The following is a 64038-nucleotide window of genomic DNA, read 5'->3' as shown; positions in this document are numbered from 1 at the left end:
TATACAGGGTCCAACCAGCCAGTCAAAATGCTCTCAATGGTACAGCTGTATAACTTTTTGAGGATTTGAGGGCCATTACCAAACTTTTTCAACCAGCTGATGGGGAAGAGGCACTGTCATGCCTTCTTCACGACTGTAAGTGTGTGTTTGGACCATTTTAAGTCTTCAGTGATTTGGACACCAAGGAACTTGAAGCTCTCGACCTGCTCAACTGCGGTCGCGTTGATGTGGATGACGACGTGCTCTAATGTGGTTTCCGTGCCCACCACAGCACTTAGACAGCCTTAGTTACCGAGGTAAATGATCTTAGAGCCAACACAGATGCCAAACAGCTTTCTGTCCTTGTACTCTTATATTTAAGTGCTGCATTTGACACTGTTGACCATGATGTCCTTCTGGACAGACTGGAGAGGTGGGTTGGCCTCTCCAGTCCAGTCCTATTTAACCGGTCAAGAGTTCTTTGTCACCCTCGGTGAACAGAACTCAGAGAAAATACATATCACATGTGGCGTTCCACAAGGTTCTATTTTGGGTCCGGTACTGTTTAGTTTATATATGTTACCCCTTGGCAGCGTTATCAGAAAGCACAGGATTGATTTTCAATGCTACGCAGACGATACACAACTGTACATTTCTGTGTCACCAGAGTATTTTAGCTCCAAGGATAAATGATTAGACTATATTAGTGATTTAAATACTTGGACTTTCTCCAGCTAAATCAATACTAGACCGTGGTACTTATTGTTGGAGTCAAAGCACAGAGAGAGAATCTAGTCGCACATTTTAATTCACGGGCAATAAAGGTAAAAAACCTAGGTGTTATTTTAGATTCTGAAATAAATGTTGAATCACACACTAGGAATGTGACCAAACTATAGCTTTTTACCACCTGTTTTTAAATCAATCCACGGTTGTGCACCCCCATACATGTCAGACATGCTTCTAAGTTATGTACCCAGTAGGTTCCCTTAGGTCCTCTGGCACTGGCCTTTTAACTATCCCAAAGCCGAGGACCAAGAGACATGTAGAGGTAGCCTTTAGTTATTATGCCCCCAGCCTCTGGAATAGCCTGCCAGAGAACCCGAGGAGGGCCTAAACTGTGGACATGATTTAAAACACATTTTTAGCTTTGCTTTTCCTCAGTCTGCTATTTAGTTGTTCACTTTGTGTAATTCTTTTGTTTTTTATCTGATGTTTGTTGTCTAGTAGATATTTCAGCTTTTATTTTCATTGTTTTTTATTTGTTTGTTCCTGTGAAGCACATTGCATTGCATCCCATGCCTGAAATATTATGTATAAATAAAGCTTGATTTGATTTTATTCAGTTCATCATTTTGCTCATATTATTACAACCACAAGTAGGAAAACATCTAAGTAGGAAAATATCTTAAAGGGACAATCTGCGTTTGGTACATACATTTTTGGACTTCTAAATTAACGATTTATACCCATTGATTCTTGAAGAATATAACTTATAAATGCCTCAGGAGCTTAGTTCAACGTACCCCATTAGAACCCCATTAGAACCCAAAATACAAGCTTATTTTACTCCATATTTGTATTTGTATTTGTAAACAAACTCTGTATGGCCTCAAAACGTGGTTAAAACTGTAATTTCATGTATGGTCAGTCCTTGCATCCAAAGCTCACTTTATGAATTTGTGTGGTTTCATTTCTTCAGCTCAATCCCTCAGCTGTTTACCAAACAAAGTGACGGGAGGCCGTTTAGTTATTTAAATCTCAGATTGCCCCTTTAAGGATAATGGGATAGTGATGCTCACAGGTAAAGAGGGATCAGTGTTTGTGGAAATGTATTTCATTTGATTTCTTATTTCCGTTTTGTGTGTTTGATATTTGGGTTTGTGACAGTTTTTTCTCAAACCTGTTCCCACTGCCTGTATACATTTTCAGGGATGCCTTTGCACATTCTAAAGATATGAAATGAATGTGACCTATAGTTAACTGGTGCTGAATAATAAGATCTGTGGAGGAAAACTATGGACTGTAAAATGTAAGGGACTTTCTATGGAAAAAGTATATATCAATGATGTCGCTCTTGCTGCGGGTGATTCCCTGATCCACCTCTACGCAGACGACACCATTCTGTATACATCTGGCCATTCTTTGGACACTGTGTTAACTAACCTCCAAACAAGCTTCAATGACATACAACACTCCTTCCGTGGCCTCCAACTGCTCTACGCTAGTAAAACCAAATGCATGCTTTTCAACTGTTCGCTGCCCGCACCCGCCTGCCCGACTAGCATCACTACCCTGGACAGTTCTGACCTAGAATATGTGGACAACTACAAATACCTAGGTGTCTGGCTGGACTGTAAACTCTCCTTCCAGACTCAGATCAAACATCTCCAATCCAAAATCAAATCTAGAATTGGCTTTCTATTTCGCAACAAAGCCTCCTTCACTCACACCGCCAAACTTACCCTAGTAAAACTGACTATCCTACCAATCCTCGACTTCGGCGATGTCATCTACAAAATAGCTACCAATAATCTACTCAGAAAACTTGATGCAATCTATCACAGTGCCATCCGTTTTGTTACCAAAGCCCCTTATACCACCCACCACTGCGACCTGTATGCTCTCGTCGGCTGGCCCTCACTAGATATTCGTCGCCAGACCCACTGGCTCCAGGTCATCTATAAATCTATGCTAGGTGAAGCTCCGCCTTATCTCAGCTCACTGGTCACCATAACAACACCCACCCGTAGCATGCGCTCTAGCTGGTATATCTCACTGGTCATCCCCAAAGCCTTTGGCCGCCTTTCCTTCCAGTTCTCTGCTGCCAGTGACTGGAACGAATTGCAAAAATCGCTGAAGCTGGAGACTTACATTTCCCTCACTAACTTTAAACATCAGCTATCTAAGCAGCTAACCGATCGCTGCAGCTGTACACAGCCCATCTGTAAATAGCCCACCCAATCTACCTACCTCATCCCCATATTGTTTTTATTTACTTCTCTGCTCTTTTGCACACCAGTATCACTACTTGCACATCATCATCTGCTCATCTATCACTCCAGTGTTAATCTGCTAAATTGTAATTACTTTGCTACTATGGCCTATTTATTGCCATACCTCCTCATGCCATTTGCACACACTGTACATAGACTTTCCTTTTTTTCTATTGTGTTGACTGTACGCTTGTTTATTCCATGTCACTCTGTGTTGTTGTTTCTGTCGCACTGCTTTGCTTTATCTTGGCCAGGTCGCAGTTGTAAATGAGAACATGTTCTCAACTAGCCTACCTGGTTAAATAAAGGTGAAATACAAATTACAAATAAAAAAAGAGCCTATAGAAAGGTTTGAATGCCTTGCTGTCCTTGGCTGTTCCTTTTAATGTACATACTAATGGAAATTATTTAGAAGAGGTACATGAGTGTGAACGTGTATTTGTCCGTGGTGAGATTTAAACACGTAAACACTAGATTATTACACTAGATGTTTACGTTATATGTCCACCTCGACCAACCACCCTCTTTTCACTGTTGCCTTAAGTAACCATACCAAACGTAACTTATACTAATTTGAGTGTTCTGGATTTATGTTTATTAAGTTACATCAAGTCTAGTAATGTAACCTAACATAAACATATCATACTATATGAATGGAGTGGCACAGATTTAAGTAAACTATAATATGTTTTGCTTGGGTTCCAGACCTCTCTGTGTCACATGGTCTGCACATCAGCCAGGCTCGGAAACTACAACCAAATTTCACCCCCACAGTTCACACCCATGTTATCTGATTCTGAGCTCACTATGCAACAGCTGTGTGCAGCTATGCAGTTGAACAGGTTCTTGTTCCAAGGAATAGAAAGAATAAGAAGGTAGTTTGATCACATCACAATAGTTTGATCACAGAACACTAGTACATTTATCAGACAAAGCTGCAGTGCCTCAATAGCACTGATTCAACCAGGTAAATGTATCAGCTAGTTGTCTTTTGAAATGTGTTATACTATGTTATCCATTGTTATTGTAGAATTAATGCTACAGTATTGCTTTCCTGGTTTGAAGTTATGTTAGTCTTTCTCTTTATGATGAATGTAATTGTCTTCTTCAGGAATGAAGGTGACTCAACTAGACTGTCTGTGTGTGATTCTTCTACATCTCCTACACACAGCAGGCTCTGGTACAGTAGAATACACATTTAATATCTCACTGCCTTTAATACCTCTGTGTGTATGATTAATATGATCTCATTGTGTCTTTAGTCACTATTGTGGTCTTAAGGGTTCTACACAGTCTAAACAAACGGAGCCGACGGAGGTCCTTTTGCTTCTCTGTCTACATAGTTCTACGTACTTTTGTCCGTCGGCTCCATTGTGTAAACTGTGGAGATCCCTTTAGGGTGTCTGGCCAAAGGTGATTTCCTCTCCCACTCTCCTTTCCTTCATCTGCACTGATGTAAAAACTCAACTAAAGGTGAATGCAACTCTTCTGTAGACATCCACCCTATAGTACTACTATATATATTACAATGTAAAGTACTACTATATATACTACAGTGTATAGTACTACTATATATACTACAGTGTATAGTCGTAATGTACTACTATATATACACCACAGTGTATAGGACTACTATATATGCTACAGTATATAGGACTACTACATATACTACTGTGTATAGGACTAGTATATATAGTACAGGGTCTAGGACTACTACATATACTACAGTGTCTAGTACTACTATATATACTACAGAGTAAAGTACTACTATATATACTACAGTGTATTTCAGATCAGTGCAGATGACAGAGGAGAACACTTTAAACTATTTAAACTGTTATTCCGTCTTTTCTCTTCAGAGAGGTTTGAGGTTCTAGGTCCAACTGATGTCATTGCTGCTGTGGCTGGTGATGACATCATTCTGCCCTGTTACCTCAAACCCAACATCAGTGCTGAGGACATAACAGTGGACTGGCTGAACCTTGACTTCTTAGACGGTCGTGTCTATCGCTACCAAAACAGCGAAATCATACGAGAGGATCAGATTCTCTTCTATAGAGGAAGAACGTCACTGTTTAAAGAGGAACTGTGGAGGGGAAACACCTCTTTAAAACTGACCAGGGTACAAGGCACTGATGAGGGACGTTACAAATGCTTTATTAAGGCAAAGAGCTGGTATGATGATTTCACTATTGAAGTCCTCGTTAAAGGTGAGGTTTATTTTCATGTTATTGTAATAATATAACTACAGTACAATGACATCATCTCTTTTCTTCATATTACTGGATACAGTATGTGTCTATTTGTTCACAGCCTGTCACCAGGTAACATCCAGTCTATCTGTGTGTCTGTAGCTGTAGGATCCAAGCCAGTGGTGTCCATTGAGGGACACAGAGAGGGAGGGATGGGTCTGCTGTGTGAAACAGAAGGCTGGCACCCTGAGCCTGAGCTGCTGTGGCTGGAAAGTAAAGGAGACCGTCTCTCTGCTGGTCCTCCTGAGATACATAGAGACTTAAAAGGATTCTACACAGTGAAACAACATGTCATTGTCCAGGAGACTGACACCAACCGCTTTACCTGCAGAGTCCAACAGAGCCGGATCAATGAGAAGATGGAGACAGAGGTTCACCTCCCTAGTGAGTAACAACATAATATTATTTAGACATAAAACACTAGAGATATTGATGTATTAATGTACAGTGTTTGTTTTCACCAAAGGCTTTGAGACAACAATACAAAAGATTTGTGTTTATTATGATACACTCCACTGCTGTGTGGTAGTATTAGTACCAAACCCTGTTGTTGATGTGTGGTAGTATTAGTACCAAACCCTGTTGTTGATGTGTGGTAGTATTAGTACCAAACCCTGTTGTTGATGTGTAATGATGTGTGGTAGTATTAGTACCAAACCCTGTGGTTGATGTGTAATGATGTGTGGTAGTATTAGTACCAAACCCTGTTGTTGATGTGTAATGATGTGTGGTAGTATTAGTACCAAACCCTGTTGTTGATGTGTAATGATGTGTGGTAGTATTAGTACCAAACCCTGTTGTTGATGTGTATTGATGTGTGGTAGTATTAGTACCAAACCCTGTTGTTGATGTGTAATGATGTGTGGTAGTATTAGTACCAAACCCTGTTGTTGATGTGTAATGATGTGTGGTAGTATTAGTACCAAACCCTGTTGTTGATGTGTAATGATGTGTGGTAGTATTAGAACCAAACCCTGTTGTTGATGTGTAATGATGTGTGGTAGTATAGGTACCAAACCCTGTTGTTGATGTGTAATGATGTGTGTGGTAGTATTAGTACCAAACCCTGTTTTTGATGTCTTATGATATGTGTGGTAGTATTAGTACCAAACCCTGTTGTTGATGTGTATAAATGTGTGGCAGTATTAGTACCAAACCCTGTTGTTGATGTCTAATGATGTGTGTGGTAGTATTCATACCAAACCCTTTGTTGATGTGTAACGATGTCTGTGTGGTAGTATTAGTACCAAACCCTGTTGTTGATGTGTAATGATGTGTGGTAGTATTAGTACCAAACCCTGTTGTTGATGTGTAATGATGTGTGGTAGTATTAGTACCAAACCCTGTTGTTGATGTGTATTGATGTGTGGTAGTATTAGTACCAAACCCTGTTTTTGATGTCTTATGATGTGTGTGGTAGTATTAGTACCAAACCCTGTTGTTGATGTCTAATGATGTGTGTGGTAGTATTCGTACCAAACCCTTTTGTTGATGTGTAACGATGTGTGTGTAGTATTAGTACCAAACCCTGTTGTTGATGTGTAATGATGTGTGGTAGTATTAGTACCAAACCCTGTTGTTGATGTGTATTGATGTGTGGTAGTATTAGTACCAAACCCTGTTGTTGATGTGTAATGATGTGTGTGGTAGTATTAGTACCAAACCCTGTTTTTGATGTCTTATGATATGTGTGGTAGTATTAGTACCAAACCCTGTTGTTGATGTGAGTAAATGTGTGGTAGTATTAGTACCAAACCCTGTTGTTGATGTCTAATTATGTGTGTGGTAGTATTCATACCAAACCCTTTTGTTGATGTGTAACGATGTGTGTGTGGTAGTATTAGTACCAAACCCTGTTGTTGATGTGTAATGATGTGTGGTAGTATTAGTACCAAAACATGTTGTTGATGTCTAATGATGTGTGGTAGTATTAGTACCAAACCCTGTTGTTGATGTGTGGTAGTATTTGTACCAAACCCTTTTGTTGATGTGTAACGATGTGTGTGTGGTAGTATTAGTACCAAACCCTGTTGTTGATGTGTAATGATGTGTGGTAGTATTAGTACCAATCCCTGTTGTTGATGTGTAATGATGTGTGTGGTAGTATGAGTACCAAACCCTGTTGTTGATGTGTATTGATGTGTGGTAGTATTAGTACCAAACCCTGTTGTTGATGTGTAATAATGTGTGTGGTAGTATTAGTACCAAACCCTGTTGTTGATGTGTAATGATGTGTGGTAGTATTAGTACCAAACCCTGTTGTTGATGTGTAATGATGTGTGGTAGTATTAGTACCAAACCGTGTTGTTGATGTGTGATGATGTGTGTGTGGTAGTATTAGTACCAAACCCTGTTGTTGATGTGTGGTAGTATTAGTACCAAACCCTGTTGTTGATGTGTAATGATCTGTGGTAGTATTAGTACCAAACCTTTTTGTTGATGTGTATTGATGTGTGGTAGTATTAGTACCAAGCCCTCTTGTTGATGTGTAATGATGTGTGTGGTAGTATTAGTACCAAACCCTGTTGTTGATGTGTAATGATGTGTGGTAGTATTAGTACCAAACCCTGTTGTTGATGTGTAATGATGTGTGTGGTAGTATTAGAACCAAACCCTGTTGTTGATGTGTAATGATGTGTGGTAGTATTAGTACCAAACCCTGTTGTTGATGTGTAATGATGTGTGAGTATTAGTACCAAACACTGTTGTTGATGTGTGATGATGTGTGTGTGGTAGTATTAGTACCAAACCCTGTTGTTGATGTGTGGTAGTATTAGTACCAAACCCTTGTGTTGATGTGTAATGATGTGTGGTAGTATTAGTTCCAAACCCTGTTGTTGATGTGTAGTGATGTGTGGTAGTATTAGTACCAAACCCTGTTGTTGATGTGTAATTATGTGTGGTAGTATTAGTACCTAACCCTGTTGTTGATGTGTAATGATGTGTGGTAGTATTAGTACCAAACCCTGTTGTTGATGTGTATTGATGTGTGGTAGCATTAGTACCAAGCCCTGTTGTTGATGTGTAATGATGTGTGGTAGTATTAGTACCAAACCCTGTTGTTGATGTGTGATGATGTGTGTGTGGTAGTATTAGTACCAAACCCTGTTGTTGATGTGTGGTAGTATTAGAACCAAACCCTGGTGTTGATGTGTAATGATGTGTGGTAGTATTAGTACCAAACCCTGTTGTTGATGTGTGATGATGTGTGGTACTATTAGTACCAAACCCTGTTGTTCATGTGTAATTATGTGTGGTAGTATTAGTACCTAACCCTGTTGTTGATGTGTAATGATGTGTGGTAGTATTAGTACCAAACCCTGTTGTTCATGTGTAATGATGTGTGGTAGTATTAGTACCAAAACATGTTGTTGATGTCTAATGATGTGTGGTAGTATTAGTACCAAACCCTGTTGTTGATGTGTGGTAGTATTCGTACCAAACCCTTTTGTTGATGTGTAACGATGTGTGTGTGGTAGTATTAGTACCAAACCCTGTTGTTGATGTGTAATGATGTGTGGTAGTATTAGTACCAATCCCTGTTGTTGATGTGTAATGATGTGTGTGGTAGTATGAGTACCAAACCCTGTTGTTGATGTGTATTGATGTGTGGTAGTATTAGTACCAAACCCTGTTGTTGATGTGTAATAATGTGTGTGGTAGTATTAGTACCAAACCCTGTTGTTGATGTGTAATGATGTGTGGTAGTATTAGTACCAAACCCTGTTGTTGATGTGTAATGATGTGTGGTAGTATTAGTACCAAACCGTGTTGTTGATGTGTGATGATGTGTGTGTGGTAGTATTAGTACCAAACCCTGTTGTTGATGTGTGGTAGTATTAGTACCAAACCCTGTTGTTGATGTGTAATGATCTGTGGTAGTATTAGTACCAAACCTTTTTGTTGATGTGTATTGATGTGTGGTAGTATTAGTACCAAGCCCTCTTGTTGATGTGTAATGATGTGTGTGGTAGTATTAGTACCAAACCCTGTTGTTGATGTGTAATGATGTGTGGTAGTATTAGTACCAAACCCTGTTGTAATGATGTGTGGTAGTATTAGTACCAAACCCTGTTGTTGATGTTTAATGATGTGTGTGGTAGTATTAGAACCAAACCCTGTTGTTGATGTGTAATGATGTGTGGTAGTATTAGTACCAAACCCTGTTGTTGATGTGTAATGATGTGTGAGTATTAGTACCAAACACTGTTGTTGATGTGTGATGATGTGTGTGTGGTAGTATTAGTACCAAACCCTGTTGTTGATGTGTGGTAGTATTAGTACCAAACCCTTGTGTTGATGTGTAATGATGTGTGGTAGTATTAGTTCCAAACCCTGTTGTTGATGTGTAGTGATGTGTGGTAGTATTAGTACCAAACCCTGTTGTTGATGTGTAATTATGTGTGGTAGTATTAGTACCTAACCCTGTTGTTGATGTGTAATGATGTGTGGTAGTATTAGTACCAAACCCTGTTGTTGATGTGTATTGATGTGTGGTAGCATTAGTACCAAGCCCTGTTGTTGATGTGTAATGATGTGTGGTAGTATTAGTACCAAACCCTGTTGTTGATGTGTGATGATGTGTGTGTGGTAGTATTAGTACCAAACCCTGTTGTTGATGTGTGGTAGTATTAGAACCAAACCCTGGTGTTGATGTGTAATGATGTGTGGTAGTATTAGTACCAAACCCTGTTGTTGATGTGTGATGATGTGTGGTACTATTAGTACCAAACCCTGTTGTTCATGTGTAATTATGTGTGGTAGTATTAGTACCTAACCCTGTTGTTGATGTGTAATGATGTGTGGTAGTATTAGTACCAAACCCTGTTGTTCATGTGTAATGATGTGTGGTAGTATTAGTACCAAAACCTGTTGTTGATGTCTAATGATGCGTGGTAGTATTAGTACCAAACCCTGTTGTTGATGTGTGGTAGTATTCGTACCAAACCCTTTTGTTGATGTGTAACGATGTGTGTGTGGTTGTATTAGTACCAAACCCTGTTGTTGATGTGTAATGATGTGTGGTAGTATTAGTACCAATCCCTGTTGTTGATGTGTAATGATGTGTGTGATAGTATGAGTACCAAACCCTGTTGTTGATGTGTTTTGATGTGTGGTAGTATTAGTACCAAACCGTGTTGTTGATGTGTAATAATGTGTGTGGTAGTATTAGTACCAAACCCTGTTGTTGATGTGTAATGATGTGTGGTAGTATTAGTACCAAACCCTGTTGTTGATGTGTAATGATGTGTGGTAATATTAGTACCAAACCCTGTTGTTGATGTGTAATGATGTGTGTTGTAGTATTAGAACCAAACCCTGTTGTTGATGTGTAATGATGTGTGAGTATTAGTACCAAACACTGTTGTTGATGTGTGATGATGTGTGTGTGGTAGTATTAGTACCAAACCCTGTTGTTGATGTGTGGTAGTATTAGTACCAAACCCTGTTGTTGATGTGTAATGATGTGTGGTAGTATTATTACCTAACCCTGTTGTTGATGTGTGATGATGTGTGTGTGGTAGTATTAGTACCAAACCCTGTTGTTGATGTGTGGTAGTATTAGTACCAAACCCTGTTGTTTATGTGTAATGATGTGTGGTAGTATTAGTACCAAACCCTGTTGTTGATGTGTGGTAGTATTAGTACCAAACCCTGTTGTTGATGTGTAATGATGTGTGGTAGTATTAGTACCAAACCCTGTTGTTGATGTGTAATGATGTGTGGTAGTATTAGTACCAAACCCTGTTGTTGATGTGTATAAATGTGTGGTAGTATTAGTACCAAACCCTGTTGTTGATGTCTAATGATGTGTGTGGTAGTATTCGTACCAAACCCTTTGTTGATGTGTAACGATGTCTGTGTGGTAGTATTAGTACCAAACCCTGTTGTTGATGTGTAATGATGTGTGGTAGTATTAGTACCAAACCCTGTTGTTGATGTGTAATGATGTGTGGTAGTATTAGTACCAAACCCTGTTGTTGATGTGTATTGATGTGTGGTAGTATTAGTACCAAACCCTGTTGTTGATGTGTAATGATGTGTGTGGTAGTATTAGTACCAAACCCTGTTTTTGATGTCTTATGATATGTGTGGTAGTATTAGTACCAAACCCTGTTGTTGATGTGAGTAAATGTGTGGTAGTATTAGTACCAAACCCTGTTGTTGATGTCTAATGATGTGTGTGGTAGTATTCATACCAAACCCTTTTGTTGATGTGTAACGATGTGTGTGTGGTAGTATTAGTACCAAACCCTGTTGTTGATGTGTAATGATGTGTGGTAGTATTAGTACCAAACCCTGTTGTTGATGTGTATTGATGTGTGGTAGTATTAGTACCAAACCCTGTTGTTGATGTGTAATGATGTGTGTGGTAGTATTAGTACCAAACCCTGTTTTTGATGTCTTATGATATGTGTGGTAGTATTAGTACCAAACCCTGTTGTTGATGTGAGTAAATGTGTGGTAGTATTAGTACCAAACCCTGTTGTTGATGTCTAATGATGTGTGTGGTACTATTCATACCAAACCCTTTTGTTGATGTGTAACGATGTGTGTGTGGTAGTATTAGTACCAAACCCTGTTGTTGATGTGTAATGATGTGTGGTAGTATTAGTACCAAAACATGTTGTTGATGTCTAATGATGTGTGGTAGTATTAGTACCAAACCCTGTTGTTGATGTGTGGTAGTATTCGTACCAAACCCTTTTGTTGATGTGTAACGATGTGTGTGTGGTAGTATTAGTACCAAACCCTGTTGTTGATGTGTAATGATGTGTGGTAGTATTAGTACCAAACCCTGTTGTTGAGGTAATGATGTGTGGTAGTATTAGTACCAAACCCTGTTGTTGATGTGTATTGATGTGTGGTAGTATTAGTACCAAACCCTGTTGTTGATGTGTAATAATGTGTGTGGTAGTATTAGTACCAAACCCTGTTGTTGATGTGTAATGATGTGTGGTAGTATTAGTACCAAACCCTGTTGTTGATGTGTAATGATGTGTGGTAGTATTAGTACCAAACCCTGTTGTTGATGTGTGATGATGTGTGTGGGTAGTATTAGTACCAAACCCTGTTGTTGATGTGTGGGTAGTATTAGTACCAAACCCTGTTGTTGATGTGTAATGATCTGTGGTAGTATTAGTACCAAACCCTTTTGTTGATGTGTATTGATGTGTGGTAGTATTAGTACCAAGCCCTCTTGTTGATGTGTAATGATGTGTGTGGTAGTATTAGTACCAAACCCTGTTGTTGATGTGTAATGATGTGTGGTAGTATTAGTACCAAACCCTGTTGTTGATGTGTAATGATGTGTGTGGTAGTATTAGAACCAAACCCTGTTGTTGATGTGTAATGATGTGTGGTAGTATTAGTACCAAACCCTGTTGTTGATGTGTGATGATGTGTGTGGTAGTATTAGTACCAAACCCTGTTGTTGATGTGTGGTAGTATTAGAACCAAACCCTGTTGTTGATGTGTAATGATGTGTGGTAGTATTAGTACCAAACCCTGTTGTTGATGTGTGATGATGTGTGGTACTATTAGTACCAAACCCTGTTGTTGATGTGTAATTATGTGTGGTAGTATTAGTACCAAACCCTGTTGTTGATGTGTAATGATGTGTGGTAGTATTAGTACCAAACCCTGTTGTTGATGTGTAATGATGTGTGGTAGTATTAGTACCAAAACCCTGTTGTTGATGTCTAATAATGCGTGGTAGTATTAGTACCAAACCCTGTTGTTGATGTGTGGTAGTATTCGTACCAAACCCTTTTGTTGATGTGTAACGATGTGTGTGTGGTAGTATTAGTACCAAACCCTGTTGTTGATGTGCAATGATGTGTGGTAGTATTAGTACCAATCCCTGTTGTTGATGTGTAATGATGTGTGTGATAGTATGAGTACCAAACCCTGTTGTTGATGTGTTTTGATGTGTGGTAGTATTAGTACCAAACCCTGTTGTTGATGTGTAATAATGTGTGTGGTAGTATTAGTACCAAACCCTGTTGTTGATGTGTAATGATGTGTGGTAGTATTAGTACCAAACCCTGTTGTTGATGTGATGTGTGGTAGTATTAGTACCAAACCCTGTTGTTGATGTGTAATGATGTGTGTGTGTAGTATTAGTACCAAACCCTGTTGTTGATGTGCGATGGTAGTATTAGTACCAAACCCCTTTTGTTGATGTGTAATGATGTGTGTTGATAGTATTAGTACCAAACCCTTTGTTGATGTGTATTGATGTGTGGTAGTATTAGTACCAAGCCCTGTTGTTGATGTGTAATGATGTGTGGTAGTATTAGTACCAAACCCTGTTGTTGATGTGTGATGATGTGTGTGTGGTAGTATTAGTACCAAACCCTGTTGTTGATGTGTGGTAGTATTAGTACCAAACCCTGTTGTTGATGTGTAATGATCTGTGGTAGTATTAGTACCAAACCCTGTTGTTGATGTGTATTGATGTGTGGTAGTATTAGTACCAAGCCCTCTTGTTGATGTGTAATGATGTGTGTGGTAGTATTAGTACCAAACCCTGTTGTTGATGTGTTGTGTGTGGTAGTATTAGTACCAAACCCTGTTGTTGATGTGTAATGATGTGTGGTAGTATTAGTACCAAACCCTGTGTTGATGTGTAATGATGTGTGGTAGTATTAGTACCAAACCCTGTTGTTGATGTGTAATGATGTGTGTGGTAGTATTAGAACCAAACCCTGTTGTTGATGTGTAATGATGTGTGGTAGTATTAGTACCAAACCCTGTTGTTGATGTGTAATGATGTGTGAGTATTAGTACCAAACCCTGTTGTTGATGTGTGATGATGTGTGTGTGGTAGTATTAGTACCAAACCCTGTTGGGTTGATGTGTGGTAGTATTAGTACCAAACCCTGTTGTTGATGTGTAATGATGTGTGGTAGTATTAGTACCAAACCCTGTTGTTGATGTGTAATGATGTGTGGTAGTATTAGTACCAAACCCTTTTGTTGATGTGTAATTATGTGTGGTAGTATTAGTACCAAACCCTGTTGTTGATGTGTAATGATGTGTGGTAGTATTAGTACCAAACCCTGTTGTTGATGTGTATTGATGTGTGGTAGCATTAGTACCAAGCCCTGTTGTTGATGTGTAATGATGTGTGGTAGTATTAGTACCAAGCCCTCTTGTTGATGTGTAATGATGTGTGTGGTAGTATTAGTACCAAACCCTGTTGTTGATGTGTAATGATGTGTGGTAGTATTAGTACCAAACCCTGTTGTAATGATGTGTGGTAGTATTAGTACCAAACCCTGTTGTTGATGTGTAATGATGTGTGGTAGTATTAGTACCAAACCCTGTTGTTGATGTGTGATGATGTGTGTGTGGTAGTATTAGTACCAAACCCTGTTGTTGATGTGTGGTAGTATTAGAACCAAACCCTGGTGTTGATGTGTAATGATGTGTGGTAGTATTAGTACCAAACCCTGTTGTTGATGTGTGATGATGTGTGGTACTATTAGTACCAAACCCTGTTGTTCATGTGTAATTATGTGTGGTAGTATTAGTACCTAACCCTGTTGTTGATGTGTAATGATGTGTGGTAGTATTAGTACCAAACCCTGTTGTTCATGTGTAATGATGTGTGGTAGTATTAGTACCAAAACCTGTTGTTGATGTCTAATGATGCGTGGTAGTATTAGAACCAAACCCTGTTGTTGATGTGTGGTAGTATTCGTACCAAACCCTTTTGTTGATGTGTAACGATGTGTGTGTGGTAGTATTAGTACCAAACCCTGTTGTTGATGTGTAATGATGTGTGGTAGTATTAGTACCAATCCCTGTTGTTGATGTGTAATGATGTGTGTGATAGTATGAGTACCAAACCCTGTTGTTGATGTGTTTTGATGTGTGGTAGTATTAGTACCAAACCCTGTTGTTGATGTGTAATAATGTGTGTGGTAGTATTAGTACCAAACCCTGTTGTTGATGTGTAATGATGTGTGGTAGTATTAGTACCAAACCCTGTTGTTGATGTGTAATGATGTGTGGTAGTATTAGTACCAAACCGTGTTGTTGATGTGTGATGATGTGTGTGTGGTAGTATTAGTACCAAACCCTGTTGTTGATGTGTGGTAGTATTAGTACCAAACCCTGTTGTTGATGTGTAATGATCTGTGGTAGTATTAGTACCAAACCTTTTTGTTGATGTGTATTGATGTGTGGTAGTATTAGTACCAAGCCCTCTTGTTGATGTGTAATGATGTGTGTGGTAGTATTAGTACCAAACCCTGTTGTTGATGTGTAATGATGTGTGGTAGTATTAGTACCAAACCCTGTTGTAATGATGTGTGGTAGTATTAGTACCAAACCCTGTTGTTGATGTGTAATGATGTGTGTGGTAGTATTAGAACCAAACCCTGTTGTTGATGTGTAATGATGTGTGGTAGTATTAGTACCAAACCCTGTTGTTGATGTGTAATGATGTGTGAGTATTAGTACCAAACACTGTTGTTGATGTGTGATGATGTGTGTGTGGTAGTATTAGTACCAAACCCTGTTGTTGATGTGTGGTAGTATTAGTACCAAACCCTTGTGTTGATGTGTAATGATGTGTGGTAGTATTAGTTCCAAACCCTGTTGTTGATGTGTAGTGATGTGTGGTAGTATTAGTACCAAACCCTGTTGTTGATGTGTAATTATGTGTGGTAGTATTAGTACCTAACCCTGTTGTTGATGTGTAATGATGTGTGGTAGTATTAGTACCAAACCCTGTTGTTGATGTGTATTGATGTGTGGTAGCATTAGTACCAAGCCCTGTTGTTGATGTGTAATGATGTGTGGTAGTATTAGTACCAAACCCTGTTGTTGATGTGTGATGATGTGTGTGTGGTAGTATTAGTACCAAACCCTGTTGTTGATGTGTGGTAGTATTAGAACCAAACCCTGGTGTTGATGTGTAATGATGTGTGGTAGTATTAGTACCAAACCCTGTTGTTGATGTGTGATGATGTGTGGTACTATTAGTACCAAACCCTGTTGTTCATGTGTAATTATGTGTGGTAGTATTAGTACCTAACCCTTTTGTTGATGTGTAATGATGTGTGGTAGTATTAGTACCAAACCCTGTTGTTCATGTGTAATGATGTGTGGTAGTATTAGTACCAAAACCTGTTGTTGATGTCTAATGATGCGTGGTAGTATTAGTACCAAACCCTGTTGTTGATGTGTGGTAGTATTCGTACCAAACCCTTTTGTTGATGTGTAACGATTTGTGTGTGGTTGTATTAGTACCAAACCCTGTTGTTGATGTGTAATGATGTGTGGTAGTATTAGTACCAATCCCTGTTGTTGATGTGTAATGATGTGTGTGGTAGTATGAGTACCAAACCCTGTTATTGATGTGTATTGATGTGTGGTAGTATTAGTACCAAACCCTGTTGTTGATGTGTAATAATGTGTGTGGTAGTATTAGTACCAAACCCTGTTGTTGATGTGTAATGATGTGTGGTAGTATTAGTACCAAACCCTGTTGTTGATGTGTAATGATGTGTGGTAGTATTAGTACCAAACCCTGTTGTTGATGTGTAATGATGTGTGTGTGGTACTATTAGTACCAAACCCTGTTGTTGATGTGTGGTAGTATTAGTACCCAACCCTGTTGTTGATGTGTAATGATCTGTGGTAGTATTAGTACCAAACCTTTTTGTTGTTGTGTATTGATGTGTGGTAGTATTAGTACCAAGCCCCTCTTGTTGATGTGTAATGATGTGTGTGGTAGTATTAGTACCAAACCCTGTTGTTGATGTGTAATGATGTGTGGTAGTATTAGTACCAAACCCTGTTGTAATGATGTGTGGTAGTATTAGTACCAAACCCTGTTGTTGATGTGTAATGATGTGTGTGGTAGTATTAGAACCAAACCCTGTTGTTGATGTGTAATGATGTGTGGTAGTATTAGTACCAAACCCTGTTGTTGATGTGTAATGATGTGTGAGTATTAGTACCAAACACTGTTGTTGATGTGTGATGATGTGTGTGTGGTAGTATTAGTACCAAACCCTGTTGTTGATGTGTGGTAGTATTAGTACCAAACCCTTGTGTTGATGTGTAATGATGTGTGGTAGTATTAGTTCCAAACCCTGTTGTTGATGTGTAGTGATGTGTGGTAGTATTAGTACCAAACCCTGTTGTTGATGTGTAATTATGTGTGGTAGTATTAGTACCTAACCCTGTTGTTGATGTGTAATGATGTGTGGTAGTATTAGTACCAAACCCTGTTGTTGATGTGTATTGATGTGTGGTAGCATTAGTACCAAGCCCTGTTGTTGATGTGTAATGATGTGTGGTAGTATTAGTACCAAACCCTGTTGTTGATGTGTGATGTGTGTGTGGTAGTATTAGTACCAAACCCTGTTGTTGATGTGTGGTAGTATTAGTACCAAACCCTGGTGTTGATGTGTAATGATGTGTGGTAGTATTAGTACCAAACCCTGTTGTTGATGTGTGATGATGTGTGGTACTATTAGTACCAAACCCTGTTGTTCATGTGTAATTATGTGTGGTAGTATTAGTACCTAACCCTGTTGTTGATGTGTAATGATGTGTGGTAGTATTAGTACCAAACCCTGTTGTTCATGTGTAATGATGTGTGGTAGTATTAGTACCAAAACCTGTTGTTGATGTCTAATGATGTGTGGTAGTATTAGTACCAAACCCTGTTGTTGATGTGTAATGATGTGTGGTAGTATTAGTACCAATCCCTGTTGTTGATGTGTAATGATGTGTGTGATAGTATGAGTACCAAACCCTGTTGTTGATGTGTTTTGATGTGTGGTGGTATTAGTACCAAACCCTGTTGTTGATGTGTAATAATGTGTGTGGTAGTATTAGTACCAAAACCTGTTGTTGATGTGTAATGATGTGTGGTAGTATTAGTACCAAAACCTGTTGTTGATGTGTAATGATGTGTGGTAATATTAGTACCAAACCCTGTTGTTGATGTGTAATGATGTGTGTGGTAGTATTAGAACCAAACCCTGTTGTTGATGTGTAATGATGTGTGGTGGTAGTATTAGTACCAAACACTGTTGTTGATGTGTGATGATGTGTGTGTGGTAGTATTAGTACCAAACCCTGTTGTTGATGTGTGGTAGTATTAGTACCAAACCCTGTTGTTGATGTGTAATGATGTGTGGTAGTATTATTACCAAACCCTGTTGTTGATGTGTGATGATGTGTGTGTGGTAGTATTAGTACCAAACCCTGTTGTTGATGTGTGGTAGTATTAGTACCAAACCCTGTTGTTTATGTGTAATGATGTGTGGTAGTATTAGTACCAAACCCTGTTGTTGATGTGTGGTAGTATTAGTACCAAACCCTGTTGTTGATGTGTAATGATGTGTGGTAGTATTAGTACCAAACCCTGTTGTTGATGTGTAATGATGTGTGGTAGTATTAGTACCAAACCCTGTTGTTGATGTGTATAAATATGTGTGTAGTATTAGTACCAAACCCTGTTGTTGATGTCTAATGATGTGTGTGGTAGTATTCGTACCAAACCCTTTGTTGATGTGTAACGATGTCTGTGTGGTAGTATTAGTACCAAACCCTGTTGTTGATGTGTAATGATGTGTGGTAGTATTAGTACCAAACCCTGTTGTTGATGTGTAATGATGTGTGGTAGTATTAGTACCAAACCCTGTTGTTGATGTGTAATGATGTGTGGTAGTATTAGTACCAAACCCTGTTGTTGATGTGTAATAATGTGTGGTAGTATTAGTACCAAACCCTGTTGTTGATGTCTAATGATATGTGTGGTAGTATTAGTACCAAACCCTGTTGTTGATGTGAGTAAATGTGTGGTAGTATTAGTACCAAACACTGTTGTTGATGTCTAATGATGTGTGTGGTAGTATTCGTACCAAACCCTGTTGTTGATGTGTAACGATGTGTGTGTAGTATTAGTACCAAACCCTGTTGTTGATGTGTAATGATGTGTGGTAGTATTAGTACCAAACCCTGTTGTTGATGTGTATTGATGTGTGGTAGTATTAGTACCAAACCCTGTTGTTGATGTGTAATGATGTGTGTGGTAGTATTAGTACCAAACCCTGTTTTTGATGTCTTATGATATGTGTGGTAGTATTAGTACCAAACCCTGTTGTTGATGTGAGTAAATGTGTGGTAGTATTAGTACCAAACCCTGTTGTTGATGTCTAATGATGTGTGTGGTAGTATTCGTACCAAACCCTTTTGTTGATGTGTAATGTGATGTGTGGTAGTATTAGTACCAAACCCTGTTGTTGATGTGTAATGATGTGTGGTAGTATTAGTACCAAACCCTGTTGTTGATGTCTAATGATGTGTGGTAGTATTAGTACCAAACCCTGTTGTTGATGTGTTGTTGGTAGTATTAGTACCAAACCCTTTTGTTGATGTGTGACGATGTGTGTGTGGTAGTATTAGTACCAAACCCTGTTGTTGATGTGTATATGGTGGTAGTATTAGTACCAATCCCTGTTGTTGATGTGTAATGATGTGTGTGGTAGTATTAGTACCAAACCCTGTTGTTGATGTGTAATGATGTGTGGTAGTATTAGTACCAAACCCTGTTGTTGATGTGTAATGATGTGTGGGTAGTATTAGTACCAAACCCTGTTGTTGATGTGTAATGATGTGTGGTAGTATTACTACCAAACCCTGTTGTATGTAATGATGTGTGGTAGTATTAGTACCAAACCCTGTTGTTGATGTGTAATGATGTGTGTGTGGAGTATTAGTACCAAACCCTGTTGTTGATGTGTATGATGTGTGGTAGTATTAGTACCAAACCCTGTTGTTGATGTGTAATGATCTGTGGTAGTATTAGTACCAAACCCTGTTGTTGATGTGTGATGATGTGTGGTAGTATTAGTACCAAACCCTGTTGTTGATGTGTGGTAGTATTAGTACCAAACCCTGTTGTTTATGTGTAATGATGTGTGGTAGTATTAGTACCAAACCCTGTTGTTGATGTGTAATGATGTGTGGTAGTATTAGTACCAAACCCTGTTGTTGATGTGTAATGATGTGTGGTAGTATTAGTACCAAACCCTGTTGTTGATGTGTAATGATGTGTGGTAGTATTAGTACCAAACCCTGTTGTTGATGTGTAAATGTGTGGTAGTATTAGTACCAAACCCTGTTGTTGATGTCTAATGATGTGTGTGGTAGTATTCGTACCAAACCCTTTGTTGATGTGTAATGATGTCTGTGTGGTAGTATTAGTACCAAACCCTGTTGTTGATGTGTAATGATGTGTGGTAGTATTAGTACCAAACCCTGTTGTTGATGTGTAATGATGTGTGGTAGTATTAGTACCAAGCCCTGTTGTTGATGTGTATTGATGTGTGGTAGTATTAGTACCAAACCCTGTTGTTGATGTGTGATGATGTGTGTGGTAGTATTAGTACCAAACCCTGTTGTTGATGTGTTAGTTTAGACATTTGATGTTTGATGTGTGGTAGTATTAGTACCAAACCCTGTTGTTGATGTGTGTAAATGTGTGGTACTATTAGTACCAAACCCTGTTGTTGATGTCTAATTATGTGTGTGTAGTATTCGTACCAAACCCTTTTGTTGATGTGTAACGATGTGTGTGTGGTAGTATTAGTACCAAACCCTGTTGTTCATGTGTAATGATGTGTGGTAGTATTAGTACCAAAACATGTTGTTGATGTCTAATGATGTGTGGTAGTATTAGTACCAAACCCTGTTGTTGATGTGTGGTAGTATTCGTACCAAACCCTTTTGTTGATGTGTAACGATGTGTGTGTGGTAGTATTAGTACCAAACCCTGTTGTTGATGTGTAATGATGTGTGGTAGTATTAGTACCAATCCCTGTTGTTGATGTGTAATGATGTGTGTGGTAGTATGAGTACCAAACCCTGTTGTTGATGTGTATTGATGTGTGGTAGTATTAGTACCAAACCCTGTTGTTGATGTGTAATAATGTGTGTGGTAGTATTAGTACCAAACCCTGTTGTTGATGTGTAATGATGTGTGGTAGTATTAGTACCAAACCCTGTTGTTGATGTGTAATGATGTGTGGTAGTATTAGTACCAAACCGTGTTGTTGATGTGTGATGATGTGTGTGTGGTACTATTAGTACCAAACCCTGTTGTTGATGTGTGGTAGTATTAGTACCCAACCCTGTTGTTGATGTGTAATGATCTGTGGTAGTATTAGTACCAAACCTTTTTGTTGATGTGTATTGATGTGTGGTAGTATTAGTACCAAGCCCTCTTGTTGATGTGTAATGATGTGTGTGGTAGTATTAGTACCAAACTCTGTTGTTGATGTGTAATGATGTGTGGTAGTATTAGTACCAAACCCTGTTGTAATGATGTGTGGTAGTATTAGTACCAAACCCTGTTGTTGATGTGTAATGATGTGTTAAAGACCAAACCCTGTTGTTGATGTGTAATGATGTGTGTAGTATTAGTACCAAACCCTGTTGTTGATGTGTAATGATGTGTGAGTATTAGTACCAAACACTGTTGTTGATGTGTGATGATGTGTGTGTGGTAGTATTAGTACCAAACCCTGTTGTTGATGTGTGGTAGTATTAGTACCAAACCCTTGTGTTGATGTGTAATGATGTGTGGTAGTATTAGTTCCAAACCCTGTTGTTGATGTGTAGTGATGTGTGGTAGTATTAGTACCAAACCCTGTTGTTGATGTGTAATTATGTGTGGTAGTATTAGTACCTAACCCTGTTGTTGATGTGTAATGATGTGTGGTAGTATTAGTACCAAACCCTGTTGTTGATGTGTATTGATGTGTGGTAGCATTAGTACCAAGCCCTGTTGTTGATGTGTAATGATGTGTGGTAGTATTAGTACCAAACCCTGTTGTTGATGTGTGATGATGTGTGTGTGGTAGTATTAGTACCAAACCCTGTTGTTGATGTGTGGTAGTATTAGAACCAAACCCTGGTGTTGATGTGTAATGATGTGTGGTAGTATTAGTACCAAACCCTGTTGTTGATGTGTGATGATGTGTGGTACTATTAGTACCAAACCCTGTTGTTCATGTGTAATTATGTGTGGTAGTATTAGTACCTAACCCTTTTGTTGATGTGTAATGATGTGTGGTAGTATTTTTACCAAACCCTGTTGTTCATGTGTAATGATGTGTGGTAGTATTAGTACCAAAACCTGTTGTTGATGTCTAATGATGCGTGGTAGTATTAGTACCAAACCCTGTTGTTGATGTGTGGTAGTATTCGTACCAAACACTTTTGTTGATGTGTAACGATGTGTGTGTGGTTGTATTAGTACCAAACCCTGTTGTTGATGTGTAATGATGTGTGGTAGTATTAGTACCAATCCCTGTTGTTGATGTGTAATGATGTGTGTGGTAGTATGAGTACCAAACCCTGTTGTTGATGTGTTTTGATGTGTGGTGGTATTAGTACCAAACCCTGTTGTTGATGTGTAATTATGTGTGTGGTAGTATTAGTACCAAACCCTGTTGTTGATGTGTAATGATGTGTGGTAGTATTAGTACCAAACCCTGTTGTTGATGTGTAATGATGTGTGGTAGTATTAGTACCAAACCCTGTTGTTGATGTGTGATGATGTGTGTGGTACTATTAGTACCAAACCCTGTTGTTGATGTGTAGTGTAGTATTAGTACCCAACCCTGTTGTTGATGTGTAATGATCTGTGTGTAGTATTAGTACCAAACCCTTTTGTTGATGTGTATTGATGTGTGGTAGTATTAGTACCAAACCCTCTTGTTGATGTGTAATGATGTGTGTGGTAGTATTATTACCAAACCCTGTTGTTGATGTGTAATGATGTGTGGTAGTATTAGTACCAAACCCTGTTGTAATGATGTGTGGTAGTATTAGTACCAAACCCTGTTGTTTATGTGTAATGATGTGTGTGGTAGTATTAGAACCAAACCCTGTTGTTGATGTGTATTGTTGGTAGTATTAGTACCAAACCCTGTTGTTGATGTGTAATGATGTGTGGAGTCTTAGTACCAAACCCTGTTGTTGATGTGTGATGATGTGTGTGTGGTAGTATTAGTACCAAACCCTGTTGTTGATGTGTGGTAGTATTAGTACCAAACCCTTGTGTTGATGTGTAATGATGTGTGGTAGTATTAGTTCCAAACCCTGTTGTTGATGTGTAGTGATGTGTGGTAGTATTAGTACCAAACCCTGTTGTTGATGTGTATTATGTGTGGCAGTATTAGTACCTAACCCTGTTGTTGATGTGTAATGATGTGTGGTAGTATTCGTACCAAACCCTGTTGTTGATGTGTATCGATGTCGTGGTAGCATTAGTACCAAGCCCTGTTGTTGATGTGTAATGATGTGTGGTAGTATTAGTACCAAACCCTGTTGTTGATGTGTGATGATGTGTGTGTGTAGTATTAGTACCAAACCCTGTTGTTGATGTGTTGGTAGTATTAGAACCAAACCCTGTTGTTGATGTGTAATGATGTGTGTGTAGTATTAGTACCAAACCCTGTTTTTGATGTGTGATGATGTGTGGTACTATTAGTACCAAACCCTGTTGTTGATGTGTAATTATGTGTGGTAGTATTAGTACCTAACCCTGTTGTTGATGTGTAATGATGTGTGTGTAGTATTCGTACCAAACCCTTTTGTTGATGTGTAATGATGTGTGGGTAGTATTAGTACCAAAACCTGTTGTTGATGTCTAATGATGTGTGGTAGTATTAGTACCAAACCCTGTTGTTGATGTGTAATGATGTGTGGTAGTATTAGTACCAAACCCTGTTGTTGATGTGTAATGATGTGTGTGGTAGTATTAGTACCAAACCCTGTTGTTGATGTGTTTTGATGTGTGGTAGTATTAGTACCAAACCCTGTTGTTGATGTGTAATAATGTGTGTGGTAGTATTAGTACCAAACCCTGTTGTTGATGTGTAATGATGTGTGGTAGTATTAGTACCAAACCCTGTTGTTGATGTGTAATGATGTGTGTGTAGTATTCGTACCAAACCCTTTTGTTGATGTGTAACGATGTGTGTGGTAGTATTAGAACCAAACCCTGTTGTTGATGTGTAATGATGTGTGGTAGTATTAGTACCAAAACATGTTGTTGATGTCTAATGATGTGTGTGTAGTATTAGTACCAAACCCTGTTGTTGATGTGTGGTAGTATTCGTACCAAACCCTTTTGTTGATGTGTAACGATGTGTGTGTGGTAGTATTAGTACCAAACCCTGTTGTTGATGTGTAATGATGTGTGTGTAGTATTAGTACCAATCCCTGTTGTTGATGTGTAATGATGTGTGTGGTAGTATGAGTACCAAACCCTGTTGTTGATGTGTATTGATGTGTGGTAGTATTAGTACCAAACCCTGTTGTTGATGTGTAATAATGTGTGTGGTAGTATTAGTACCAAACCCTGTTGTTGATGTGTAATGATGTGTGGTAGTATTAGTACCAAACCCTGTTGTTGATGTGTAATGATGTGTGGTAGTATTAGTACCAAACCGTGTTGTTGATGTGTGATGATGTGTGTGTGGTAGTATTAGTACCAAACCCTGTTGTTGATGTGTGGTAGTATTAGTACCAAACCCTGTTGTTGATGTGTAATGATCTGTGGTAGTATTAGTACCAAACCTTTTTGTTGATGTGTATTGATGTGTGGTAGTATTAGTACCAAACCCTGTTGTTGATGTGTGGTAGTATTAGTACCAAACCCTGTTGTTTATGTGTAATGATGTGTGGTAGTATTAGTACCAAACCCTGTTGTTGATGTGTAATGATGTGTGGTAGTATTAGTACCAAACCCTGTTGTTGATGTGTAATGATGTGTGGTAGTATTAGTACCAAACCCTGTTGTTGATGTGTATAAATGTGTGGCAGTATTAGTACCAAACCCTGTTGTTGATGTCTAATGATGTGTGTGGTAGTATTCATACCAAACCCTTTGTTGATGTGTAACGATGTCTGTGTGGTAGTATTAGTACCAAACCCTGTTGTTGATGTGTAATGATGTGTGGTAGTATTAGTACCAAACCCTGTTGTTGATGTGTAATGATGTGTGGTAGTATTAGTACCAAACCCTGTTGTTGATGTGTATTGATGTGTGGTAGTATTAGTACCAAACCCTGTTGTTGATGTGTAATGATGTGTGTGGTAGTATTAGTACCAAACCCTGTTTTTGATGTCTTATGATATGTGTGGTAGTATTAGTACAAAACCCTGTTGTTGATGTGAGTAAATGTGTGGTAGTATTAGTACCAAACCCTGTTGTTGATGTGTGGTAGTATTCGTACCAAACCCTTTTGTTGATGTGTAACGATGTGTGTGTGGTTGTATTAGTACCAAACCCTGTTGTTGATGTGTAATGATGTGTGGTAGTATTAGTACCAATCCCTGTTGTTGATGTGTAATGATGTGTGTGATAGTATGAGTACCAAACCCTGTTGTTGATGTGTTTTGATGTGTGGTGGTATTAGTACCAAACCCTGTTGTTGATGTGTAATAATGTGTGTGGTAGTATTAGTACCAAACCCTGTTGTTGATGTGTAATGATGTGTGGTAGTATTAGTACCAAAACCTGTTGTTGATGTGTAATGATGTGTGGTAATATTAGTACCAAACCCTGTTGTTGATGTGTAATGATGTGTGTGGTAGTATTAGAAACAAACCCTGTTGTTGATGTGTAATGATGTGTGAGTATTAGTACCAAACACTGTTGTTGATGTGTGATGATGTGTGTGTGGTAGTATTAGTACCAAACCCTGTTGTTGATGTGTGGTAGTATTAGTACCAAACCCTGTTGTTGATGTGTAATGATGTGTGGTAGTATTATTACCTAACCCTGTTGTTGATGTGTGATGATGTGTGTGTGGTAGTATTAGTACCAAACCCTGTTGTTGATGTGTGGTAGTATTAGTACCAAACCCTGTTGTTTATGTGTAATGATGTGTGGTAGTATTAGTACCAAACCCTGTTGTTGATGTGTGGTAGTATTAGTACCAAACCCTGTTGTTGATGTGTAATGATGTGTGGTAGTATTAGTACCAAACCCTGTTGTTGATGTGTAATGATGTGTGGTAGTATTAGTACCAAACCCTGTTGTTGATGTGTATAAATGTGTGGCAGTATTAGTACCAAACCCTGTTGTTGATGTCTAATGATGTGTGTGGTAGTATTCATACCAAACCCTTTGTTGATGTGTAACGATGTCTGTGTGGTAGTATTAGTACCAAACCCTGTTGTTGATGTGTAATGATGTGTGGTAGTATTAGTACCAAACCCTGTTGTTGATGTGTAATGATGTGTGGTAGTATTAGTACCAAACCCTGTTGTTGATGTGTATTGATGTGTGGTAGTATTAGTACCAAACCCTGTTGTTGATGTGTAATGATGTGTGTGGTAGTATTAGTACCAAACCCTGTTTTTGATGTCTTATGATATGTGTGGTAGTATTAGTACCAAACCCTGTTGTTGATGTGAGTAAATGTGTGGTAGTATTAGTACCAAAACCTGTTGTTGATGTCTAATGATGTGTGTGGTAGTATTCATACCAAACCCTTTTGTTGATGTGTAACGATGTGTGTGTGGTAGTATTAGTACCAAACCCTGTTGTTGATGTGTAATGATGTGTGGTAGTATTAGTACCAAACCCTGTTGTTGATGTGTATTGATGTGTGGTAGTATTAGTACCAAACCCTGTTGTTGATGTGTAATGATGTGTGTGGTAGTATTAGTACCAAACCATGTTTTTGATGTCTTATGATATGTGTGGTAGTATTAGTACCAAACCCTGTTGTTGATGTGAGTAAATGTGTGGTAGTATTAGTACCAAACCCTGTTGTTGATGTCTAATGATGTGTGTGGTAGTATTCATACCAAACCCTTTTGTTGATGTGTAACGATGTGTGTGTGGTAGTATTAGTACCAAACCCTGTTGTTGATGTGTAATGATGTGTGGTAGTATTAGTACCAAAACATGTTGTTGATGTCTAATGATGTGTGGTAGTATTAGTACCAAACCCTGTTGTTGATGTGTGGTAGTATTCGTACCAAACCCTTTTGTTGATGTGTAACGATGTGTGTGTGGTAGTATTAGTACCAAACCCTGTTGTTGATGTGTAATGATGTGTGGTAGTATTAGTACCAATCCCTGTTGTTGATGTGTAATGATGTGTGTGGTAGTATGAGTACCAAACCCTGTTGTTGATGTGTATTGATGTGTGGTAGTATTAGTACCAAACCCTGTTGTTGATGTGTAATGATGTGTGTGGTAGTATTAGTACCAAACCCTGTTGTTGATGTGTAATGATGTGTGGTAGTATTAGTACCAAACCCTGTTGTTGATGTGTAATGATGTGTGGTAGTATTAGTACCAAACCGTGTTGTTGATGTGTGATGATGTGTGTGTGGTAGTATTAGTACCAAACCCTGTTGTTGATGTGTGGTAGTATTAGTACCAAACCCTGTTGTTGATGTGTAATGATCTGTGGTAGTATTAGTACCAAACCTTTTTGTTGATGTGTATTGATGTGTGGTAGTATTAGTACCAAACCCTGTTGTTGATGTGTGGTAGTATTAGTACCAAACCCTGTTGTTTATGTGTAATGATGTGTGGTAGTATTAGTACCAAACCCTGTTGTTGATGTGTAATGATGTGTGGTAGTATTAGTACCAAACCCTGTTGTTGATGTGTAATGATGTGTGGTAGTATTAGTACCAAACCCTGTTGTTGATGTGTATAAATGTGTGGCAGTATTAGTACCAAACCCTGTTGTTGATGTCTAATGATGTGTGTGGAGTATTCATACCAAACCCTTTGTTGATGTGTAACGATGTCTGTGTGGTAGTATTAGTACCAAACCCTGTTGTTGATGTGTAATGATGTGTGGTAGTATTAGTACCAAACCCTGTTGTTGATGTGTAATGATGTGTGGTAGTATTAGTACCAAACCCTGTTGTTGATGTGTATTGATGTGTGGTAGTATTAGTACCAAAGCCTGTTGTTGATGTGTAATGATGTGTGTGGTAGTATTAGTACCAAACCCTGTTTTTGATGTCTTATGATATGTGTGGTAGTATTAGTACAAAACCCTGTTGTTGATGTGAGTAAATGTGTGGTAGTATTAGTACCAAACCCTGTTGTTGATGTCTAATGATGTGTGTGGTAGTATTCATACCAAACCCTTTTGTTGATGTGTAACGATGTGTGTGTGGTAGTATTAGTACCAAACCCTGTTGTTGATGTGTAATGATGTGTGGTAGTATTAGTACCAAACCCTGTTGTTGATGTGTAATGATGTGTGGTAGTATTAGTACCAAACCCTGTTGTTGATGTGTATTAATGTGTGGTAGTATTAGTACCAAACCCTGTTGTTGATGTGTAATGATGTGTGTGGTAGTATTAGTACCAAACCCTGTTTTTGATGTCTTATGATATGTGTGGTAGTATTAGTACCAAACCCTGTTGTTGATGTGAGTAAATGTGTGGTAGTATTAGTACCAAAACCCTGTTGTTGATGTCTAATGATGTGTGTGGTAGTATTCATACCAAACCCTTTTGTTGATGTGTAACGATGTGTGTGTGGTAGTATTAGTACCAAACCCTGTTGTTGATGTGTAATGATGTGTGGTAGTATTAGTACCAAACCCTGTTGTTGATGTGTATTGATGTGTGGTAGTATTAGTACCAAACCCTGTTGTTGATGTGTAATGATGTGTGTGGTAGTATTAGTACCAAACCATGTTTTTGATGTCTTATGATATGTGTGGTAGTATTAGTACCAAACCCTGTTGTTGATGTGAGTAAATGTGTGGTAGTATTACTACCAAACCCTGTTGTTGATGTCTAATGATGTGTGTGGTAGTATTCATACCAAACCCTTTTGTTGATGTGTAACGATGTGTGTGTGGTAGTATTAGTACCAAACCCTGTTGTTGATGTGTAATGATGTGTGGTAGTATTAGTACCAAAACATGTTGTTGATGTCTAATGATGTGTGGTAGTATTAGTACCAAACCCTGTTGTTGATGTGTGGTAGTATTCGTACCAAACCCTTTTGTTGATGTGTAACGATGTGTGTGTGGTAGTATTAGTACCAAACCCTGTTGTTGATGTGTAATGATGTGTGGTAGTATTAGTACCAAACCCTGTTGTTGATGTGTATAAATGTGTGGCAGTATTAGTACCAAACCCTGTTGTTGATGTCTAATGATGTGTGTGGTAGTATTCATACCAAACCCTTTGTTGATGTGTAACGATGTCTGTGTGGTAGTATTAGTACCAAACCCTGTTGTTGATGTGTAATGATGTGTGGTAGTATTAGTACCAAACCCTGTTGTTGATGTGTAATGATGTGTGGTAGTATTAGTACCAAACCCTGTTGTTGATGTGTATTGATGTGTGGTAGTATTAGTACCAAACCCTGTTGTTGATGTGTAATGATGTGTGTGGTAGTATTAGTACCAAACCCTGTTTTTGATGTCTTATGATATGTGTGGTAGTATTAGTACCAAACCCTGTTGTTGATGTGAGTAAATGTGTGGTAGTATTAGTACCAAAACCTGTTGTTGATGTCTAATGATGTGTGTGGTAGTATTCATACCAAACCCTTTTGTTGATGTGTAACGATGTGTGTGTGGTAGTATTAGTACCAAACCCTGTTGTTGATGTGTAATGATGTGTGGTAGTATTAGTACCAAACCCTGTTGTTGATGTGTATTGATGTGTGGTAGTATTAGTACCAAACCCTGTTGTTGATGTGTAATGATGTGTGTGGTAGTATTAGTACCAAACCATGTTTTTGATGTCTTATGATATGTGTGGTAGTATTAGTACCAAACCCTGTTGTTGATGTGAGTAAATGTGTGGTAGTATTAGTACCAAACCCTGTTGTTGATGTCTAATGATGTGTGTGGTAGTATTCATACCAAACCCTTTTGTTGATGTGTAACGATGTGTGTGTGGTAGTATTAGTACCAAACCCTGTTGTTGATGTGTAATGATGTGTGGTAGTATTAGTACCAAAACATGTTGTTGATGTCTAATGATGTGTGGTAGTATTAGTACCAAACCCTGTTGTTGATGTGTGGTAGTATTCGTACCAAACCCTTTTGTTGATGTGTAACGATGTGTGTGTGGTAGTATTAGTACCAAACCCTGTTGTTGATGTGTAATGATGTGTGGTAGTATTAGTACCAATCCCTGTTGTTGATGTGTAATGATGTGTGTGGTAGTATGAGTACCAAACCCTGTTGTTGATGTGTATTGATGTGTGGTAGTATTAGTACCAAACCCTGTTGTTGATGTGTAATGATGTGTGTGGTAGTATTAGTACCAAACCCTGTTGTTGATGTGTAATGATGTGTGGTAGTATTAGTACCAAACCCTGTTGTTGATGTGTAATGATGTGTGGTAGTATTAGTACCAAACCGTGTTGTTGATGTGTGATGATGTGTGTGTGGTAGTATTAGTACCAAACCCTGTTGTTGATGTGTGGTAGTATTAGTACCAAACCCTGTTGTTGATGTGTAATGATCTGTGGTAGTATTAGTACCAAACCTTTTTGTTGATGTGTATTGATGTGTGGTAGTATTAGTACCAAACCCTGTTGTTGATGTGTGGTAGTATTAGTACCAAACCCTGTTGTTTATGTGTAATGATGTGTGGTAGTATTAGTACCAAACCCTGTTGTTGATGTGTAATGATGTGTGGTAGTATTAGTACCAAACCCTGTTGTTGATGTGTAATGATGTGTGGTAGTATTAGTACCAAACCCTGTTGTTGATGTGTATAAATGTGTGGCAGTATTAGTACCAAACCCTGTTGTTGATGTCTAATGATGTGTGTGGAGTATTCATACCAAACCCTTTGTTGATGTGTAACGATGTCTGTGTGGTAGTATTAGTACCAAACCCTGTTGTTGATGTGTAATGATGTGTGGTAGTATTAGTACCAAACCCTGTTGTTGATGTGTAATGATGTGTGGTAGTATTAGTACCAAACCCTGTTGTTGATGTGTATTGATGTGTGGTAGTATTAGTACCAAAGCCTGTTGTTGATGTGTAATGATGTGTGTGGTAGTATTAGTACCAAACCCTGTTTTTGATGTCTTATGATATGTGTGGTAGTATTAGTACAAAACCCTGTTGTTGATGTGAGTAAATGTGTGGTAGTATTAGTACCAAACCCTGTTGTTGATGTCTAATGATGTGTGTGGTAGTATTCATACCAAACCCTTTTGTTGATGTGTAACGATGTGTGTGTGGTAGTATTAGTACCAAACCCTGTTGTTGATGTGTAATGATGTGTGGTAGTATTAGTACCAAACCCTGTTGTTGATGTGTAATGATGTGTGGTAGTATTAGTACCAAACCCTGTTGTTGATGTGTATTAATGTGTGGTAGTATTAGTACCAAACCCTGTTGTTGATGTGTAATGATGTGTGTGGTAGTATTAGTACCAAACCCTGTTTTTGATGTCTTATGATATGTGTGGTAGTATTAGTACCAAACCCTGTTGTTGATGTGAGTAAATGTGTGGTAGTATTAGTACCAAAACCTGTTGTTGATGTCTAATGATGTGTGTGGTAGTATTCATACCAAACCCTTTTGTTGATGTGTAACGATGTGTGTGTGGTAGTATTAGTACCAAACCCTGTTGTTGATGTGTAATGATGTGTGGTAGTATTAGTACCAAACCCTGTTGTTGATGTGTATTGATGTGTGGTAGTATTAGTACCAAACCCTGTTGTTGATGTGTAATGATGTGTGTGGTAGTATTAGTACCAAACCATGTTTTTGATGTCTTATGATATGTGTGGTAGTATTAGTACCAAACCCTGTTGTTGATGTGAGTAAATGTGTGGTAGTATTACTACCAAACCCTGTTGTTGATGTCTAATGATGTGTGTGGTAGTATTCATACCAAACCCTTTTGTTGATGTGTAACGATGTGTGTGTGGTAGTATTAGTACCAAACCCTGTTGTTGATGTGTAATGATGTGTGGTAGTATTAGTACCAAAACATGTTGTTGATGTCTAATGATGTGTGGTAGTATTAGTACCAAACCCTGTTGTTGATGTGTGGTAGTATTCGTACCAAACCCTTTTGTTGATGTGTAACGATGTGTGTGTGGTAGTATTAGTACCAAACCCTGTTGTTGATGTGTAATGATGTGTGGTAGTATTAGTACCAATCCCTGTTGTTGATGTGTAATGATGTGTGTGGTAGTATGAGTACCAAACCCTGTTGTTGATGTGTATTGATGTGTGGTAGTATTAGTACCAAACCCTGTTGTTGATGTGTAATAATGTGTGTGGTAGTATTAGTACCAAACCCTGTTGTTGATGTGTAATGATGTGTGGTAGTATTAGTACCAAACCCTGTTGTTGATGTGTAATGATGTGTGGTAGTATTAGTACCAAACCGTGTTGTTGATGTGTGATGATGTGTGTGTGGTAGTATTAGTACCAAACCCTGTTGTTGATGTGTGGTAGTATTAGTACCAAACCCTGTTGTTGATGTGTAATGATCTGTGGTAGTATTAGTACCAAACCTTTTTGTTGATGTGTATTGATGTGTGGTAGTATTAGTACCAAACCCTGTTGTTGATGTGTGGTAGTATTAGTACCAAACCCTGTTGTTTATGTGTAATGATGTGTGGTAGTATTAGTACCAAACCCTGTTGTTGATGTGTGGTAGTATTAGTACCAAACCCTGTTGTTGATGTGTAATGATGTGTGGTAGTATTAGTACCAAACCCTGTTGTTGATGTGTAATGATGTGTGGTAGTATTAGTACCAAACCCTGTTGTTGATGTGTATAAATGTGTGGCAGTATTAGTACCAAACCCTGTTGTTGATGTCTAATGATGTGTGTGGTAGTATTCATACCAAACCCTTTGTTGATGTGTAACGATGTCTGTGTGGTAGTATTAGTACCAAACCCTGTTGTTGATGTGTAATGATGTGTGGTAGTATTAGTACCAAACCCTGTTGTTGATGTGTAATGATGTGTGGTAGTATTAGTACCAAACCCTGTTGTTGATGTGTATTGATGTGTGGTAGTATTAGTACCAAACCCTGTTGTTGATGTGTAATGATGTGTGTGGTAGTATTAGTACCAAACCCTGTTTTTGATGTCTTATGATATGTGTGGTAGTATTAGTACAAAACCCTGTTGTTGATGTGAGTAAATGTGTGGTAGTATTAGTACCAAACCCTGTTGTTGATGTCTAATGATGTGTGTGGTAGTATTCATACCAAACCCTTTTGTTGATGTGTAACGATGTGTGTGTGGTAGTATTAGTACCAAACCCTGTTGTTGATGTGTAATGATGTGTGGTAGTATTAGTACCAAAACATGTTGTTGATGTCTAATGATGTGTGGTAGTATTAGTACCAAACCCTGTTGTTGATGTGTGGTAGTATTCGTACCAAACCCTTTTGTTGATGTGTAACGATGTGTGTGTGGTAGTATTAGTACCAAACCCTGTTGTTGATGTGTAATGATGTGTGGTAGTATTAGTACCAATCCCTGTTGTTGATGTGTAATGATGTGTGTGGTAGTATGAGTACCAAACCCTGTTGTTGATGTGTATTGATGTGTGGTAGTATTAGTACCAAACCCTGTTGTTGATGTGTAATGATGTGTGGTAGTATTAGTACCAAAACATGTTGTTGATGTCTAATGATGTGTGGTAGTATTAGTACCAAACCCTGTTGTTGATGTGTGGTAGTATTCGTACCAAACCCTTTTGTTGATGTGTAACGATGTGTGTGTGGTAGTATTAGTACCAAACCCTGTTGTTGATGTGTAATGATGTGTGGTAGTATTAGTACCAATCCCTGTTGTTGATGTGTAATGATGTGTGTGGTAGTATGAGTACCAAACCCTGTTGTTGATGTGTATTGATGTGTGGTAGTATTAGTACCAAACCCTGTTGTTGATGTGTAATAATGTGTGTGGTAGTATTAGTACCAAACCCTGTTGTTGATGTGTAATGATGTGTGGTAGTATTAGTACCAAACCCTGTTGTTGATGTGTAATGATGTGTGGTAGTATTAGTACCAAACCGTGTTGTTGATGTGTGATGATGTGTGTGTGGTAGTATTAGTACCAAAACCTGTTGTTGATGTGTGGTAGTATTAATACCAAACCCTGTTGTTGATGTGTAATGATCTGTGGTAGTATTAGTACCAAACCTTTTTGTTGATGTGTATTGATGTGTGGTAGTATTAGTACCAAGCCCTCTTGTTGATGTGTAATGATGTGTGTGGTAGTATTAGTACCAAACCCTGTTGTTGATGTGTAATGATGTGTGGTAGTATTAGTACCAAACCCTGTTGTAATGATGTGTGGTAGTATTAGTACCAAACCCTGTTGTTGATGTGTAATGATGTGTGGTAGTATTAGTACCAAACCCTGTTGTTGATGTGTAATGATGTGTGAGTATTAGTACCAAACACTGTTGTTGATGTGTGATGATGTGTGTGTGGTAGTATTAGTACCAAACCCTGTTGTTGATGTGTGGTAGTATTAGTACCAAACCCTTGTGTTGATGTGTAATGATGTGTGGTAGTATTAGTTCCAAACCCTGTTGTTGATGTGTAGTGATGTGTGGTAGTATTAGTACCAAACCCTGTTGTTGATGTGTAATTATGTGTGGTAGTATTAGTACCTAACCCTGTTGTTGATGTGTAATGATGTGTGGTAGTATTAGTACCAAACCCTGTTGTTGATGTGTATTGATGTGTGGTAGCATTAGTACCAAGCCCTGTTGTTGATGTGTAATGATGTGTGGTAGTATTAGTACCAAACCCTGTTGTTGATGTGTGATGATGTGTGTGTGGTAGTATTAGTACCAAACCCTGTTGTTAATGTGTGGTAGTATTAGAACCAAACCCTGGTGTTGATGTGTAATGATGTGTGGTAGTATTAGTACCAAACCCTGTTGTTCATGTGTAATGATGTGTGGTAGTATTAGTACCAAAACCTGTTGTTGATGTCTAATGATGCGTGGTAGTATTAGTACCAAACCCTGTTGTTGATGTGTGGTAGTATTCGTACCAAACCCTTTTGTTGATGTGTAACGATGTGTGTGTGGTTGTATTAGTACCAAACCCTGTTGTTGATGTGTAATGATGTGTGGTAGTATTAGTACCAATCCCTGTTGTTGATGTGTAATGATGTGTGTGATAGTATGAGTACCAAACCCTGTTGTTGATGTGTTTTGATGTGTGGTGGTATTAGTACCAAACCCTGTTGTTGATGTGTAATAATGTGTGTGGTAGTATTAGTACCAAACCCTGTTGTTGATGTGTAATGATGTGTGGTAGTATTAGTACCAAAACCTGTTGTTGATGTGTAATGATGTGTGGTAATATTAGTACCAAACCCTGTTGTTGATGTGTAATGATGTGTGTGGTAGTATTAGAAACAAACCCTGTTGTTGATGTGTAATGATGTGTGAGTATTAGTACAAAACACTGTTGTTGATGTGTGATGATGTGTGTGTGGTAGTATTAGTACCAAACCCTGTTGTTGATGTGTGGTAGTATTAGTACCAAACCCTGTTGTTGATGTGTAATGATGTGTGGTAGTATTATTACCTAACCCTGTTGTTGATGTGTGATGATGTGTGTGTGGTAGTATTAGTACCAAACCCTGTTGTTGATGTGTGGTAGTATTAGTACCAAACCCTGTTGTTTATGTGTAATGATGTGTGGTAGTATTAGTACCAAACCCTGTTGTTGATGTGTGGTAGTATTAGTACCAAACCCTGTTGTTGATGTGTAATGATGTGTGGTAGTATTAGTACCAAACCCTGTTGTTGATGTGTAATGATGTGTGGTAGTATTAGTACCAAACCCTGTTGTTGATGTGTATAAATGTGTGGCAGTATTAGTACCAAACCCTGTTGTTGATGTCTAATGATGTGTGTGGTAGTATTCATACCAAACCCTTTGTTGATGTGTAACGATGTCTGTGTGGTAGTATTAGTACCAAACCCTGTTGTTGATTTGTAATGATGTGTGGTAGTATTAGTACCAAACCCTGTTGTTGATGTGTAATGATGTGTGGTAGTATTAGTACCAAACCCTGTTGTTGATGTGTATTGATGTGTGGTAGTATTAGTACCAAACCCTGTTGTTGATGTGTAATGATGTGTGTGGTAGTATTAGTACCAAACCCTGTTTTGATGTCTTATGATATGTGTGGTAGTATTAGTACCAAACCCTGTTGTTGATGTGAGTAAATGTGTGGTAGTATTAGTACCAAAACCTGTTGTTGATGTCTAATGATGTGTGTGGTAGTATTCATACCAAACCCTTTTGTTGATGTGTAACGATGTGTGTGTGGTAGTATTAGTACCAAACCCTGTTGTTGATGTGTAATGATGTGTGGTAGTATTAGTACCAAACCCTGTTGTTGATGTGTATTGATGTGTGGTAGTATTAGTACCAAACCCTGTTGTTGATGTGTAATGATGTGTGTGGTAGTATTAGTACCAAACCCTGTTTTTGATGTCTTATGATATGTGTGGTAGTATTAGTACCAAACCCTGTTGTTGATGTGAGTAAATGTGTGGTAGTATTAGTACCAAACCCTGTTGTTGATGTCTAATGATGTGTGTGGTAGTATTCATACCAAACCCTTTTGTTGATGTGTAACGATGTGTGTGTGGTAGTATTAGTACCAAACCCTGTTGTTGATGTGTAATGATGTGTGGTAGTATTAGTACCAAAACATGTTGTTGATGTCTAATGATGTGTGGTAGTATTAGTACCAAACCCTGTTGTTGATGTGTGGTAGTATTCGTACCAAACCCTTTTGTTGATGTGTAACGATGTGTGTGTGGTAGTATTAGTACCAAACCCTGTTGTTGATGTGTAATGATGTGTGGTAGTATTAGTACCAATCCCTGTTGTTGATGTGTAATGATGTGTGTGGTAGTATGAGTACCAAACCCTGTTGTTGATGTGTATTGATGTGTGGTAGTATTAGTACCAAACCCTGTTGTTGATGTGTAATAATGTGTGTGGTAGTATTAGTACCAAACCCTGTTGTTGATGTGTAATGATGTGTGGTAGTATTAGTACCAAACCCTGTTGTTGATGTGTAATGATGTGTGGTAGTATTAGTACCAAACCGTGTTGTTGATGTGTGATGATGTGTGTGTGGTAGTATTAGTACCAAACCCTGTTGTTGATGTGTGGTAGTATTAGTACCAAACCCTGTTGTTGATGTGTAATGATCTGTGGTAGTATTAGTACCAAACCTTTTTGTTGATGTGTATTGATGTGTGGTAGTATTAGTACCAAACCCTGTTGTTGATGTGTGGTAGTATTAGTACCAAACCCTGTTGTTTATGTGTAATGATGTGTGGTAGTATTAGTACCAAACCCTGTTGTTGATGTGTGGTAGTATTAGTACCAAACCCTGTTGTTGATGTGTAATGATGTGTGGTAGTATTAGTACCAAACCCTGTTGTTGATGTGTAATGATGTGTGGTAGTATTAGTACCAAACCCTGTTGTTGATGTGTATAAATGTGTGGCAGTATTAGTACCAAACCCTGTTGTTGATGTCTAATGATGTGTGTGGTAGTATTCATACCAAACCCTTTGTTGATGTGTAACGATGTCTGTGTGGTAGTATTAGTACCAAACCCTGTTGTTGATGTGTAATGATGTGTGGTAGTATTAGTACCAAACCCTGTTGTTGATGTGTAATGATGTGTGGTAGTATTAGTACCAAACCCTGTTGTTGATGTGTATTGATGTGTGGTAGTATTAGTACCAAACCCTGTTGTTGATGTGTAATGATGTGTGTGGTAGTATTAGTACCAAACCCTGTTTTTGATGTCTTATGATATGTGTGGTAGTATTAGTACCAAACCCTGTTGTTGATGTGAGTAAATGTGTGGTAGTATTAGTACCAAACCCTGTTGTTGATGTCTAATGATGTGTGTGGTAGTATTCATACCAAACCCTTTTGTTGATGTGTAACGATGTGTGTGTGGTAGTATTAGTACCAAACCCTGTTGTTGATGTGTAATGATGTGTGGTAGTATTAGTACCAAAACATGTTGTTGATGTCTAATGATGTGTGGTAGTATTAGTACCAAACCCTGTTGTTGATGTGTGGTAGTATTCGTACCAAACCCTTTTGTTGATGTGTAACGATGTGTGTGTGGTAGTATTAGTACCAAACCCTGTTGTTGATGTGTAATGATGTGTGGTAGTATTAGTACCAATCCCTGTTGTTGATGTGTAATGATGTGTGTGGTAGTATGAGTACCAAACCCTGTTGTTGATGTGTATTGATGTGTGGTAGTATTAGTACCAAACCCTGTTGTTGATGTGTAATGATGTGTGGTAGTATTAGTACCAAAACATGTTGTTGATGTCTAATGATGTGTGGTAGTATTAGTACCAAACCCTGTTGTTGATGTGTGGTAGTATTCGTACCAAACCCTTTTGTTGATGTGTAACGATGTGTGTGTGGTAGTATTAGTACCAAACCCTGTTGTTGATGTGTAATGATGTGTGGTAGTATTAGTACCAATCCCTGTTGTTGATGTGTAATGATGTGTGTGGTAGTATGAGTACCAAACCCTGTTGTTGATGTGTATTGATGTGTGGTAGTATTAGTACCAAACCCTGTTGTTGATGTGTAATAATGTGTGTGGTAGTATTAGTACCAAACCCTGTTGTTGATGTGTAATGATGTGTGGTAGTATTAGTACCAAACCCTGTTGTTGATGTGTAATGATGTGTGGTAGTATTAGTACCAAACCGTGTTGTTGATGTGTGATGATGTGTGTGTGGTAGTATTAGTACCAAACCCTGTTGTTGATGTGTGGTAGTATTAATACCAAACCCTGTTGTTGATGTGTAATGATCTGTGGTAGTATTAGTACCAAACCTTTTTGTTGATGTGTATTGATGTGTGGTAGTATTAGTACCAAGCCCTCTTGTTGATGTGTAATGATGTGTGTGGTAGTATTAGTACCAAACCCTGTTGTTGATGTGTAATGATGTGTGGTAGTATTAGTACCAAACCCTGTTGTAATGATGTGTGGTAGTATTAGTACCAAACCCTGTTGTTGATGTGTAATGATGTGTGGTAGTATTAGTACCAAACCCTGTTGTTGATGTGTAATGATGTGTGAGTATTAGTACCAAACACTGTTGTTGATGTGTGATGATGTGTGTGTGGTAGTATTAGTACCAAACCCTGTTGTTGATGTGTGGTAGTATTAGTACCAAACCCTTGTGTTGATGTGTAATGATGTGTGGTAGTATTAGTTCCAAACCCTGTTGTTGATGTGTAGTGATGTGTGGTAGTATTAGTACCAAACCCTGTTGTTGATGTGTAATTATGTGTGGTAGTATTAGTACCTAACCCTGTTGTTGATGTGTAATGATGTGTGGTAGTATTAGTACCAAACCCTGTTGTTGATGTGTATTGATGTGTGGTAGCATTAGTACCAAGCCCTGTTGTTGATGTGTAATGATGTGTGGTAGTATTAGTACCAAACCCTGTTGTTGATGTGTGATGATGTGTGTGTGGTAGTATTAGTACCAAACCCTGTTGTTGATGTGTGGTAGTATTAGAACCAAACCCTGGTGTTGATGTGTAATGATGTGTGGTAGTATTAGTACCAAACCCTGTTGTTGATGTGTGATGATGTGTGGTACTATTAGTACCAAACCCTGTTGTTCATGTGTAATTATGTGTGGTAGTATTAGTACCTAACCCTGTTGTTGATGTGTAATGATGTGTGGTAGTATTAGTACCAAACCCTGTTGTTCATGTGTAATGATGTGTGGTAGTATTAGTACCAAAACCTGTTGTTGATGTCTAATGATGCGTGGTAGTATTAGTACCAAACCCTGTTGTTGATGTGTGGTAGTATTCGTACCAAACCCTTTTGTTGATGTGTAACGATGTGTGTGTGGTTGTATTAGTACCAAACCCTGTTGTTGATGTGTAATGATGTGTGGTAGTATTAGTACCAATCCCTGTTGTTGATGTGTAATGATGTGTGTGATAGTATGAGTACCAAACCCTGTTGTTGATGTGTTTTGATGTGTGGTAGTATTAGTACCAAACCCTGTTGTTGATGTGTAATAATGTGTGTGGTAGTATTAGTACCAAACCCTGTTGTTGATGTGTAATTATGTGTGGTAGTATTAGTACCAAACCCTGTTGTTGATGTGTAATGATGTGTGGTAATATTAGTACCAAACCCTGTTGTTGATGTGTAATGATGTGTGTGGTAGTATTAGAACCAAACCCTGTTGTTGATGTGTAATGATGTGTGAGTATTAGTACCAAACACTGTTGTTGATGTGTGATGATGTGTGTGTGGTAGTATTAGTACCAAACCCTGTTGTTGATGTGTGGTAGTATTAGTACCAAACCCTGTTGTTGATGTGTAATGATGTGTGGTAGTATTATTACCTAACCCTGTTGTTGATGTGTGGTAGTATTAGTACCAAACCCTGTTGTTTATGTGTAATGATGTGTGGTAGTATTAGTACCAAACCCTGTTGTTGATGTGTAATGATGTGTGGTAGTATTAGTACCAAACCGTGTTGTTGATGTGTGATGATGTGTGTGTGGTAGTATTAGTACCAAACCCTGTTGTTGATGTGTGGTAGTATTAGTACCAAACCCTGTTGTTGATGTGTAATGATCTGTGGTAGTATTAGTACCAAACCTTTTTGTTGATGTGTATTGATGTGTGGTAGTATTAGTACCAAACCCTGTTGTTGATGTGTGGTAGTATTAGTACCAAACCCTGTTGTTTATGTGTAATGATGTGTGGTAGTATTAGTACCAAACCCTGTTGTTGATGTGTGGTAGTATTAGTACCAAACCCTGTTGTTGATGTGTAATGATGTGTGGTAGTATTAGTACCAAACCCTGTTGTTGATGTGTAATGATGTGTGGTAGTATTAGTACCAAACCCTGTTGTTGATGTGTATAAATGTGTGGCAGTATTAGTACCAAACCCTGTTGTTGATGTCTAATGATGTGTGTGGTAGTATTCATACCAAACCCTTTGTTGATGTGTAACGATGTCTGTGTGGTAGTATTAGTACCAAACCCTGTTGTTGATGTGTAATGATGTGTGGTAGTATTAGTACCAAACCCTGTTGTTGATGTGTGATGATGTGTGTGTGGTAGTATTAGTACCAAAACCTGTTGTTGATGTGTGGTAGTATTAATACCAAACCCTGTTGTTGATGTGTAATGATCTGTGGTAGTATTAGTACCAAACCTTTTTGTTGATGTGTATTGATGTGTGGTAGTATTAGTACCAAGCCCTCTTGTTGATGTGTAATGATGTGTGTGGTAGTATTAGTACCAAACCCTGTTGTTGATGTGTAATGATGTGTGGTAGTATTAGTACCAAACCCTGTTGTAATGATGTGTGGTAGTATTAGTACCAAACCCTGTTGTTGATGTGTAATGATGTGTGGTAGTATTAGTACCAAACCCTGTTGTTGATGTGTAATGATGTGTGAGTATTAGTACCAAACACTGTTGTTGATGTGTGATGATGTGTGTGTGGTAGTATTAGTACCAAACCCTGTTGTTGATGTGTGGTAGTATTAGTACCAAACCCTTGTGTTGATGTGTAATGATGTGTGGTAGTATTAGTTCCAAACCCTGTTGTTGATGTGTAGTGATGTGTGGTAGTATTAGTACCAAACCCTGTTGTTGATGTGTAATTATGTGTGGTAGTATTAGTACCTAACCCTGTTGTTGATGTGTAATGATGTGTGGTAGTATTAGTACCAAACCCTGTTGTTGATGTGTATTGATGTGTGGTAGCATTAGTACCAAGCCCTGTTGTTGATGTGTAATGATGTGTGGTAGTATTAGTACCAAACCCTGTTGTTGATGTGTGATGATGTGTGTGTGGTAGTATTAGTACCAAACCCTGTTGTTGATGTGTGGTAGTATTAGAACCAAACCCTGGTGTTGATGTGTAATGATGTGTGGTAGTATTAGTACCAAACCCTGTTGTTCATGTGTAATGATGTGTGGTAGTATTAGTACCAAAACCTGTTGTTGATGTCTAATGATGCGTGGTAGTATTAGTACCAAACCCTGTTGTTGATGTGTGGTAGTATTCGTACCAAACCCTTTTGTTGATGTGTAACGATGTGTGTGTGGTTGTATTAGTACCAAACCCTGTTGTTGATGTGTAATGATGTGTGGTAGTATTAGTACCAATCCCTGTTGTTGATGTGTAATGATGTGTGTGATAGTATGAGTACCAAACCCTGTTGTTGATGTGTTTTGATGTGTGGTGGTATTAGTACCAAACCCTGTTGTTGATGTGTAATAATGTGTGTGGTAGTATTAGTACCAAACCCTGTTGTTGATGTGTAATGATGTGTGGTAGTATTAGTACCAAAACCTGTTGTTGATGTGTAATGATGTGTGGTAATATTAGTACCAAACCCTGTTGTTGATGTGTAATGATGTGTGTGGTAGTATTAGAAACAAACCCTGTTGTTGATGTGTAATGATGTGTGAGTATTAGTACAAAACACTGTTGTTGATGTGTGATGATGTGTGTGTGGTAGTATTAGTACCAAACCCTGTTGTTGATGTGTGGTAGTATTAGTACCAAACCCTGTTGTTGATGTGTAATGATGTGTGGTAGTATTATTACCTAACCCTGTTGTTGATGTGTGATGATGTGTGTGTGGTAGTATTAGTACCAAACCCTGTTGTTGATGTGTGGTAGTATTAGTACCAAACCCTGTTGTTTATGTGTAATGATGTGTGGTAGTATTAGTACCAAACCCTGTTGTTGATGTGTGGTAGTATTAGTACCAAACCCTGTTGTTGATGTGTAATGATGTGTGGTAGTATTAGTACCAAACCCTGTTGTTGATGTGTAATGATGTGTGGTAGTATTAGTACCAAACCCTGTTGTTGATGTGTATAAATGTGTGGCAGTATTAGTACCAAACCCTGTTGTTGATGTCTAATGATGTGTGTGGTAGTATTCATACCAAACCCTTTGTTGATGTGTAACGATGTCTGTGTGGTAGTATTAGTACCAAACCCTGTTGTTGATGTGTAATGATGTGTGGTAGTATTAGTACCAAACCCTGTTGTTGATGTGTAATGATGTGTGGTAGTATTAGTACCAAACCCTGTTGTTGATGTGTATTGATGTGTGGTAGTATTAGTACCAAACCCTGTTGTTGATGTGTAATGATGTGTGTGGTAGTATTAGTACCAAACCCTGTTTTTGATGTCTTATGATATGTGTGGTAGTATTAGTACCAAACCCTGTTGTTGATGTGAGTAAATGTGTGGTAGTATTAGTACCAAAACCTGTTGTTGATGTCTAATGATGTGTGTGGTAGTATTCATACCAAACCGTTTTGTTGATGTGTAACGATGTGTGTGTGGTAGTATTAGTACCAAACCCTGTTGTTGATGTGTAATGATGTGTGGTAGTATTAGTACCAAACCCTGTTGTTGATGTGTATTGATGTGTGGTAGTATTAGTACCAAACCCTGTTGTTGATGTGTAATGATGTGTGTGGTAGTATTAGTACCAAACCCTGTTTTTGATGTCTTATGATATGTGTGGTAGTATTAGTACCAAACCCTGTTGTTGATGTGAGTAAATGTGTGGTAGTATTAGTACCAAACCCTGTTGTTGATGTCTAATGATGTGTGTGGTAGTATTCATACCAAACCCTTTTGTTGATGTGTAACGATGTGTGTGTGGTAGTATTAGTACCAAACCCTGTTGTTGATGTGTAATGATGTGTGGTAGTATTAGTACCAAAACATGTTGTTGATGTCTAATGATGTGTGGTAGTATTAGTACCAAACCCTGTTGTTGATGTGTGGTAGTATTCGTACCAAACCCTTTTGTTGATGTGTAACGATGTGTGTGTGGTAGTATTAGTACCAAACCCTGTTGTTGATGTGTAATGATGTGTGGTAGTATTAGTACCAATCCCTGTTGTTGATGTGTAATGATGTGTGTGGTAGTATGAGTACCAAACCCTGTTGTTGATGTGTATTGATGTGTGGTAGTATTAGTACCAAACCCTGTTGTTGATGTGTAATAATGTGTGTGGTAGTATTAGTACCAAACCCTGTTGTTGATGTGTAATGATGTGTGGTAGTATTAGTACCAAACCCTGTTGTTGATGTGTAATGATGTGTGGTAGTATTAGTACCAAACCGTGTTGTTGATGTGTGATGATGTGTGTGTGGTAGTATTAGTACCAAACCCTGTTGTTGATGTGTGGTAGTATTAGTACCAAACCCTGTTGTTGATGTGTAATGATCTGTGGTAGTATTAGTACCAAACCTTTTTGTTGATGTGTATTGATGTGTGGTAGTATTAGTACCAAACCCTGTTGTTGATGTGTGGTAGTATTACTACCAAACCCTGTTGTTTATGTGTAATGATGTGTGGTAGTATTAGTACCAAACCCTGTTGTTGATGTGTGGTAGTATTAGTACCAAACCCTGTTGTTGATGTGTAATGATGTGTGGTAGTATTAGTACCAAACCCTGTTGTTGATGTGTAATGATGTGTGGTAGTATTAGTACCAAACCCTGTTGTTGATGTGTATAAATGTGTGGCAGTATTAGTACCAAACCCTGTTGTTGATGTCTAATGATGTGTGTGGTAGTATTCGTACCAAACCCTTTGTTGATGTGTAACGATGTCTGTGTGGTAGTATTAGTACCAAACCCTGTTGTTGATGTGTAATGATGTGTGGTAGTATTAGTACCAAACCCTGTTGTTGATGTGTAATGATGTGTGGTAGTATTAGTACCAAACCCTGTTGTTGATGTGTATTGATGTGTGGTAGTATTAGTACCAAACCCTGTTGTTGATGTGTAATGATGTGTGTGGTAGTATTAGTACCAAACCCTGTTTTTGATGTCTTATGATATGTGTGGTAGTATTAGTACCAAACCCTGTTGTTGATGTGAGTAAATGTGTGGTAGTATTAGTACCAAACCCTGTTGTTGATGTCTAATGATGTGTGTGGTAGTATTCATACCAAACCCTTTTGTTGATGTGTAACGATGTGTGTGTGGTAGTATTAGTACCAAACCCTGTTGTTGATGTGTAATGATGTGTGGTAGTATTAGTACCAAAACATGTTGTTGATGTCTAATGATGTGTGGTAGTATTAGTACCAAACCCTGTTGTTGATGTGTGGTAGTATTCGTACCAAACCCTTTTGTTGATGTGTAACGATGTGTGTGTGGTAGTATTAGTACCAAACCCTGTTGTTGATGTGTAATGATGTGTGGTAGTATTAGTACCAATCCCTGTTGTTGATGTGTAATGATGTGTGTGGTAGTATTAGTACCAAACCCTGTTGTTGATGTGTATTGATGTGTGGTAGTATTAGTACCAAACCCTGTTGTTGATGTGTAATGATGTGTGGTAGTATTAGTACCAAAACATGTTGTTGATGTCTAATGATGTGTGGTAGTATTAGTACCAAACCCTGTTGTTGATGTGTGGTAGTATTCGTACCAAACCCTTTTGTTGATGTGTAACGATGTGTGTGTGGTAGTATTAGTACCAAACCCTGTTGTTGATGTGTAATGATGTGTGGTAGTATTAGTACCAATCCCTGTTGTTGATGTGTAATGATGTGTGTGGTAGTATGAGTACCAAACCCTTTTGTTGATGTGTATTGATGTGTGGTAGTATTAGTACCAAACCCTGTTGTTGATGTGTAATAATGTGTGTGGTAGTATTAGTACCAAACCCTGTTGTTGATGTGTAATGATGTGTGGTAGTATTAGTACCAAACCCTGTTGTTGATGTGTAATGATGTGTGGTAGTATTAGTACCAAACCGTGTTGTTGATGTGTGATGATGTGTGTGTGGTAGTATTAGTACCAAACCCTGTTGTTGATGTGTGGTAGTATTAGTACCAAACCCTGTTGTTGATGTGTAATGATCTGTGGTAGTATTAGTACCAAACCTTTTTGTTGATGTGTATTGATGTGTGGTAGTATTAGTACCAAGCCCTCTTGTTGATGTGTAATGATGTGTGTGGTAGTATTAGTACCAAACCCTGTTGTTGATGTGTAATGATGTGTGGTAGTATTAGTACCAAACCCTGTTGTAATGATGTGTGGTAGTATTAGTACCAAACCCTGTTGTTGATGTGTAATGATGTGTGGTAGTATTAGTACCAAACCCTGTTGTTGATGTGTAATGATGTGTGAGTATTAGTACCAAACACTGTTGTTGATGTGTGATGATGTGTGTGTGGTAGTATTAGTACCAAACCCTGTTGTTGATGTGTGGTAGTATTAGTACCAAACCCTTGTGTTGATGTGTAATGATGTGTGGTAGTATTAGTTCCAAACCCTGTTGTTGATGTGTAGTGATGTGTGGTAGTATTAGTACCAAACCCTGTTGTTGATGTGTAATTATGTGTGGTAGTATTAGTACCTAACCCTGTTGTTGATGTGTAATGATGTGTGGTAGTATTAGTACCAAACCCTGTTGTTGATGTGTATTGATGTGTGGTAGCATTAGTACCAAGCCCTGTTGTTGATGTGTAATGATGTGTGGTAGTATTAGTACCAAACCCTGTTGTTGATGTGTGATGATGTGTGTGTGGTAGTATTAGTACCAAACCCTGTTGTTGATGTGTGGTAGTATTAGAACCAAACCCTGGTGTTGATGTGTAATGATGTGTGGTAGTATTAGTACCAAACCCTGTTGTTGATGTGTGATGATGTGTGGTACTATTAGTACCAAACCCTGTTGTTCATGTGTAATTATGTGTGGTAGTATTAGTACCTAACCCTGTTGTTGATGTGTAATGATGTGTGGTAGTATTAGTACCAAACCCTGTTGTTCATGTGTAATGATGTGTGGTAGTATTAGTACCAAAACCTGTTGTTGATGTCTAATGATGCGTGGTAGTATTAGCACCAAACCCTGTTGTTGATGTGTGGTAGTATTCGTACCAAACCCTTTTGTTGATGTGTAACGATGTGTGTGTGGTTGTATTAGTACCAAACCCTGTTGTTGATGTGTAATGATGTGTGGTAGTATTAGTACCAATCCCTGTTGTTGATGTGTAATGATGTGTGTGATAGTATGAGTACCAAACCCTGTTGTTGATGTGTTTTGATGTGTGGTGGTATTAGTACCAAACCCTGTTGTTGATGTGTAATAATGTGTGTGGTAGTATTAGTACCAAACCCTGTTGTTGATGTGTAATGATGTGTGGTAGTATTAGTACCAAAACCTGTTGTTGATGTGTAATGATGTGTGGTAATATTAGTACCAAACCCTGTTGTTGATGTGTAATGATGTGTGTGGTAGTATTAGAAACAAACCCTGTTGTTGATGTGTAATGATGTGTGAGTATTAGTACAAAACACTGTTGTTGATGTGTGATGATGTGTGTGTGGTAGTATTAGTACCAAACCCTGTTGTTGATGTGTGGTAGTATTAGTACCAAACCCTGTTGTTGATGTGTAATGATGTGTGGTAGTATTATTACCTAACCCTGTTGTTGATGTGTGATGATGTGTGTGTGGTAGTATTAGTACCAAACCCTGTTGTTGATGTGTGGTAGTATTAGTACCAAACCCTGTTGTTTATGTGTAATGATGTGTGGTAGTATTAGTACCAAACCCTGTTGTTGATGTGTGGTAGTATTAGTACCAAACCCTGTTGTTGATGTGTAATGATGTGTGGTAGTATTAGTACCAAACCCTGTTGTTGATGTGTAATGATGTGTGGTAGTATTAGTACCAAACCCTGTTGTTGATGTGTATAAATGTGTGGCAGTATTAGTACCAAACCCTGTTGTTGATGTCTAATGATGTGTGTGGTAGTATTCATACCAAACCCTTTGTTGATGTGTAACGATGTCTGTGTGGTAGTATTAGTACCAAACCCTGTTGTTGATTTGTAATGATGTGTGGTAGTATTAGTACCAAACCCTGTTGTTGATGTGTAATGATGTGTGGTAGTATTAGTACCAAACCCTGTTGTTGATGTGTATTGATGTGTGGTAGTATTAGTACCAAACCCTGTTGTTGATGTGTAATGATGTGTGTGGTAGTATTAGTACCAAACCCTGTTTTTGATGTCTTATGATATGTGTGGTAGTATTAGTACCAAACCCTGTTGTTGATGTGAGTAAATGTGTGGTAGTATTAGTACCAAAACCCTGTTGTTGATGTCTAATGATGTGTGTGGTAGTATTCATACCAAACCCGTTTTGTTGATGTGTAACGATGTGTGTGTGGTAGTATTAGTACCAAACCCTGTTGTTGATGTGTAATGATGTGTGGTAGTATTAGTACCAAACCCTGTTGTTGATGTGTATTGATGTGTGGTAGTATTAGTACCAAACCCTGTTGTTGATGTGTAATGATGTGTGTGGTAGTATTAGTACCAAACCCTGTTTTTGATGTCTTATGATATGTGTGGTAGTATTAGTACCAAACCCTGTTGTTGATGTGAGTAAATGTGTGGTAGTATTAGTACCAAACCCTGTTGTTGATGTCTAATGATGTGTGTGGTACTATTCATACCAAACCCTTTTGTTGATGTGTAACGATGTGTGTGTGGTAGTATTAGTACCAAACCCTGTTGTTGATGTGTAATGATGTGTGGTAGTATTAGTACCAAAACATGTTGTTGATGTCTAATGATGTGTGGTAGTATTAGTACCAAACCCTGTTGTTGATGTGTGGTAGTATTCGTACCAAACACTTTTGTTGATGTGTAACGATGTGTGTGTGGTAGTATTAGTACCAAACCCTGTTGTTGATGTGTAATGATGTGTGGTAGTATTAGTACCAATCCCTGTTGTTGATGTGTAATGATGTGTGTGGTAGTATGAGTACCAAACCCTGTTGTTGATGTGTATTGATGTGTGGTAGTATTAGTACCAAACCCTGTTGTTGATGTGTAATAATGTGTGTGGTAGTATTAGTACCAAACCCTGTTGTTGATGTGTAATGATGTGTGGTAGTATTAGTACCAAACCCTGTTGTTGATGTGTAATGATGTGTGGTAGTATTAGTACCAAACCGTGTTGTTGATGTGTGATGATGTGTGTGTGGTAGTATTAGTACCAAACCCTGTTGTTGATGTGTGGTAGTATTAGTACCAAACCCTGTTGTTGATGTGTAATGATCTGTGGTAGTATTAGTACCAAACCTTTTTGTTGATGTGTATTGATGTGTGGTAGTATTAGTACCAAACCCTGTTGTTGATGTGTTGTGGTAGTATTAGTACCAAACCCTGTTGTTTATGTGTAATGATGTGTGGTAGTATTAGTACCAAACCCTGTTGTTGATGTGTGGTAGTATTAGTACCAAACCCTGTTGTTGATGTGTAATGATGTGTGGTAGTATTAGTACCAAACCCTGTTGTTGATGTGTAATGATGTGTGGTAGTATTAGTACCAAACCCTGTTGTTGATGTGTATAAATGTGTGGCAGTATTAGTACCAAACCCTGTTGTTGATGTCTAATGATGTGTGTGGTAGTATTCGTACCAAACCCTTTGTTGATGTGTAACGTTTGTGTGGTAGTATTAGTACCAAACCCTGTTGTTGATGTGTAATGATGTGTGGTAGTATTAGTACCAAACCCTGTTGTTGATGTGTAATGATGTGTGGTAGTATTAGTACCAAACCCTGTTGTTGATGTGTATTGATGTGTGGTAGTATTAGTACCAAACCCTGTTGTTGATGTGTAATGATGTGTGTGGTAGTATTAGTACCAAACCCTGTTGTTGATGTCTTATGATATGTGTGGTAGTATTAGTACCAAACCCTGTTGTTGATGTGAGTAAATGTGTGGTAGTATTAGTACCAAACCCTGTTGTTGATGTCTAATGATGTGTGTGGTAGTATTCGTACCAAACCCTTTTGTTGATGTGTAACGATGTGTGTGTGGTAGTATTAGTACCAAACCCTGTTGTTGATGTGTAATGATGTGTGGTAGTATTAGTACCAAAACATGTTGTTGATGTCTAATGATGTGTGGTAGTATTAGTACCAAACCCTGTTGTTGATGTGTGGTAGTATTCGTACCAAACCCTTTTGTTGATGTGTAACGATGTGTGTGTGGTAGTATTAGTACCAAACCCTGTTGTTGATGTGTAATGATGTGTGGTAGTATTAGTACCAATCCCTGTTGTTGATGTGTAATGATGTGTGTGGTAGTATGAGTACCAAACCCTGTTGTTGATGTGTATTGATGTGTGGTAGTATTAGTACCAAACCCTGTTGTTGATGTGTAATGATGTGTGGTAGTATTAGTACCAAAACATGTTGTTGATGTCTAATGATGTGTGGTAGTATTAGTACCAAACCCTGTTGTTGATGTGTGGTAGTATTCGTACCAAACCCTTTTGTTGATGTGTAACGATGTGTGTGTGGTAGTATTAGTACCAAACCCTGTTGTTGATGTGTAATGATGTGTGGTAGTATTAGTACCAATCCCTGTTGTTGATGTGTAATGATGTGTGTGGTAGTATTAGTACCAAACCCTTTTGTTGATGTGTATTGATGTGTGGTAGTATTAGTACCAAACCCTGTTGTTGATGTGTAATAATGTGTGTGGTAGTATTAGTACCAAACCCTGTTGTTGATGTGTAATGATGTGTGGTAGTATTAGTACCAAACCCTGTTGTTGATGTGTAATGATGTGTGGTAGTATTAGTACCAAACCCTGTTGTTGATGTGTGATGATGTGTGTGTGGTAGTATTAGTACCAAACCCTGTTGTTGATGTGTGGTAGTATTAATACCAAACCCTGTTGTTGATGTGTAATGATCTGTGGTAGTATTAGTACCAAACCTTTTTGTTGATGTGTATTGATGTGTGGTAGTATTAGTACCAAGCCCTCTTGTTGATGTGTAATGATGTGTGTGGTAGTATTAGTACCAAACCCTGTTGTTGATGTGTATGATGTGTGGTAGTATTAGTACCAAACCCTGTTGTTGAATGATGTGTGGTAGTATTAGTACCAAACCCTGTTGTTGATGTGTAATGATGTGTGGTAGTATTAGTACCAAACCCTGTTGTTGATGTGTAATGATGTGTGAGTATTAGTACCAAACACTGTTGTTGATGTGTGATGATGTGTGTGTGGTAGTATTAGTACCAAACCCTGTTGTTGATGTGTGGTAGTATTAGTACCAAACCCTTGTGTTGATGTGTAATGATGTGTGGTAGTATTAGTTCCAAACCCTGTTGTTGATGTGTAGTGATGTGTGGTAGTATTAGTACCAAACCCTGTTGTTGATGTGTAATTATGTGTGGTAGTATTAGTACCTAACCCTGTTGTTGATGTGTAATGATGTGTGGTAGTATTAGTACCAAACCCTGTTGTTGATGTGTATTGATGTGTGGTAGCATTAGTACCAAGCCCTGTTGTTGATGTGTAATGATGTGTGGTAGTATTAGTACCAAACCCTGTTGTTGATGTGTGATGATGTGTGTGTGGTAGTATTAGTACCAAACCCTGTTGTTGATGTGTGGTAGTATTAGAACCAAACCCTGGTGTTGATGTGTAATGATGTGTGGTAGTATTAGTACCAAACCCTGTTGTTGATGTGTGATGATGTGTGGTACTATTAGTACCAAACCCTGTTGTTCATGTGTAATTATGTGTGGTAGTATTAGTACCTAACCCTGTTGTTGATGTGTAATGATGTGTGGTAGTATTAGTACCAAACCCTGTTGTTCATGTGTAATGATGTGTGGTAGTATTAGTACCAAAACCTGTTGTTGATGTCTAATGATGCGTGGTAGTATTAGCACCAAACCCTGTTGTTGATGTGTGGTAGTATTCGTACCAAACCCTTTTGTTGATGTGTAACGATGTGTGTGTGGTTGTATTAGTACCAAACCCTGTTGTTGATGTGTAATGATGTGTGGTAGTATTAGTACCAATCCCTGTTGTTGATGTGTAATGATGTGTGTGATAGTATGAGTACCAAACCCTGTTGTTGATGTGTTTTGATGTGTGGTAGTATTAGTACCAAACCCTGTTGTTGATGTGTAATAATGTGTGTGGTAGTATTAGTACCAAACCCTGTTGTTGATGTGTAATTATGTGTGGTAGTATTAGTACCAAACCCTGTTGTTGATGTGTAATGATGTGTGGTAATATTAGTACCAAACCCTGTTGTTGATGTGTAATGATGTGTGTGGTAGTATTAGAACCAAACCCTGTTGTTGATGTGTAATGATGTGTGAGTATTAGTACCAAACACTGTTGTTGATGTGTGATGATGTGTGTGTGGTAGTATTAGTACCAAACCCTGTTGTTGATGTGTTTGGTAGTATTAGTACCAAACCCTGTTGTTGATGTGTAATGATGTGTGGTAGTATTATTACCTAACCCTGTTGTTGATGTGTAAGGTAGTATTAGTACCAAACCCTGTTGTTTATGTGTAATGATGTGTGGTAGTATTAGAACCAAACCCTGTTGTTGATGTGTAATGATGTGTGGTAGTATTAGTACCAAACCGTGTTGTTGATGTGTGATGATGTGTGTGTGGTAGTATTAGTACCAAACCCTGTTGTTGATGTGTGGTAGTATTAGTACCAAACCCTGTTGTTGATGTGTAATGATCTGTGGTAGTATTAGTACCAAACCCTTTTGTTGATGTGTATTGATGTGTGTGTGTAGTATTAGTACCAAACCCTGTTGTTGATGTGTGGTAGTATTAGTACCAAACCCTGTTGTTTATGTGTAATGATGTGTGGTAGTATTAGTACCAAACCCTGTTGTTGATGTGTGGTAGTATTAGTACCAAACCCTGTTGTTGATGTGTAATGATGTGTGGTAGTATTAGTACCAAACCCTGTTGTTGATGTGTAATGATGTGTGGTAGTATTAGTACCAAACCCTGTTGTTGATGTGTATAAATGTGTGGCAGTATTAGTACCAAACCCTGTTGTTGATGTCTAATGATGTGTGTGGTAGTATTCATACCAAACCCTTTGTTGATGTGTAACGATGTCTGTGTGGTAGTATTAGTACCAAACCCTGTTGTTGATGTGTAATGATGTGTGGTAGTATTAGTACCAAACCCTGTTGTTGATGTGTAATGATGTGTGGTAGTATTAGTACCAAACCCTGTTGTTGATGTGTATTGATGTGTGGTAGTATTAGTACCAAACCCTGTTGTTGATGTGTAATGATGTGTGTGGTAGTATTAGTACCAAACCCTGTTTTTGATGTCTTATGATATGTGTGGTAGTATTAGTACCAAACCCTGTTGTTGATGTGAGTAAATGTGTGGTAGTATTAGTACCAAACCCTGTTGTTGATGTCTAATGATGTGTGTGGTAGTATTCATACCAAACCCTTTTGTTGATGTGTAACGATGTGTGTGTGGTAGTATTAGTACCAAACCCTGTTGTTGATGTGTAATGATGTGTGGTAGTATTAGTACCAAAACATGTTGTTGATGTCTAATGATGTGTGGTAGTATTAGTACCAAACCCTGTTGTTGATGTGTGTGTAGTATTAGTACCAAACCCTTTTGTTGATGTGTTACGATGTGTGTGTGGTAGTATTAGTACCAAACCCTGTTGTTGATGTGTAATGATGTGTGGTAGTATTAGTACCAAACCCTGTTGTTGATGTGTAATGATGTGTGTGGTACTATTAGTACCAAACCCTTTTGTTGATGTGTATTGATGTGTGGGTAGTATTAGTACCAAACCCTGTTGTTGATGTGTAATGATGTGTGGTAGTATTAGTACCAAAACATGTTGTTGATGTCTAATGATGTGTGGTAGTATTAGTACCAAACCCTGTTGTTGATGTGTGGTAGTATTCGTACCAAACCCTTTTGTTGATGTGTAACGATGTGTGTGTGGTAGTATTAGTACCAAACCCTGTTGTTGATGTGTAATGATGTGTGGTAGTATTAGTACCAATCCCTGTTGTTGATGTGTAATGATGTGTGTGGTAGTATGAGTACCAAACCCTGTTGTTGATGTGTATTGATGTGTGGTAGTATTAGTACCAAACCCTGTTGTTGATGTGTAATAATGTGTGTGGTAGTATTAGTACCAAACCCTGTTGTTGATGTGTAATGATGTGTGGTAGTATTAGTACCAAACCCTGTTGTTGATGTGTAATGATGTGTGGTAGTATTAGTACCAAACCGTGTTGTTGATGTGTGATGATGTGTGTGTGGTAGTATTAGTACCAAACCCTGTTGTTGATGTGTGGTAGTATTAGTACCAAACCCTGTTGTTGATGTGTAATGATCTGTGGTAGTATTAGTACCAAACCTTTTTGTTGATGTGTATTGATGTGTGGTAGTATTAGTACCAAGCCCTCTTGTTGATGTGTAATGATGTGTGTGGTAGTATTAGTACCAAACCCTGTTGTTGATGTGTAATGATGTGTGGTAGTATTAGTACCAAACCCTGTTGTAATGATGTGTGGTAGTATTAGTACCAAACCCTGTTGTTGATGTGTAATGATGTGTGGTAGTATTAGTACCAAACCCTGTTGTTGATGTGTAATGATGTGTGAGTATTAGTACCAAACACTGTTGTTGATGTGTGATGATGTGTGTGTGGTAGTATTAGTACCAAACCCTGTTGTTGATGTGTGGTAGTATTAGTACCAAACCCTTGTGTTGATGTGTAATGATGTGTGGTAGTATTAGTTCCAAACCCTGTTGTTGATGTGTAGTGATGTGTGGTAGTATTAGTACCAAACCCTGTTGTTGATGTGTAATTATGTGTGGTAGTATTAGTACCTAACCCTGTTGTTGATGTGTAATGATGTGTGGTAGTATTAGTACCAAACCCTGTTGTTGATGTGTATTGATGTGTGGTAGCATTAGTACCAAGCCCTGTTGTTGATGTGTAATGATGTGTGGTAGTATTAGTACCAAACCCTGTTGTTGATGTGTGATGATGTGTGTGTGGTAGTATTAGTACCAAACCCTGTTGTTGATGTGTGGTAGTATTAGAACCAAACCCTGGTGTTGATGTGTAATGATGTGTGGTAGTATTAGTACCAAACCCTGTTGTTGATGTGTGATGATGTGTGGTACTATTAGTACCAAACCCTGTTGTTCATGTGTAATTATGTGTGGTAGTATTAGTACCTAACCCTGTTGTTGATGTGTAATGATGTGTGGTAGTATTAGTACCAAACCCTGTTGTTCATGTGTAATGATGTGTGGTAGTATTAGTACCAAAACCTGTTGTTGATGTCTAATGATGCGTGGTAGTATTAGTACCAAACCCTGTTGTTGATGTGTGGTAGTATTCGTACCAAACCCTTTTGTTGATGTGTAACGATGTGTGTGTGGTTGTATTAGTACCAAACCCTGTTGTTGATGTGTAATGATGTGTGGTAGTATTAGTACCAATCCCTGTTGTTGATGTGTTATGATGTGTGTGATAGTATGAGTACCAAACCCTGTTGTTGATGTGTTTTGATGTGTGGTAGTATTAGTACCAAACCCTGTTGTTGATGTGTAATAATGTGTGTGGTAGTATTAGTACCAAACCCTGTTGTTGATGTGTAATGATGTGTGGTAGTATTAGTACCAAACCCTGTTGTTGATGTGTAATGATGTGTGTGGTAGTATTAGAACCAAACCCTGTTGTTGATGTGTAATGATGTGTGAGTATTAGTACCAAACACTGTTGTTGATGTGTGATGATGTTTGTGTGGTAGTATTAGTACCAAACCCTGTTGTTGATGTGTGGTAGTATTAGTACCAAACCCTGTTGTTGATGTGTAATGATGTGTGAGTATTAGTACCAAACACTGTTGTTGATGTGTGATGATGTGTGTGTGGTAGTATTAGTACCAAACCCTGTTGTTGATGTTTGGTAGTATTAGTACCAAACCCTGTTGTTTATGTGTAATGATGTGTGGTAGTATTATTACCTAACCCTGTTGTTGATGTGTGGTAGTATTAGTACCAAACCCTGTTGTTTATGTGTAATGATGTGTGGTAGTATTAGTACCAAACCCTGTTGTTGATGTGTGGTAGTATTAGTACCAAACCCTGTTGTTGATGTGTAATGATGTGTGGTAGTATTAGTACCAAACCCTGTTGTTGATGTGTAATGATGTGTGGTAGTATTAGTACCAAACCGTGTTGTTGATGTGTGATGATGTGTGTGTGGTAGTATTAGTACCAAACCCTGTTGTTGATGTGTGGTAGTATTAGTACCAAACCCTGTTGTTGATGTGTAATGATCTGTGGTAGTATTAGTACCAAACCTTTTTGTTGATGTGTATTGATGTGTGGTAGTATTAGTACCAAGCCCTCTTGTTGATGTGTAATGATGTGTGTGGTAGTATTAGTACCAAACCCTGTTGTTGATGTGTAATGATGTGTGGTAGTATTAGTACCAAACCCTGTTGTAATGATGTGTGGTAGTATTAGTACCAAACCCTGTTGTTGATGTGTAATGATGTGTGTGGTAGTATTAGAACCAAACCCTGTTGTTGATGTGTAATGATGTGTGGTAGTATTAGTACAAAACCCTGTTGTTGATGTGTAATGATGTGTGGTAGTATTAGTACCAAACACTGTTGTTGATGTGTGATGATGTGTGTGTGGTAGTATTAGTACCAAACCCTGTTGTTGATGTGTGGTAGTATTAGTACCAAACCCTGTTGTTGATGTGTAATGATGTGTGGTAGTATTAGAACCAAACCCTGTTGTTGATGTGTGATGATGTGTGTGTGGTAGTATTAGTACCAAACCCTGTTGTTGGTGTGTGGTAGTATTAGAACCAAACCCTGGTGTTGATGTGTAATGATGTGTGGTAGTATTTGTACCAAACCCTGTTGTTGATGTGTAATGATGTGTGGTAGTATTAGAAGCAAACCCTGTTGTTGATGTGCGATGATGTGTGTGTGGTAGTATTAGTACCAAACCCTGTTGTTTATGTGTGGTAGTATTAGAACCAAACCCTTGTGTTGATGTGTAATGATGTGTGGTAGTATTAGTTCCAAACCCTGTTGTTGATGTGTAATGATGTGTGGTAGTATTAGTACCAAACCCTGTTGTTGATGTGTAATTATGAGTGGTAGTATTAGTACCCAACCCTGTTGTTGATGTGTAATGATGTGTGGTAGTATTAGTACCAAACCCTGTTGTTGATGTGTATTGATGTGTGGTAGCATTAGTACCAAGCCCTGTTGTTGATGTGTTTTGATGTGTGGTAGTATTAGTACCAAACCCTGTTGTTGATGTGTGATGATGTGTGTGTGGTAGTATTAGTACCAAACCCTGTTGTTGATGTGTGGTAGTATTAGAACCAAACCCTGGTGTTGATGTGTAATGATGTGTGGTAGTATTAGTACCAAACCCTGTTGTTGATGTGTGATGATGTGTGGTACTATTAGTACCAAACCCTGTTGTTCATGTGTAATTATGTGTGGTAGTATTAGTACCTAACCCTGTTGTTGATGTGTAATGATGTGTTAGTATAAGTACCAAACCCTGTTGTTCATGTGTAATGATGTGTGTGTTTTAGGTGAGTTATTTGATTACGCAACCCCATTGAGAATGGCCTTCATTGTGTTATGCTGTCTGGGAGCCATCACTGTGATTGGTTTATCTCTGGCTATGTACTGCATATGCATTAAGAAAGGTAATGGAGAGATGATATGAATGTTTCATTGTTAGAAATAAATGTCTGCAATGCTTTTTTCAACCTCAACACATTCACAGTGGTTGTATTCTATGGATACAGGATAATATACTACACCTGCAGGTGATTAACATGTTAACACTGATGACTGATTTTAATCTGCAGGTGATTAACATGTTAACACTGATGACTGATTTTAACCTGCAGATGATTAACATGTTAACACTGATGACTGATTTTAACCTGCAGGTGATTAACATGTTAACACTGATGACTGATTTTAACCTGCAGGTGATTAACATGTTGACACTGATGACTGATTTTAATCTGCAGGTGATTAACATGTTAACACTGATGACTGATTTTAACCTGCAGGTGATTAACATGTCGACACTGATGACTGATTGTTATTTTTCATCTGCAGGTGTGATAATAGATCAACTCAAACTGCAGCGGGGTAAGTAGTGGTTGAATTGTCCTTAACAAAGATTACACACATGAGTGTAAAGATTCACTAAACAGACTACAGCTTCTAATTAACATGTTAATGATCTTGTCACTGTCTTCCATCTACTCTACATATTTACAGATGACCAATCAAAGCAGGGGGGTAAGTAGTGTCTTCAGATCATCACTTTGCTACAATTATGTCAACCATTTTGTTTTTGGAGCACATTAAAGATGTACCTTCTGAAATTGGAATGATTTCATAGAACAGGATATATTGAGGCTGTAGCGGACCACTAGACTATAGAGAGGTGGTCTCTGATACACCTGGATCACTGATGGACCAGTCACATTAATGTTGTTGTTCTAGAACAGGATGTGTTGAGGCTGTAGAGGACCACTAGACTAGAGAGAGGTAGTCTCTGATACACCTGGATCACTGGTGGACCAGTCACATTAATGTTGATGTTCTAGAACAGGATGTGGTGAGACTGTAGAGGACCACTAGACTAGAGAGAGGTAGTCTCTGATACACCTGGATCACTGATGGACCAGTCACATTAATGTTGATGTTCTATAACAGGATGTGTTGAGACTGTAGAGGACCACTAGACTAGAGAGAGGTAGTCTCTGATACACCTGGATCACTGATGGACCAGTCACATTAATGTTGATGTTCTAGAACAGGATGTGTTGAGGCTGTAGAGGACCACTAGACTAGAGAGAAGTAGTCTCTGATACACCTGGATCACTGATGGACCAGTCACATTTATATAATTAAATTAAGAAGTGGTGGTAGGGTAGAATATCTTTATTGTAGAAGTTGTCTCACAGAGGTACGCTGGACTCATTAAAGTGTGTGGAACTCAATTAGGATTTGTGCCATCAGAGAAGTGATATGAGACAAGGAGTCCCAGAGAGAGACTACATCTTCTAGTGTTCATGTTAATGATGTTCTCACTGTCTTCCATCTGCTCTACATGTTTACAGAGGTCCTCAGGAAGGAGAGAGGTAAGTTGTCTCTTCAGATCATCACATTGATAACATATAAACCAATGTCTCTTCTATAGATGTAACATCTAGTGAAGTAGAAAACACATCATGTTGTGCATATTAATGTTCCCGGATTTTTATCTGATGTTGGAACTTTGATATAAGACAAGGAGTCCCAGAGAGAGACGACATCTTCTAGTGTTCATGTTAATGATGTTCTCACTGTCTTCCATCTACTCTACATGTTTACAGATGACCTCAAGAAGGAGAGAGGTAAGTCGTGTCTTCAGATCATCACTTTACTAGATTTATGTAAACCATTCTGTATTTTTTTGAGCACAGTGGCAATCGCTACATCCATTTTTTTTGTTATAAATACATTTTGTACCCATTTAATCTTGGAGAATATAACTTATTAATGATTAAAGAGATTACTTTAACTGTTGTACCCCATCAGAACCCAAAATATAACCTTGTTTAATCTCACTGATTGTAAACAAAGAAAATGTAAGCAAACACTATGTGGCCTCAAAACATATTTAAAACTATAATTTTGATACAGTATCATAGATGGTCAGTCCTTGCATTTGAGAGTGATATTATTTCTAAAGACCCTCCCTCAGCTTTTTACCAAGTCAACAGTGCCTTTTGTGCCATCACCTTTTGTTATTGGCTATGGCCAACTTCTGATTGGCCATAGGTGTTCCTTCTGTTGGAACAGTGGTATGAGACAAGGTCCGGGATTGACTGCAGGGCGCATTATAACACAGCACACTATAACAGACCTTTAAAATAATTTTAGGCTTGAGTTGACATGTGCAGTGTTAACCATGAATGTGATCTCCGCGAATGCCAATGGAAAATGCCTTTAAAAAGTATTTTGTCAGCTGTGAAGTGTCCTGCGGGATACTGCACATTGGATTGAATTGCGACCAAGGAGTCCCAGAGAGACTACATCTTCTAGTGTTCATGTTAATGATGTTCTCACTGTCTTCCATCTACTCTACATATTTACAGTTGACCTCTGGGCACAGAATAGTAAGTACTGTCTTCAGATCATCACTTTACTAACATCACTAGAACGACAAAAGTACAATTTTCTTTAATTTAACACTGATGGATCACTGATGGACCAGTCACATTTAATGACTGAAATTAAGAAGTGGTGGTAGGGTAGAGTATCTTTATTGTAGATGTTGTCTCACAGAGGTACGCTGGATTTGTTTAGGTGCGTGGAACTCAATTAGGATTTGTGATATGAGACAAGGAGTCCCAGATCATCACTTTGAAAGAATAATGTGAACCATTTTATACAGGCAATTCCTAATCCAATTCAAAACTTACCATGAGGCCACAGGTTTGCGATTCCGACGTCAGACACGCTTTCAAAGTAACCACAAAACAGGGAATCCAAAGCTCCGATCGTGTAACAACAAACAAATGTTATAACTTGGTGAAGGGCCTTCAACCTGTGGTGGTCTGAGTTCTCACCTGTACTTGCCTAACCAGCCCTCTGGAGTCTGGGTGGTTTGTGTGACTTGCCCCCATAAGCCACAAGTTTAGTATTTAGGCAACGGCTTCTCTTCCTGGGGTCCAAACAGTAAACAAAACAATAAAATAAATACTATAACACTACACAATACAATACAAAATATATAAAAAAGTCTGTCTCTTCACAGTCCCCGTTGTGCCGTAAGGTTTTCTTTTATTTGTTTTTAGTGCTTACTTGAGTTACCTGACGTGGCAGAGTTCCATGTAGTCCAGTTCTGGACCTGGGGACTGTGAAGAGACCTCTTGCTGCATGTCTTGTGTGGTAGCGATGAGTGTCATAACTGTGTGCCAACTGCTTGAACAGACAGTTTGGAACCTTTAACCCATCAACACCTCGCACAAAGACCAGAGTCATCCCCAGAGACAAAGTTTCTACTCTTTCTTGTCAATGTTTGTCTCTTGCAACTCAGTAAGATTATCTTTGGTCCACTTCTTCCAGATCAAGTCTGACATATGCTGAGGTTACAAAACATTAGGAACACCTTCCTAATATTGAGTTGCAACCCTTTTTGCCCTTAGAACAACCTCAATTTGTCAGGGCATGGACTCTACAAGGTGTCAAAAGCGTTCCACAGGGATGCTGGCCCATGTTGACTCCAATGCTTTCTACAGTTGTGTCAAGTGGGCTGGATCTCCTTTGGGCGGTGGACCATTCTTGATACACACGGGAAACTTTTGAGAAATCAACACAACTCATCTGACGTCAAAATCTATAGACCTTTATCCCTTTATTTTCTTTCCAAAACAATTGAGTGTGCCGACTCTGAACAACTTTCTCGTTAGCTCTCTCAGAACGACTTGACCTTAACCAGTCAGGCTTCAAGACTGGTGACTCAACTGAGACTGCTATTCTCTGTGTCACGGAGGCTCTCCGCACTGCCAAAGTGGACAATCTCTCCTCTGTTATCATCCTCCTAGATCTATCCACTGCCTTCGACACCGGGAACCATCAGTAGAGAGCATCTGGGTCTGCACCACGTTCTCTCACTATTGGTGTCCCCCAGGGCTCTGTTCTAGTTCCTCTTCTCTCTATACACCATGTCACTTGGCTCCATCATACCCTCACTCCTCTCATCACGGTTGACAACGTCAGTGTCGCCCTCCCAGAGTGCAAAGAACCTAAACGTGATCCTGGACAACAGTCGTTCTCTGCAAACATCAAAGCAGTGACTTGCTGCTGCAGGTTCATGCTCTACAACATCCGTACGACCCTACTTCACACAGGAAGCGCCACTGGTTCTAATCTAGGCACTTGTCATCTCCCTGGACTACTACAACTCACTGTTGGCTGGGCTCTCTGCTCTTGCCATCAAACCCCTGTAACTAAACCAGAACGCTGCAGCCCACCTGGTTTACAACCTTCCCAAGTTCTCCCATGTCACCCTGCTCATCCGCACACTCCACTGGCTTCCAGTTGAAGCTCGCATCCTCTAGAAGACCAGGGTGCTTACCTACATAGCAGCAAGAGGATTTGCCCTTCCCTACCTTCAGGGTATTCTCAAATGCTACACCCCAACCCAAGCACTCCGTTCTGCCACCTCTGGTCTCTTGGCCCTCCCACCCCAGTCCAAGTTCTTCTGTCCTGGCACCCCAATGGTGGAACCAGCTTCCCCCTGAAGCTAGGACAGCAGAGTCCCTGCCCATCTTCCGAAAGCACCTGAAACCCTACCTCTTCAAAGAGTTTCTTAAATAAGCCCCCCCCCCCCTTCTAGCTCTGACTTTGCTGATAGCTACTTTATTGAGGAAAAGTGTACTTACTATGCCTGTGATGTGTGGTTGTCCTAACTAGTTATCTTAAGATGAATGCAATAACTAAGTCGCTCTGGATAAGAGCATTGCTAAACAACTCAAATGTAAAAAAAATGAAAAGCAGTTCTTGACTCAAACTGGTACGCCTGGCACCTACTAGTCCCTGAACAAGGCAGTTAACCCACTGTTCTCCGGGTGCCAAAGACGTAGATGTCGATTAAGGCAGCCTCCTGCACCTCTCTGATTTAGAGGGGTTGGGTTAAATCGGGAAGACATTTCAGTTGAATACATTCAGTTGTTAAACTGACCAGGTATCCGCCTTTCCTTTTCCCTTTACTACTATACCACATTTAAAGACACTTAAATATTTTGTCTTGCCCATTCACGCTCTGACTGGCACACATGCACAATCCATGTCTCAATTGTCTCAAGGCTTAAAAATCTTTCTTTAACCTGTCTCCTCACCTTCATCTACATGGATTAAACAAGTGACATCAATAGGGATCATAGCTTCACCTGGTCAGACATGGAAGACATGGCAGGTGTTCCTAATGTTTTGTGCACTCGTGTATATTGCGCTTGGTATCATCTCCTTCTGGCATAAATCCTTTGGCATTAACACTTCAGTGGGAATAGCTGGCTTGGTTGGTTTGGATAGGGGAGAGAGGCTCCAAATCATTAGGGTCACTAGATGTTTTATTGCTAGGCCTGTCATTTATGATGGACTCTACTTCAGAGCAGGGTCTGCAGTCCATCATCCAGTGTCTCCTGAAGCAGTATGGCACTGAGAACCCTTCTGATTGTCCTTATCTGTCACTCCCAAATACCACCATGGTGAGATCCAGTGGGAGGGTTAAAGATCCATGTGATGCCTTTTTAGAGCACGGTGTCCTGTATCTGAGCATTATCCAAGCCCTGAATTGCTTCCTTTAGCTCATGCTCTGCTCTGACAAGGTTGGTTTCATTATCCAAGAGGATAATCTTCACTTGTCCTCTCCTGGCAACAAACCTTCTGGTTGCATTTATGCAAGAGTCAGTTTCCAATTAATGTGTCACTTCTATATGTACAGCTCTTATATTCAGGCATGTAAAGATGACTCCATACTGCAGACGGTTCCTCTGACACGCTTTATTTCAAACGGGCCAAAGTCGACGACCATATTGGAGAATGGTGGTGTCCACGGAGAGAGACCTTTTAATCAGTGTTCTCCTGTAATGGGAGTTCCAACTCATCAACTGTGGCAGATGTGAGATACATGCCTGGTATGGGGACTGGTTTTAACCTGTCTGGGCTAGGGGGCAGTATTTTCACGGCCGGATAAAAAACGTACCCGATTTAAACTGGTTACTACTCTTGCCCAGAAACGAGAATATGCATATAATTAGTATATTTGGATA

At 38.7% G+C, this 64038-nt stretch overlaps 1 protein-coding gene across 2 annotated transcripts; it reads left to right on the top strand.

Moving 5' to 3' along the window:
* Nucleotides 1–3805: 3805 nt before the first annotated feature.
* On the top strand, nt 3806–62485 carry LOC106594014 (butyrophilin subfamily 1 member A1-like). Of its 2 annotated transcripts, XM_045701814.1 has the most exons (10): nt 3806–3942; nt 4087–4155; nt 4835–5185; nt 5330–5611; nt 57784–57900; nt 58325–58357; nt 58490–58510; nt 59338–59358; nt 59593–59613; nt 60358–62485. In XM_045701814.1, the coding sequence occupies exons 2-10, from the start codon at nt 4089–4091 to the stop codon at nt 60444–60446; spliced, it is 1002 nt and encodes a 333-aa protein (XP_045557770.1). In that variant the 5' UTR covers nt 3806–3942; nt 4087–4088; the 3' UTR covers nt 60447–62485. The 2 variants fall into 2 exon arrangements, with proteins under 2 accessions (XP_045557770.1, XP_045557771.1); XM_045701815.1 differs by lacking the exon at nt 57784–57900.
* Nucleotides 62486–64038: the final 1553 nt, after the last annotated feature.

This window comes from Salmo salar, chromosome ssa18 (assembly GCF_905237065.1).
Source record: "Salmo salar chromosome ssa18, Ssal_v3.1, whole genome shotgun sequence".
In the NCBI taxonomy this organism is placed as follows: Eukaryota; Metazoa; Chordata; class Actinopteri; order Salmoniformes; family Salmonidae; genus Salmo; species Salmo salar.
Note: the sequence above shows the minus strand (reverse complement) of the source record. Positions and strands in the feature narration are given on the sequence as shown.

Bases quoted from the DNA above. Each gene is read 5' to 3' on its own strand.
- LOC106594014 (XM_045701814.1), top strand. From the start codon at position 4,089: ATGAAGGTGACTCAACTAGACTGTCTGTGTGTGATTCTTCTACATCTC. The intron at 5,186-5,329 runs GTGAGGTTTATT...GTGTGTCTGTAG, and splicing joins TATTGAAGTCCTCGTTAAAG to CTGTAGGATCCAAGCCAGTG. The intron at 58,358-58,489 runs GTAAGTAGTGGT...ACATATTTACAG, and splicing joins TCAACTCAAACTGCAGCGGG to ATGACCAATCAAAGCAGGGG.